The sequence below is a fragment of the Odocoileus virginianus genome, chromosome 21 (assembly GCF_023699985.2).
Source record: "Odocoileus virginianus isolate 20LAN1187 ecotype Illinois chromosome 21, Ovbor_1.2, whole genome shotgun sequence".
Taxonomy (NCBI): domain Eukaryota; kingdom Metazoa; phylum Chordata; class Mammalia; order Artiodactyla; family Cervidae; genus Odocoileus; species Odocoileus virginianus.
In genome coordinates, this window is record NC_069694.1 from 41,551,639 (window position 1) to 41,623,727 (window position 72,089).

The 72,089-nt window shown below is 40.3% G+C and overlaps 2 protein-coding genes across 2 annotated transcripts; both read right to left on the reverse strand.

The window, feature by feature from the left end:
- Nucleotides 1-15,591: 15,591 nt before the first annotated feature.
- On the reverse strand, nucleotides 15,592-27,030 carry OSTC (oligosaccharyltransferase complex non-catalytic subunit). Its single transcript, XM_020895143.2, has 4 exons — nucleotides 26,834-27,030; nucleotides 22,266-22,359; nucleotides 19,456-19,653; nucleotides 15,592-16,171 (listed from the first exon to the last, which is right to left on the reverse strand). Exons 1-4 carry the CDS (start codon nucleotides 26,970-26,972, stop codon nucleotides 16,153-16,155), a joined length of 450 nt encoding a protein of 149 aa, XP_020750802.1. The 5' UTR covers nucleotides 26,973-27,030; the 3' UTR covers nucleotides 15,592-16,152.
- Nucleotides 27,031-51,807: 24,777 nt separating this feature from the next.
- On the reverse strand, nucleotides 51,808-55,491 carry RPL34 (ribosomal protein L34). Its single transcript, XM_020895144.2, has 4 exons — nucleotides 55,387-55,491; nucleotides 55,205-55,304; nucleotides 54,813-54,916; nucleotides 51,808-51,939 (listed from the first exon to the last, which is right to left on the reverse strand). Exons 1-4 carry the CDS (start codon nucleotides 55,449-55,451, stop codon nucleotides 51,855-51,857), a joined length of 354 nt encoding a protein of 117 aa, XP_020750803.1. The 5' UTR covers nucleotides 55,452-55,491; the 3' UTR covers nucleotides 51,808-51,854.
- Between the last annotated feature and the right edge of the window lie 16,598 nt (nucleotides 55,492-72,089).

Here is a 72,089-nt window from a genome sequence, read left to right on the forward strand (position 1 = left end):
GTTCTTTTTTCTGATTGCTTTTTTGCATTCTGGCTAGAGTTAGTCTGCACTTCCTAGGAGTCCACCAAAACCAGCCTCTGTATTGTCTTCAGTCTTATCTGCTGATCCCATTGCCTGAATACTTTTCTTGCCAATCTTTATTTGCCTGGTTTATGTTTTATCATTCGGAATTTTGCTTAGATAGTACACCATCCAGGAATCTTCCTACTTCCCACAAACTGACCTAAATATTCCTCCTAAATTATCTTGAATTTTTCTTAACATTATATGCAAACTTCATGCTTTCTTTTCAGTATCTTTGTTTGATCATCACCTCTCTCATGTCTCTACATTTTGCATTGTCTTCCTAGAATCTGTAGTGTAACATGATCTCTATTACACTTAAATATCACTTAAGTGTAAGCACTTAAAATCAGTCCTGATAATGTATCATAGTTAAATTCATGTCACTAATGAAAAAAATGCATTACAACTTGGATGAATTCAGTGGGAAAGAAGAGATATGGACTAAAAGAATTAAGCCAAGGATTATAATCTTAAATTCTGTTCTTCCAGGTCCCTTTTAGTCATTCAAGTAACTTTTTGGTAACAGTTTTATTAAAATACAATTCACTTACTATATAATTCACTAATTAAAAATGTATAATTCAGTGCTTTTTATTATATTCAGATTGTGCAACCATCAGTGCAATCAATTCTAGAATATTTTCACTACAATAGAAAATAAAACTCTGTGTCGCCATCACCCCTCAATCCTCTCATAACCAAGACAACCATTAACCTACCTTCTGTCTCTGTAGATTTGCCTAAACTGGACATTTCATATACATGGAGTCATATATTATGTGGTTCTTTATGCCTGGCTTGAGGGGGTAATGTTTACAAGATTCATCCATGTTGTTCAAGTAACCTTTGATAGTTTTAACTGTATGTCTTAAAATTTTCAACAGCAAAGCCAGCCAAAATATATCCAGATCTAACCCAATCCATTAATTAAAAGTTTTAAATGTTATAATTGCAGTTTTTTTCTATTGATCAATGTAGATTTTACAGAATATATTTTATGTGAGAAAGTTTAAGATTTATCACCAGTTATGAAGAACTTTCAGAATTTTCCAGTTTATTGTGATCTACTCAGTCAAAGGCTTTGGCATAGTCAATAAAGCAGAAATAGATATTTTTCTGGAACTCTCTTGCTTTTTTGATGATCCAGCAGATGTTGGCAATTTGATTTCTGGTTCCTCTGCCTTTGCTAAAACCAGCTTGAACATCTGGAAGTTCACAGTTCATGTATTGCTGAATCCTGGCTTGGAGAATTTTGAGCATTACTTTACCAGCGTGTGAGATGAGTGCAATTGTGCGATAGTTTGAGCATTCTTTGGGATTGCCTTTCTTTGGGATTGGAATGAAAATGGACCTTTTCCAGTCCTGTGGCCACTGCTGAGTTTTTTCAGATTTGCTGACATATTGAGTGCAGCAATTTCACAGTGTCAACTTTCAGGATTTGAAATAGCTCAACTGGAATTCCATCACCTCCACTAGCTTTGTTCATAGTGATGCTTTCTAAGGCCCATTTGACTTCAAACTCCAAGATATCTGTCTCTAGGTGAGTGATCACACCATCGTGATTATCTGGGTTGTGAAGCTCTTTTTTGTACAGTTCTTCTGTGTATTCTTGCCACCTCTTCTTAATATCTTCTGCTTCTGTTAGGTCCATACCATTTCTGTCCTTTATCAAACTCATCTTTGCATGAAAAGTTCCCTTGGTATCTCTAATTTTCTTGAAGATTTCTCTAGTCTTTCCCATTCTGTTGTTTTCCTCTATTTCTTTGCACTGATCACTGAGGAAGGCTTTCTTTTCTCTCCTTGCTATTCTTTGGAAATCTGCATTCAAATGGGAATATCTTTTCCTTTCTCCTTTGCTTTTCGCTTCTCTTCTTTTCATAGCTATTTGAAGGCCTCCTCAGACAGCCATTTTGCCTTTTTGCATTTCTTCTCCATGGGGATGGTCTTGATCCCTGTCTCCTGTACAATGTCATGAACCTCTGACCATAGTTCATCACGCACTCTGTCTGTCAGATCTAGTCCCTTAAATTGTGTAGATCACAATAAACTGTGGAAAATTCTGAAAGAGATGGGAATACCAGACCACCTGACCTGCCTCTTGAGAAACCTGTATGCAGGTCAGGAAGCAACAGGTAGAACTGGACATGGAACAACAGACTGGCTCCAAATAGGAAAAGGAATACATCAATGCTGTATATTGTCACATTGCTTATTTAACTTATATGCAGAGTACATCATGAGACATGCTGGGCTGGAGGAAGCACAAGCTGGAATCAAGATTGCCAGGAGAAATATCAATAACCTCAGATTTGCAGATGACACCACCCTTATGGCAGAAAGTAAAGAGGAACTAAAAAGCCTCTTGGTGAAAGTGAAAGAGGAGAGTGAAAAAGTTGACTTAAAGCTCAACATTCAGAAAACTAAGATCATGGCATCTGGTCCCATCACTTCATGGGAAATAGATGGGGAAACAGTGGAAACAGTGTCAGACTTTATTTTTTGGGGCTCCAGAATCACTGCAGATGGTGATTGCAGCCATGAAATTAAAAGACGCTTACTGCTTGGAAGGAAAGTTATGACCAACCTAGATAGCATATTCAAAAGCAGAGACATTACTTTGCCAACAAAGGTTCATCTAGTCAAGGCTATGGTTTTTCCAGTGGTCATGTATGGATGTGAGAGTTTGACTGTGAAGAAAGCTGAGCGCCGAAAAATTGATGCTTTTGAAGTGTGGTGTTGGAGAAGACTCTTGAGAGTCCTTTGGACTACAAGGAGATCCAACCAGTCCATCCTAAAGGGGCTCAGTCCTGGGTGTTCATTGGAAGGACTGATGTTGAAGCTGAAGCTCCAATACTTTGGCCACCTCATGCGAAGAGTTGACTCATTGGAAAAAAGACCCTGATGCTGGGAGGGATTGGGGGCAGGAGGAGAAGGGGACGACAGAGCATGAGATGGCTGGATGGCATCACCGACTCAATGGACATGAGCTTGAGTAAACTCTGGGAGCTGGTTTTGGACAGGGAGGCCTGGCGTGCTGCAATTCGTGGGGTGGCAAAGAGTCAGACACGACTGAGTGACTGAACTGAACTGACTGATGAAGAACTTTATCCTTTAGACTAGGATAAAGTTTGAGCCATTAAGAAGGTACATTATATGCTGTGAATAGAATGCACACTTTTTTCTTCATAAGAGTTTACTAAAGTACACATGGAATGAAATAATAATACCAATTATGTTGTATTCAGTCTGCAGACCCATCTGTTGTTATTGAAACTGACTATTTAAAAGTATGTCTCAAGAATATTGTTTGATTAAATCTTCTACCCTTGTAGGAGTTCAGTCTGCTCCTGAAGGCATAAAGGCTAACTTTGTTTAACACAATTTGGTATTATCTTCTTTTAACAGTTGGTGATGAAAACATCAGGAATGCTTTTAAAATACTGAAGAGATATGCGTTTATACTTTGGAGCACATGTGAACGTTTGATTTACTGCTGATAAAAATATATTCACAACTCCAGCTTGCTTCATTATGTATGTAATAAAGTACCTAATATTCTTTTCCTCCCTTTTCTGGAAATGGTAAATGAAGATTTGCATTCAGGGTAGAGCATCCTCTTGGGGAAGCAGTAGATGCCTAGACTGACATTCCCTAAGCCCTATACCTTGTTAAAGTGGTTTCAGTCCTGGGGACCTAAGGCACTGACTGCTTCCGTGGAAGGAGTCTCATCGCTTGCTCCATTCGGTCCCATTACTGAAGGTCTAATTACACCTGTTATACTGTTCAGTTTCACAGAAGGTTGGGGAAAGACTTTAGGGGTATTAGGGGATCGGGTTGGGGGCATGTAACACATGCACACACACACACACACACACACACACACACACACACATCTACACACACACTCATGTTATGGGTTTTGAGAAATAAACTGGTGACCAAACTAGAGTGGTTGTGAGATTGTATCTAAACTATCTAGTGTCTTACTGTAACAAGACAAAATGGAGATGGTTCCAGTTGTGCATGATTGCCCAGGCAACAGGGAACCAATTATACTGTCAAAATCTGAAACACTGGCAGCTTAAAAGCCCCATAGGACTTCTTTGGAAACAAACACTTTTTTTTTTTTTTTTTTGCTATCTATAAAAGGACAAGTAAAGCATTATTTTTATCCCATTGCAAAGTGTCATTTATATTCTGAGCTCCCCAAACCTTTCCTAGCCCACTGTTTCCCTGTATACTGCAAACAGTATATGCTTATGCTCTGCTTTTTTGTAGCCCAGATGAAGACTGTCATCATGGCCTAATAGAGCTCAAAATGAAAAGGGAGAGGGGGTGGAAGAGAGGCTCATTATTTTTTAAATAACTTCACTTTTCCCATAGGAATCCTATAGATCCCACTTAGCAGAAGCTCATTCCAGCACTGATTAAGTGGGAAATACACAGAATCTCAAAAGGTCAGACCTATAATCAGCTGTCCTCAGGGACTTATATGGAAAAATTCTTCATCCAACTTGAATTTATTGCCATCTTAAAACATAGTGAAATAGATGATATGACATTAAAAAATATATATGCAAATATCTTTATATATAGTCATACACATATATGACAAGTATATATATGTGCATGTACATATATGCATGTATATATGTATGTGTGCAGATGATATGACACTAAGAAAAGATAAACATGACATTAAGAAAAGATACCTATATATGTGCACACACATATGACATATGCATGCTTGTATGTGTGTATGGGTGTGTGATGGATGTCTGCACACCTAAACTCACAGTAGCCTGATTTACCTGAACCATTTGATTTGTTAGGTAATCTTCCATATAGTTTTTTACTTTATGTTATTGGTTTGTTTTTATATTGTTGGAAACTTTGAAACTATAACAAATTAAATTTACTTAGGATTGGCTTTGCATTTTTGAGGAACAGTTCACAAATTATAGACTCTAAAAGTGTATGACTAAAAAACAAGTGTATGTAAAAGGAATAGGATAATAGAGGAGAAACAAATAGAATTCTTAATATGTTCCCAAACTGTGTGCAAACCTGTGATAAACACTTCTTTGTGGGGAGAATATACTTGGGGGAACCGGATGGCTTAAGCTGGACAAAGCTTGGTTTCTTTTCTCTTCAAATGCATTTTTACTTATTTTAGTAAAGAATTATAGTCAATGTTTTATTAAAAAATGACTTTGGTCACAGGCTGAAGGTTTTTTTGCTCATCACACCTTAAAATGCCATCTCTATTTACGTCCTCACATAAATTTGCAGTCTGTTCATCACCTTTATGCTGAGAGCAGCACCCAAATACAAAATGTTAAATTAGTCATGAACCTTCGTGCTTGCTTATCCGCGTGGAAGAAAATAGATTGTTCCTCTCTCCTCTGCTTGTTCCAAGTAGTTATTTAGTTAATACTGGAAGAAAATTGACCTTGGAGTCGTCTTGAGCTGTGAGACTGAGAAAGACTATGACGGCTTCTCATTTAAGCCTCATTCTCTGCCCCTACTTCCTGGGAGACAACACAGTCTTACACGAGTGATGGAAAGGCCGTGTGAAAGTGCAGAGTGGCCACTCCCTGAGTCACTTTTCCTTTTCAGGGTTTAGGAAAGTGGTAGTCATTCCTATCTCTTCCTACCTCCTGAAGAAGACTAAGAAAGGAAGAGAGAAACTGAAGTTTAGAGCAGATGTTTCCCTTGTCTTCTGCTTATTGGAAAACTGGGAGAAAGTACCCAGCGAGTGGACACAATGAGGGGATGAATGTGTTTGTCTCTCTAGTTTTGAATGTGTCACAATGAGTTAGAGCATGACTCTTCTGTTTTGTGAGTATAGTAGCTAGGAAGTGGGAAGACCAGTGACAAGAAGGAGCTTCTCCCAGGGGACAGGGATAAACCTTCATAATAAACCTCCATAAACCTCCACGGATACTATCAGTGGAAATATGAGAATGGATTGGCCAGGAGCCCAGGGCAGGATTCACATAACTGGGCTTGAGTCTTCAACCATGTGACACTGGAAATCTAGTTAATTTCTTTGAGCCTCATTTTTCTCATCTACAACATGGGGATAATAATGGTAGCTGTTTTCAAAAGTTTTGAGGGGAAATTAAATAAAGATTGATGCATGACTAGCATTTAGTAAGTGTTTATTAGAAGTCAGCTGCTGATCCTGTTAATGTTGGGAGGAAAAGACATTATAAAAATGGCAACACTTCTTGCCCTAATCACAGTGATGTGATCAGAAAGTATAACTGGATATTTACCAAGAGACACAGGTGTTTTGCCTATTTGACTTGAAGGGGTCAAGTATTTTAATGTATTCAGGGATGTACCTATAGGAAAATAATAAACTGATGAAGGACAGAAATAAGTTGGTTGAGCCTTCAGCATAGTTTACGTGGAGTGTGTATTGCACTTGCTTTCCTAACCAAGTGAAGTCCAGCTTCTCTTGGAAAGCTCATCTTGAACCAGAAAGAATGCTTTTGAATAGTTGCAGATATCCAGGCAGCATACTGTTTTGCTTAAGTATATAGAGAATTCTCAGGAGTTCCACAGTTCTGAAATGAGCCTAAGAATTTTGGATCCTGGCTGCAGTTGGTATCTGTTAACCCAGAGATGCTATAGTATTTCCTTGAAAATTTCTCAGTAAATATTTGTGTCATAAAATGAGTCAAATATTCAGCTAGACTCTGGGTTGACAATCTTTTGTATCTAACTGATATGGATATTGGTCACTAAAAAATGCTATAAATAATATTGACAGGTTATATAAAATACTTTGTTATGAACATCAGTGTTGGGAGACTAGAAATTCTAAATCAGTGTTAATTTTTACTACACACATGCATAAATAATTTTCCCTCATCTCTGTGAATTAACACAATTATTTGAAGGGTCAGCATTTGTGAATAAACAACGAATTGGTAAGTTGAATTTTTGTACATTCTGCAAATAACTTTTAGTTGTGAGAAGTACAGAGCACAATGAGCTTTTGTTATTTTATTAATATAGGATAATGTTAAGTGCTATTCTCCTTCATTTGAACATTACACGTATATTCATGCCTTAATTTTCTTGTTTATTGAAGGTCTGCTCTGTAACTAGCACTATTATAAGGACTAGAATTCAATGGAGAACATGCCTTCTAAGATTTTGCATGTTAGTGGAGGGAATACAATAAGCCAATAAAGGAATAAACAAGTAAACAACATAGGTTCACATTGTGAAGAAAATGACACACATGTCTCATGTGTATGGAAATGCTGCTTTAGGGAACACTTCTTCAAAGTGCCTTTGAGCTGAGATAGGAGGAATGGGAAGGTACTGGTCAAACAGGAAGCCATCAGCTGGAGAAAGCTCCACATGTTTGGAGGCTGAAATGGCACAGAGCAGGGCTGGAGCATAGGGAGGAGGGGCCGGGTAGTACCTGAGGCTTGGGCGCTGAGAGCAAGTAGGGCCAGGTCAGGGCAGGAGTTAGGATTTGGAAGCCACTGATGAGAGAGTGTGTGTGTGAGTGTGTGAGAGAGGGAGAGAGTGTTTCAGTTGAGCAACCAAATGACTGGTTTTCATTTTCTTGCCACCTTTATTTTGCATGCACCCAGAGCTGTACGCAGCTGCAACTGCGGATCTTAACATCTGAGAGAGCTGCACACTTTAGGTGAAGTTCCTCTCTGAAAGAAACCATGCTACTTGAGAGAGAGAACTGTTTTCACACACGTACACACACACACACAATTATACACACACAATTATGCACACATATGCCACATCTCTCTATATTTTTTCTTTAAGCAGGGCTATGACCTTGTCTAGTTTACATTAGAAATTCACCATTTGACTATGGGATGAACAATGGATTGTGGGAGGGCAAGACTGAAGTCAGGGAAACCAATTAGGAGTCATTACAGAATCCTAGGAAAGAGATGGTGACATTGAAATAGGATGAGGGCTTAGGAGATATGCCATGTTAACACACACACAGACACACACACATATACACACACAGGATGTGTTTTGGAGACAGAGTCAATAGGCCTTGTGATGGATTGAATGTAGGGGCTGAGTCACAGGAAAATTAATGTGAGTTGTGGTACAAAATGGGCAGGAAGCTGGTGGGTGTTTTAATACGACAGACCTTTGTCATAGCAAAACACTTTGGCCTTCCATAAATCACCATAGCTTGCAACATCAGGAACTCAAAAGGACCAAAAAACTCCATTAGCACTGAAGCAGAGCATCTCTATAATAGACGTATTTAACAAAATGGCATTTGTGCTATTCGTTTTACTTATTATGCATATTTCAGAGAGCAGGGCAGAGGAGCACACAATAGTACATAAGGTGTGATCACATTGTTCCTGAGAATGCAGGAGAAGGCTGTTTTACTGAGGTGGGAGGTAAGGGACTCAATGTTCTGTCAAACCCTCAACTCTCCTGCAGTATGTTTAGGCATGGCTGAGGCACGATTCCTAATAGGGTGCGCTCACAGCTGTGGGTGAGGACAGAGTACTGCTGATGTTTCCTCTGTGGTAGTGTTCTTTCAGACGACGGTTGTGACCCTCTAGGGGGTAATTAATAAAATGGTGGAGAATTATTAGCATTGGAGGAAAAAGCGTAACAGAAAACATTAGAGTGTGCCTTCTATGAAATTGTTCTATGAGTCTTTGTTTTTGTTTCATTTGCATACATGGATGCATGTATGCATCACAGTGCAAAATGGATTTATTACAGTGGGTCTAAAATGGCAACCCACTCCAGCACTCTTGCCTGGAAAATTCTATGGACGGAGGAGCCTGGTGGGCTGCCGTCTATGGGGTCGCACAGAGTCAGACACGACTGACGTGACTTAGCAGCAGCAGCAGTAGCAGGTTAAAAAGAAAAGTTGGAAAACTACTATTCTCAGGTACATTTTGGGAAATGTACTGGCAATTCATCCTTGATTTCTTGCTTGAATTTAACTGTCTAAAGACTTGGAATAGGTTTATTTCCTTACCTCATCAACTTTAATCTTTATGGAAGACAGACAGAGATGAACTAAACACACATTGGAGATGAATAACTTGGTGGATCTTGGAAAAGAGGTGGGGAACAAAAAAGCTACCAAAACACTGGGGGAAATAAATGGTGAAAAGTATCCCCAAAAGCCAGATGAAAACAACAGAGCCCCAGCCCAGTAGTCACAGGCATGTTATATGGGAAAGGGTTAGCAAAAAGAAGGGTTGAGAGTCTCATGGGCAATCTTGGCCCATCTGAGCTCTGCGTGTGTCTACCTTTGGTACTCAATGCTGCAAAAAGAAGACCCATAACTGACATTTAAGGAATTTTTAGATAGGCACCATCTTGATAATGGAAAATCCAAGAGCTCAGAGATGTCACTGCATATATGTAGTTCTGCATCCCTAGTTCCTAGGCCAGTCATCATTTATTGGATTTGCACTGCACACAATGCCTGTGCCTTATTTCTTCATGTCACTCACAGACAAACCCTGTGAGATTGCCAGAAGATCAGAACAAAGCCAGATTGTAAGTGAAGAATGAAAAGATGGGAGCCTTCCTAAATTACAGACCAAGGAAGAGTCCAGGATCTCTCCTGGCAGTGACAAGGAAGAGGGCTCAAAAGTTTTAGTGACTTAAAAAAGATTTCTGATTTTCCAAACATCCTCTCTTTAGGGCCCCTCATTCAGGCAGAAGTAGCTGCACAAGATGGGACTTCAGTTGCCTGTTCCCACCCTTTCTCCTCGCACTTGTCTCGTAGTGTATACAAGACACGAACAGCTGTACAATAGACCAACGCCTGAGATGCTGCAAGTGCGATATGTGATACTTGTGATATAAATACTAATACACTTATGAAATGTTATCATATAAATATGTAATATATGATACAACATTTCTTTATTTTCTTCCAGCATGCTTGAACTACTATTCCAAAACTGCCTTTGTTGGATAATTCTAACAGTGGAATTGAAACTATTGTTGACTTTTTAAAAACTATTCTTAATGAAAGATATGGTTGTAAGTATCCATATCTTGCCTCATGTTTCCAGTTAAACCTCGGGCCTCTTTTAAAAGTTGGATTCAAAGAGAATGGTGTGGTATGGCAACTGGAATGAATCTATGGGAAGGGGGGAAGTGTTGAGAATTTTAATTAGTGAATATTAAACATAAAAGTTTAAATCACAGACAACAGTTTTGGGTGCTACAATTTGAAAGGGACATCCATAAACTGGAATATGTCCATAAAAGGGAAATGGGACTATATATTAGAGATCTAAAAAATAAATTGTATGAGAAACAACTAAAAAAGAAATAATTCAGGAGGAAAATGTGAGCCACTGTTACATTGTTGGCACTGACTTCAGACTGAAGACATAGCAGGAGCCTCTGAGGAAGTTTAGTATAAGAAGAAAAAGTTTAGTATAAGAAGTGAAGCTTTTTGGGAATTGTGAAGTTGGCCACCGTGTACCCTAAGAATATTTGTATAGATAGAGGATGATTAAAACATCTTTATTTCTCCATTTTCTTAATTGTTGCAGGGGAAGAGACAGAGTTTGACCCAGGTGATGCTTTTCAACGGGAGTGGTGCAGATTTCTAGAGATCTAAATCCTATATAATTTCAGGACCCTCTTTAAGAAAAGAAAATTAGATATGTAAGGTGATGTAATTTGTTGACTTCAATAGATTTCCGATTATTTTTCTAGTGAAGATGGGTTTATTTGGGATCAGCAGAGAATTGCAGAATGGGGTCTGTAATTGTAGTGAGCCATGTCCAGGTGCTTGTGCAGGAAGGTGAGGAGAACACTTTGGGGTAAATGGAAGCTGAGAGGGCAGTGGTAACCGAGTCCATGGCTTCTTGTTGACCGAGTCCTTGTCAGCAAAGAGGAGAGTCATTTTTCTTCCTGTAGGACTCTGCTATCTCCACAGAGCCTGAGAGCTCCCCCATCTGGTCTCCCAACTCTGTTTAATTGAGATTTCTGTTTATTATTTTTTCCTAAAAAGAAGCCACACAAGTGATTCTGTAAAAAAATGACAAATCCTAAAATCATTCTAAAGTCCGAGAAAAAACCCAAAATGTTCTTATTAGTTAGCTGCCTGACATACCTCTATGATACTTTCTAGTCTGTATTTGGGAATACAGACTCTGAGCAACTCTTCATATTACAACATACTGTAGTATACACATCTGTGTTTATACAGGAAGAGAATAGAAGGATGCAGAGAATAGGAAGATGCTTCGGTCTTCCCCCATCATAGTCAGGTAGTGTGTTTGTGATCTGCTTAGTCACTCAGTCATGTCCAACTCCTTGGGACCTCATGGACTGTAGCCCGCCAGGTTCCTCTGACTATGAAATTTTCCAGGCAAGAATACTGTAAAGCAATTATCCTTCAATTAGAAATAAATAAAGCAAAGTAAGTACTGGAGCCTGTTGCCAGTTCCTACTCCAGGGGCTCTTCCACCCAAGGGATCAAACCTGCATCTCTTTGGTGTTTATAATTATTGGTAATTCAGAGCTTTTTCCATAAGCCAGTTTTTGATGCCCTGGATTTCAGGCCTTTGCCCAGTACTCTGACTTGCTTCCAGTGCAAATGAGAAGCCTAATCTAGATAAGATTGACTTAAAGGAAGATAGACAACTTAAGAGTGTAGGGGAAAAGGAATAATCGTTATCAGAATCTATGTTTCTGAGCCTGAAAAGCTAGAAATGATAAGCTTGAAAAGACTGGATGCTTAGTAGAGGGTTTTACTATTTGAAACACTGCCTGTCACTACATAGTAGATAGATAGGTAGATCTGTTTAGACATAGTCACAAGGACTTGAAGGCCAGTGAAGTAAAGCAAAACAAAATATCTTTCTAAAAGATAAAAAGATCTGAAGACAGAATGGGTTGCCTCAAGAGGTAGAAAGAGTCCCTTCACTAGCAGGTTCAGCAGAAGTTGGAGAACACTGCATCATGGAAAATGAAATCAGGATTTGAGTTGTCTCACATACTCTGTAACATATTGTATGAACTCAATTCCACAAACTTGGCAACAACTGGATTTTGGGTAATCTTGCAAAGACGGCTGGACAGGTGGGTGCAACAGAGCTGGGGAATGGGGTAAGGAGGAGTGGTCAGAGGCAGGGGAAGAGGTAGGAGTTTCCATTCAAGGAGGTGCCCTTAAAAAATGATGGAGCCAAGGAAATTTCCTCTAGAGTGGCTGAAGTTGTCAAGTATAATGATCAAGATAGCTTAGCAGCCATGATTCCCTCTACTCTGAACTAGAGTAAGCCAGGAGACCAGGTTTGTTTTTGGCTGTACTGGGTCTTGATTGTGGTACATGGGGCTCTGTTGGCACCTCTAGCGCTGTGGTCTGTGGGCTTAGCTGCCTGGAGGAATGTGGGATCTTAGCTTCCCAATCAGGGTGGGAACCCACGTCCCCTACATTGGAAGGTGGATTCTTAACCACTGGACCCCCAGGGAAGTCTCTAGAAGTGACCAGTTTTATAGAGAGGAAAGCATGAAGCAGACCCACAGGATGCATCAGAAGTAAACAGTGGCGTCCTCAGAACCCCGTGTTCTCAATCCTGGTATTCTCAACACCCGGCATCCCTGTCCTGAGTATCGTCACACTCCAGCACCTGAATAATTTACCCTCTTTGCTGAAGACAGCTTGAGTGAGTTTCTCTCACTTGCAAGTCATAGTACAAAAAGAAAAACAAGAGATTCGGGAAAAATGTATTTGTACCTTGAAATATTTAGGCAGATGAGTAGTCATTGTTCTAACAATAAAGTAAAGGCTTGTCTCACCACAAGTCTGGGTTTAGGTGCTTCTCTCTTGTGGTCCTGTGGCCAAGAGAATTGGGCCCTTGCTGTATAGTCAGTGGAGAACAAATTCCACATGAACAGAGCTTGTGTTTTTCGTATGAATATAACCCTGCATCTGGCATTATGTCTCTTATTAATATAAATAAGTGTGTACTCGTTACTACCTTCAGGGACTGATCTGTATCAGAAAACAGTACGTAATGAAAAAAACTGGTGTGCTTTGCAGAAGACCTGGGTTCTAGTTAAAGTTCTACAACGAATCACCATTTTCTTATTAGCAAAGTGGAGAAATAACCTTTTCCCCAGCGTTACGTTTCAGGAATACACCAGTTACTAAGAACCTAAGTTACTTCACACTTCTCAATTCAAAAAAACATTAACAACAAGCATAGTCTCATCCATCTTCTATAAGCAAGTGAATGTCTGTCAGTGCGTCCCACTCTGTGACCCCATGGACTGTAACCTGCCAGGCTCCTCTGTCCATGGGATTCTCCCTGCAAGAACACTGGAGTGGGTTGCTGTGCCCTCCTGCAGGAGATCTTCTGGACCCAGTGATTGAACCCAGGTCTCCTGCATTGCAGGCAGATTCTTCACTGTCTGAGCCACCAAGGAAGCCCCTTATAAGCAAGGTATGCTGGATTTCCTCATTGTAATCCTATAAGGAGGGTGTTTTCTTTCTCAATCTGGGGCAAACAGAAATGAGCTGCTCAGACCTCCCTGATGGCTAGCTGCAAGGAGGGGTCAGCTGACAGTCTCCAAGCTTTGTCAGGATTCCCTCACTTTCCACCACAGTAGTCTCAACATGGCACCAGGCCAAAATCCAGAGGCAATGAGTGGTACAAAGGTCCAGACCTTTCGACCCAACATGTTTCTGACAGGCATTCTTTCCTCTGGAGCTCCCCCTGGGCTGACAGCAATTGTCAGCTGTGTATCACAGGACGGCATTTCTGGCAACATCTGCATCTTTTCTTTACCTCTCACTGGAATTATTGCTGTTGTTTAGTCGCTAAGTGGTATCTGACTCTTTTGAAACCCTCGTGGTCTGTAGCCCACCAGGCTTCCCTGTCCATGGGATTTCCCAGGTACTAATACTAGGCTGAGTTGCCATTTCCTCCTCCAGGGAATCTTCCCCACCGAGGAATCGAACCCGAGTCTCCTGCATTGGCAGGCAGGCTGTTTACCGCTGAGCCACTAGGGAATCCCTTCATTGGAGTTACTCTCCACTAAACCATTTGCCCTCCTAACTCCATTGTAGCATACACCTTCTAGAGAATTCTGTAATAAAATCAAAGACTAGTTTGTTTCCAATCTAGGTCATTAATTTACTCTATCTCACTTATTTAACCTCTGATGACATTAATACTGCTTGGCAGGCTTTTTATCAGGCTGTTAACATTTTGGCAGTGTCCCCAAAAGTCTAGTACAAGGCACAACCTTTTCCTTCACAGAAAACATTGCAATTTTACCAGCAGAATTATTTAAATACATTTCACTGTGTTTAGTCAAGATACTTTACCATAAAAACAAAAGCCAAACCTTAAAAGCCGACATAGAAACACACCCCAAACCGTAACAGCGCCATCTGCTGGTGCTTAACAGGAACTTCTCACTGTTCAATCTCAGGCAAAGACATATGGCAATCATAAAATCTTTTTGTCACCTTGTCCATCTAGTTTAATTAAGGTTTTAAAATAAGGCTAAAAAAGAGAAAATATAAGTTAAATCAAGCCTTTAAAGTTGGTGAATACACACAGGTCTTGTTCTCCTTTTTCAGAGCTTTGTAGTATAGTAACCAGCTCTCCCACCTCTCATCACTATAGTAGACTGTTCTTGAGTTGTTTTTTGTTGGTTGTTATTTATCAGTATCTGAAATTTTATAAACACTTTTAAATCTTTCAATAATTTGGCTTCTTTACAAGAACATAAGCTCTGTGCTCCCTGGCACACATAGGTTCTCAAAACTTTCTGGATAAATAAAATATCTTTTTAATGAACAGCTACATTTAGATCAGCCCTAGAATAAGGGAAAAAAAATCCAACAGAGTAGAAATTTTACTGTAAAGTTAAAGATCTTAGGATAAGAATTGAGACCCCAGAGAAGTGTTCTCCTCCTAACCTCCGTAACAACCACAAGTCTGTTCCCTACAGGCTTCCCAGGCGGTGCAGTGGTCAAGAATCCGCCTGCCAACGCAGGAAACACAAGGGATACAGGCTGGATCCCTGGGTTAGGATGATCCCTGGAGGAGGACATGGGAACCCACTCCAGCATTCTTGCCTAGAAAATCCCAAGGATAGAGGAGACTGGCAGGCTATAGTCCATGGAGTCACAAAGAGTCAGACACAACTAAGCAACTGAGCATGCAGGCTCAGCCCGCTGGGGGGAACCAAAAGCCCTGGCTAGAAGAAATTAGAAGACCAGACTAATCTACAAATGTTTTATGTGCTCAAAATTGTATTAATTACTGGAAGCGAATGCTGAAGGGAACTTCATCTAACACAATCAGATTTAAAACAGACATGACTGCGTAACCCGTGCTGAATATTCATAGGGATATGGAGCTGACACCTCATAAGGCATCCTGCCACCTATACCTGGAGACATCAAGCAACCAACAGTAGCTTGATAGTTACAGGATGGGAGTGGATTAATCACAGACTGAAGATTAATACCATCAGTCAATGAAAAATAAAAACAAAAAGTTAATTAGAAAAACTATTTATTTCTGCTCCTTTCATACATCTTATTGTTCCTGAAACAGTCTTCCATACATATCTGAAATGATGTACTGTCACACACTCTGTTTAAAGGCAAAGCACCATTGGTAAAGCTGATCAGCTGTCCAGAGTTCTCGGCTTACGGGATCACGCATCCTGATTTTACATTAATTTCTGAAGGTCAGAAAAGTCACCTCCAAAAAATGTTTTAAGGGATTTGTAAAAAATAATCACTTTATTCAATATTATAGCTATAGAAATGAAGTACATTTTAAGAAATGAAAAAAAAACAAAACAAAAAATGTCACTTAACATCATTGGTACATCAGTGAAGGCCAGCAGGAAAAAATACTGATAAGCTTGTCTCTGACACCAAGAAGGCATTCTAGTCCATGCTTTAATATGTGTCCTATGTTTTCAGTAGATGTTTCTTTTCTGCTGCTTTTCATCCTTCTCTGTATTTCATATCTGAGGACTGGTACAGCCTTTAAAATTTCATTAACAGAAGCAAATTCAGTACCTGCTGATTTCTTCTCAAAAGGCACTCTAACCCATCAGATAGCCCCTGTAAAACATAAAATTTATAAACACAAAGAGTGAAAAGGAAGCAACATTTCAAAGTGTCCCAAACAAATTTTATGATGAATCAAAGGACAATCTGAAAATATAAATGTGTGATTCCTCGTTATGGTTCTTATTTTATATCTTGCCCCCTCAATAAATAAATACCTTACTGGGCCTTGGTTCCATTATCCTTCCCCCTCAAAGGACAAATTTACAAACCAATATGCTAAATGACGCCAGATGAGAAAAGAAAGAATAGCAAATGTTATGTGAAAGTTAAAGCTAAGAGTTAGAATCAATTTCCTTTGGACTCTCACAATTTCAACAAAAGTCACAAAGCTTTTTATAGAAAGCAGCTCATTTTGATATCCTAAAAAGCCTACTATTACCAAAGGAAAAGATGGAGGGCCCAGAAGCTGTTCATGCCTGGGAAGGGAGCCCTCGCACCCTGCACCTCTTTCTTTAGGAAACGTCCTGACGGTGGCAGGGGCGTTAGCTGTAGCTGTTGAGCAAGTCACACTTCACAATGTTCAAACAGGAGATCCTTTTACTAAACGCACAAGGCAGGCCCTGAAATTCCCGTTAAAGGCAGGCCCTGAAATTCCCGTTAAAGTCAGGTATTAAAAGCCTGCTTTATAAAGTTCCAAACTTTTTCTTTTGCAATAAATTCTTGCAACCTATTAGGATCAAGAGAGAAATAGAAAAGCTGTGTAAAACTATCCATATTAAGAAAGGGCTGAAAACATCCTGTCCTCATTGATGCCTTTAGAACTTCTCTGCTTTTGACCCTGCTTCTAACATGAGTAGATAAGCTTGGGCAAACCTCAGTTTTCTCATCTGTAAAATGGAGTTACATCAGAGAATTTTAAGGATTATATAAGAGAAACTACCAGTATAGTAACTGCTATTCACAGCAGTAAGCACTGGACAAACATTAGCTATTATTAGTTCAGAGTCTCAAGTTTCTTCCTCTCTAAGGTGGCGCCATGGGGTTGATACCTCACATCATGCCTAACACAGCGCAGACACTCAGGAATGTGATTTTCCTCCTCCCAGTTCCTAGACCCACCTGACTCCCTACAGGTCCTGCGTCTATGTGCAGCCTAAGTGATCTCTTTAGGACTCATTTATCCCTTTCCTTCTGCTCTACCAGCCTGGCAGATCCACACTCTGAGCACAGAGATACAGAACTTTAATCTCACAACCCTGAGACAATCCAGGGTTGAATAAAAAATAAAAAGGCTCTTAACCTATATATTGATTTTGAAGATCTCCACATAAATTTGCTAAGGTAATGCCTGGTACTTCACAAAAAGCATACTTCAAGACCTAAGCTTCCCAAGTACTTAATCTGAAAGAGAACTGATACGTGTACGTATATAACTGAATCACTCTGTTGTACTCCTGAAACTAACACAACACTGTAAACCAACCACACTCCATTATTAAAAAAAAAAAGATTAAACCTATAATAAAATAAAATCTGTCAGATAATTCTTAACAACAATAACAAAAAAAGACCTAAGCTTCACAGGAAATAAAAGGTTCAAGAAGATTCTAAGAAAAGTGTCCACCAGTGTCAGCACCAAGGTAAGCTGCTCAATAGCTAGCTCACGCTATGAAATAAAAGAACCGAGGAGACTTTAGGGACAGCTGTCAGTCATCTGCATGTGCTGATATGCAAACATACACTTCTGGACACTTATCTCTTGATATAGTTATATGCTGTGGTATTCTTCCTTGTAATTAGTGTGTGACCTACGCTTCTGCATCAAATAAAGCCATGTTTTAATACTTAAAACTATGTCAGCAAGAAAGACATCAGGTCTTTTAAAAAGCATAGATCAGAAAAAATAAAGCAGGTTGTACCATTTCACTGCTATTGTTTTCTCAAGGTACCTCTTGTTAAGGATATCAGATTCTTGGCAAAAGTGAGGTGAGTGCCACCCTGCAAGTTATCTTATGGCACAGCCATCTTTTATCTCAGATGCTGGTTAACTTACCTGATGTGAAAAAATTCCTGGTTACTGGGGTTTTTTACTCTTCTGTTGTTGCTGTCTCATTTATTACATATCTAACTGCTTATATATGTTGGGACATCAAAGAGAATCTATGCCCAAGAAAACAAATTCCTTCCTTGCTGGTGGTAGTAACCACACCCCTCATAAGGAATCTGCAGGCCTACAGACCTGGTTCATCATCTCTCTGGGGCCTGAAAATATGCCAAAAATGCAATACTGTTGCTTCCCTTTATTTTCTGAAACTGTCCATTGTTTCTCCCCACTCCACACTACAGGTTCCAGTCATTAGGAGCTGTAGATGAGAAACCATATCAGAGAGTGGACCATAAAGTCCTTCCTCTTAAAAACTGAAACTTTAGATCTGGCTGCTTGATAAGTTATAGAAATCAGCAATCTTTTGTTTAGACTATTGTTCTGTTTTGACTATATCTATCTATACCTGAAACCCAGAGAGTATACTCCTGTTTCTCATTTCCTATTATTAGATCTTAGTCAACTATCTTGGAAACTGGCCTACAGAATGCAGAAGACAAATGTTTACATAAATAATTACAAAAGTAAGATGAAAGCAATCCAGAGAATTAAACAATTTTCAAAAATTTTTTCTAAGCCAGATGGCTCAGCTCTGTTATCCTATCCTTCAAATGCCGTTTTCTTCCTTTTTTGGGGGGGGCGGGGGCAGCGCCACGCTACACGGCTTGCAGGATCTTAGTTTCCTAATCAGGGGTCAAACACAGGCCCCGGCAGTGAAAGCACCAAGTCCTAACCGCTAGACCACCAAGGAATTTCCAAACCAACTTACTTTGGTTCCAAAGATAACGTAAGCTTTATGAATGAATCTAAATAATGTAATATATATATATGAAAGTCTCCTTTTCTGTCAAAGGCTTAATGGATTTTCCTCCTAGCAATATTCAGAAAGCAGCAGCAATTAATGGCTTGAAACTACTCTCTATTATTATTACTACTATGACGGGAATTCCTCTGTATGCTACAGATTAAACAAAAAGCACTTTTAGAGAAAAGTCACTGATGCTACAGCAAAATAACTTTCTCATGAACATACATGGAAATAATAGGAAGATTTATTTGTTTCCATTTTGCTACTAACCTTAAGCAAGTCACACATTTCTTTGGTTCTCAAAATGTTCATCTATTTAAATGAGGGTTAAACTAAATCTCCTATGATTTCAGGTGATCCAGATAATTATTTTACCAGTTTGCAAGTTAAGATATTGATTATACAAAGCACTGAATAACTTACGGCAGTTTCATTCTCATGAATACTCTAGCCATGAAAAAACTCAATAGGACACACACGAATCCAATGAATAGAAGAAGAAACCTATTGAGTTTGGGGATGTTTGGTGCATTGGATCGGTCCAGGATTATAAAACCTAAACCTCCCATTGTAAACAGGAAGCTGGATGCAAGTCCTTCCATAATATACTGTCCATTTACTCTGAAAAAGAAAACAGCAAAACAGTCAATGAAAATTTTCAGAAAAATAAAAAGCTTTTTCCTCAGATTGAAATTCCTATTTCTGCTAAAACATTTTTGTGCTTATTTTTTATTCTTAAGTGTTTTACCATATTTCTGGCTATTCATTCCAATAAATATTTATGGAGAGCCTATTATGCATCAAGTACTGTTCTAGGTTCTGGAAATACAACAATGAACAAAACAAGAGAAAAATCTTTCGTCTTCAAGGAGCTTATGCTCAAAAAAACCTTTAAAACTCAACTAACACAACTGTCTATGTAAAATCGATATGCACATTTTAATTATTAGCTTAAAAAGTCAACTACTATAGGTACATGAACCTTTTACTCCGAACTTTAGTTTTGCTTTTAAAAGTTATGCTATTTAAATGTCTACTATTAATTTCAAATTTTGAACTGGTTAGAAATGTTTCCTGAGTTTTATAGTAATTAACAAACCTCTTATTTCAAAGGGAAACTTTTAAAAGCAAGTTTTCTTAATTAAGGCTTCGTGACCTCCACAAAGATTTCCAGTAACCTACAAACTCTTTAAGTTTCTGCATATACGGGCATATGATTTTTCTAGTGATGCGTGTGTGTGCGTGCTCAGTTGTGTCCAACTCTTTGCAACCCCATGGACTGTAGCCTGCCAGGCTCCTCTGTCCACGGAATTTTCCAGGCAAGAGTACTGGAGTGCATTGCCATGTCCTTCTCCAGGGGATCTTCCTGACCCAGGATTGAACCTGAGTCTCCTGCATCTCCTGCACTGGCAGGCAGATTCTGTACAACCGCTCCACCTGGAAAGCCTCTTTCTAGGGATGAAGAGCTTTCAAATTCTCAAGAGCTCATAGACCCCAAAAGGCAAATTTCTCTGTTAAAGATAGGATTTATACAAAGGCACATGTAAAGAAAGTATATGCATGTATGTGTGTAGTATGTGTATATATACATTTGTTAAACTAATTGCTTTAACTGAAAACAACACATGCAGCAGTTTCAAAATTCAAATTCAAACGTCAACCCTGTGAAAAGTCTCCCTACCAGCAGGATCTTCAGCCACCCAGATCCCCCCTCCTCGCAAAGAATCACAGCAATCTTTCCAGGAATATTCTCTGCATAGAATACCATTCATGTAACTGTAAATACAAATATGGGGCTTCCCTGGTGGCTCAATGGTAAAGTATCTGCCTGCCAATGCAGGAGATGCCAGTTCCATCCCCGGGTGTGGGAGATCCCCTGGAGGAGGAAGTGGCAACCTGATCCAGTATTCTTGCCTGGAGAATCCCATGGACAGAGGAGCCTGGCGGACTACAGTGCATGGGGTCGCAAAGAGTCGGACACCACTGAGAGTGAGCACACACACAAATACAAATAAAGAGCTATCTTTAGGTAGACAGTTACCAAGTGGATTTTATAAGGCAATACAACAAACACTGTTCAAGGGAAATAAACAACAGGAACTCCCAAGTCTCAAATATTATTTTTCTTATTTAACAGTATAGGGTCTTCCCTAGTAGCTCAGCTGGTAAAGAATCCACCTGCGATGCAAGAGACCCCAGTTCGAGTCGTGGGTTGGGAAGATCCACTGGAGAAGGGAGAGGCTCCCCACTGCAGTATTCTTGGGCTTCCCCGGTGGCTCAGCTGGTGAAGAATCTGCCTGCAGTGTGGGAGACCTGGGTTCAATCCCTGGGTTGGGAAGATCCCCTGGAGGAGGGAATGGCAACCCACTCCAGTTTTCTGGCCTGGAGAATTCCATGGACCATACAGGCACAAAGAGTCGGACACGGCCGAGTGAGTTTCACTTCACTTCACAACAAACACTGCTGAGGAGAAATAAACAACAGGACCCCCGAAGTCTCAATTTTTCTTATTTAGCAGTGTAATCCACTGGTCCAATTTTTCTTTGTTTTTGACGGTGCTGGGTCTTCACTGCTGTTTGCGGGCTTTTCTGCCCTAGTTGGAGCGACTGGGGGCTACTCTCTTGCTGCGGAGCCTGGGCTCTAGGCGCAGGGGCTTCACCGGATGCAAGGGCTCTCGAGTGCAGAGACCATGGGTTTAGTTGCTCTGCAGCATGTGAGATCTTCCCTGACCAGGGATCGAACTGCACTGAAAGGCAGATTCTTAACCACTGGACCACCAGCAAAGCCCCACACATTTTTCCTTAAATGGCCAAACAGTATATATCTTAGGCTTGTCAGCCATATAATTTGTGTCACACCACAGTAGCTTGAAAGCAGCCACAGATAGTATAGAAGTAAATGGTTGTACCTAACTCCAATAAAGCTTTATTTACAAATAAATACATTCCAGTTTACTGACCCCAGAACAGCCTATAAATAAACGTATTTTAAACTGATATCCTCCTTTAAATAAGTGATTATGTCCACCACTGTGAACTATTTCCTGATAAACGGATAATATACTTTTATTCTTGTTCTTGTCCACTTCCTACAATCTCTAAATTTAGCATTTTAAAACAGCTATTGTCAAAATACAAATTGACCCAATAGGTTGTGCCATAATTTTAAATACACAGGCATGCCCCAGCAATCTTCTTTCCCACCATCAAATCATTCAAAATGGTGTCTTTTACCTGTAGGCTAAGAAAGCAACTGGTCTCTGATGGCCGTGTTCATCAGTCACTGAGCCGACACTTGGAGGCTCAACAATAACATCATAAATGATTCCTAATGAAAGATAACAACATAGATTAGACTGGATTTCTAATTTATTTAGTTTTTATCTATCTCTAAAGTGAAAGTGTTAGTTGCTCAGGTGCATCTGCTTCTTTGTGACCCTATGGACTGTAGCTTGCCAGGGTCCTCTGTCCATGGGATTCTCCAGGTAAGAACACTGCAGTGGTTAGCCACTTCCTTCTCCAGGGAATCGTCCTGACCCAGGGTCAAACTGAGTCTCCTGCATTACAGGAGGAATCTTTACGGTCTGAGTCAACAGGGAAGCCCATCTGTCTCTAGAGGTTCATTTGTATTTAAATAATATTTCCTTTTGGGGCTTCCCAGGTGGTGCTAGTGGTAAAGAATCTGCCTGCTGAAGCAGGAGACGCAGGTTCAATCCCTGGGTAAGGAAGATCCCCTGGAAAAGGAAATGGCAACCTACTCCAGTATTCTTGCCTGGACAATTCCATGGACAGAGGAGCTTGGCGGGCTACAGTCAATGGGAGTCACAAAGAGCTGGCTACCTGAGCGACTGAGCAGAGAAATCTTAGAGCCTGAGTGTTACAGAAGATTGGGAGCCCATTCATAGAAAGATACTGAAGTTAAAGGAAGTATCTGTCTCTAAAGATGCATTTATATTTAAACAGAACTGTTCTAATGTATTATTACAGTGAAATGAGGCCCAGCTTATCTCCCACACTTCAGATAAACCATTCAGAAATTCAACTCAGTGTTTTTAGAATGACTTGTAAATCAGAATTATCTCCAAAAAGAGGTATTTTATGATAGAATTCATTCAGTAACTGTTTCCAAACTCAAGAATGACTCCACAATAAAGGAGATTTAACATTAAAGGCTATTTCTAATTCAAGAAAAATGTTACACATATGCTTGGATATGTTTCTATAATTAAGAGTTAACTAGAGAATTATTCTTGCTTAAAAGTAAAATGAGACATTTTAAAATCACATCATTAGGCAGACTGGCAATATTGGAGACGCATGATCATTAATGTTAATATCTTTCATTATGTCTTAATGACCATTTATGTTAATGCCCATCAACACTGTTTTCTGGAGCTCCCACTGTCAACATCTACTCTTTTATCTTCTCCATTGTTTTCCACCATCCTCACTTTTAGCTTTTTTTTTAAGCATAGCAAGACTGTCTCCCTCACCTCTGATAACAAAACCACCATTTAGGAATTCCCTAATGCTACCTCACCATCAAATCCACAAACTGGAACCAGCTTCCATCCTCACCTCCTTCCCTCCAGCTACACCAGAGGAAGAGTCCCTCCTCCTATCACCATGGGATCCCCTTTGCAATCATCAGGACTCCACACCCTTAACATCTCAAAGACTGTTCCTTTGGCTAGCTCCTCTCTTTCCTGCATTATCAACCTCCTGTTCCCTACATCAACCTTTCCTTGACACCAGATTCTCTTAGTTAACATTCTATTTCTATGCTTCCTTTTGGAAAAGGAGCCAGGCTTCTTTCTGGAAAAGAAAAAAAGAATTTGCTAAACTTGCTGTCTCCACTTTCTCACTTACCCTTCATTCTTTAACTCACTCCAATCTGACTTCTGCCACCACTGATACTACTCTTGCTAAGGTGGGCAATGACCTCGCTGTGGTCAAATTCAAAGGACATTTTCAGTTTTCATCTTAGGAGGCGTCCTAGTAGCACTCCATCCAGTTTACTAAATCCATTTTCTTGGGGGGTGGGGGGGATGGCTTCTTATGGCTTTTGTGACACTCCTGTCAGTGATTTTCTTGCCTTCTCTCCAGCTTAGCCTCCTCTTCTATAAAACCACTAAACATTCAGAGTTCCCTAGGGCTTGATCCACTATTCTTTTTCTACATTCTTTTCCCAACTGCACTAATCCCCTCACATGGCTTTTCTATGCTAATGATCCCAAACGTACCAACACCTATCAAATGTTAGCACCATTAAAATTAGATGTAAGCAAGGAGATACAACCAGTCCATCCTAAAGAAAATCAGTCCACCCTAAAGAAAATCAGTCCTGAATATTCATTGGCAGACTGATGCTGAAGCTGAAACTTCAATACTCTGGCCACCTGATGTGAAGAACTGACTCATTTGAAAAGACCCTGATAAGGGGTATGACTGAAGGCGGGAGGAGAAGGGGACGACAGAGGATGGGATGGTTGGATGCCATCAGCGACTCAAAGGACTTGAGTTTGAGCAAACTCCAGGAACTGGTGATGAAAAGGGAAGCCTGGCATACTGCAGTCCATGCGTTGCAAACAGTCAGACACAACTGAGCGACTGAACTGAACTGAAGCTCCTGAAGGAGAGAAATTCTGTCTCTGTTCTTCAATATCTGGCTTATAGGAGGAGTTCCGAAAACATCTGTTATTGACTAACTTCAATACAAACCTCTTTTCCCACTTCCTATCTGCATATTTGACATTTTCAACTAATTATAGTTGGTTCTGTCCAACTACTACATATCCCAAAGTGACCTCAGGGTTCACCATTCCCCACCAAAAAACCAGTTTATTTCTTTAGTCTTCTCAGAAAATGACACTTCCGCCTACTCAGTGCTTCATGCCATTCTCCCCCTACATCCAGTCAATCATCACCAAGATTCTGCTTCCAAGATATCTTTCATTATATCTTCCTCCATCTCTGCTGCCACCATCCTAAGTCAACTGTAAAACCCACCGAATTGGTCTCTTCGTCCATATTTGTTCAAACTTTTCCCTCTGCCCAGATACCCTTTCCCCCAATCTATCAGATTTTGGTTAACATGTCATCTCCTCAGGGACTCCAACGTAAATGATGTTCCTAACTCTGATTATTTTTCAAAACCTCTTTTTCTTTTTCTTCAAGGCACTTGTGGCAATCTGCAATGGAAAAAATGTTATGGAGAAAAATTGACATGACATTTAACGTGTCTCAACCAATGGCATTATAAGCATCAGGAAGGCAGGGCCCTTATCTGTTATATTCATTGTTCTCTCCAGTACTTAACAACTAGAACTTATAGGGACTCAGTACATTATTTGCTGACTCTTTCTCAGCAATAAATATCGTTTATTTATAAAGGTACACTCAGTATTCACGTGATTCCCTTCCAGTGGCAAAACCAACTCCCATACGAGACAGCTCATGGCCTTGGCCACTAAAAGGGGTCCTCTCATTTCCTCCAGAAGTTAGGGCAAAGAATCTCCCCATTATAAAAATCGACAGGGAAAAGGGGGCCAGAATGAAAGCTGTGAGGTTTCCAGTAAAGGCCCTGGCTTCAAGGGAGTTAAGGGTTACAGGGAAGATTTCTAGCAGATGAAGGGTTTTTTTAAAAAGCAACATGCATTTTAAATTTTGTTTATTCAGTCCAGCCCCTACTAATGTGCTGAGCAAATGTTAATGCTAATGTTATGCTAAGACAGTATCTTAGCAACATAAAAAGTATTTTAAATGTAACTTATTTTGAACATAAATTAACTGTCATTATCCTAGATTTGGGAGGAAGGTAAACCTAAAAGTTCATGCTAGAACTAACCCTGAATTTCAGATACTTCCCTCTTCAGTGCCAATTATTCTCACAAAACAGCTTATGAAAATGACGATGTCTCCGACTATTCTCTTAAAAATAGAGTCATCTGCTCTCGCTGTCCCTAATCTGTACAGCTTTAATTTTATCATTTCCAAATTAAGTTCACCACTTCCCCAAATCCAAAAGTGCAGTAGCACAGTGCTGAGTAAATCATGGAAATGCTGAAGGGGTGGTGGCTATGAAAAGACTGCAGCCGGATTGCCAACTCACCACTATATAAAGCGACGCCCCTTTTGCAAAGAACAGGATAAGATGATAATGCAGAACTGTTCAAAAGTAATGCTATTTCCCTTATTCTTTAAATTATCCACTTCTGCGCTCTCAAATACGACAGCTTCTGAAGATTTATCTCCAACCTCAAGCATTTATCAAAACCGTGGTTTCGGAAGATTCCATTCATATGTTTTGCTGACTGAGGAGAAAGCGACACAAAGCCTTAGGTTTGAGCTAACAAATCCAAAGACTGTTAAGTGTCTACCAAAGTTCCAGGGACCACAGACAAAGAGAAGGTGGAAGTCCCACACCCTCCTGATCAACAGTGGAAACAGAATGGGCAAGAACAGATTATCCCAGGGCCTTTGTCAAGTAACTCATGGCATACAATAAAACAGCAACAATCTGGGCTTGAAAAATACACTATTCAATTCGGATTGTTTGGCTAAGAGGCCAGGAAAGTGAAGGTAATGGGATAGAGAACACGACTCCTCTCAAGATACAAGACCGGGCGTGAGGGTAAAGAAACCTTTGGGCGGTGAACACTAAGGACCCCAGAATTTTCCTCCACCCTCCGAAATGGTTGAGAGGAGAGCGATGCTTTCCCTGGCTGAAAGTCAGGGAACTGACGCGCCCCCAGGGCGGGCCGGCTCTCCGCGCCTCTCGGGCCCCAGGCAGGCCGAGTTACCTCCGGTGATGAGGAAGTAAGACACCACCACCAGAGCGTACACCGTCATGGCCGACGGCATGTGCACCCAGGGCGGCTTCTTCAGCTTCAGGTTCGGGCATTCGAGCACTAAGAACGGGACTCGGTACAAACTCTCCATGTTGGCGGCGGCAGGGGAAGTTGTCGGCCTCCAGCCCCACGCGCCACCCGGAAACAGGCCCCCCCTCCCTCTCCGCGGCGCGTGCGCAGGGAAGCGACCGGCAGGTCCGCAACGCTCGGAGGCAGTGTTTACACCCCCAGAAGAAAAGAAGGAACTATAAAAAAGGATAAGTGACGAGACACAAAACTCTGTATTATAGAACCTTGTGAAGCAGAAATTTGAATAAGAAGTTCAGTTATTGCCAGTGAATAAACAAGTGATTTGTGTACCTTCAAGGACCTGCAGGTCTTCAGACGTGGCCCAGCCGGAGAAGCCGGGGAATGGAATCTCTTTGAGCCCCTCCCACTCACAGACGCCGCGGATTTTGGAAGCTGATTGGATGCGGAGCACTCTAGGTTCCCAGAGCCCGAAGATGAATGGGGAAGTTTGGGAAATACTGTCTTTCTTTATTAGCGGGTTTTTCAAGAGTTTGAGAAAGTCCTAGGTTGTTGAGCTTTTACTTCCTGATGTAGCAGTGGTGATAATAATAATAGCAACTATTAATAATAATTGGTAAGTTAATATTTTATAAGATTTGAAAATATATATCTAATTTAGATCTATCACAAATGTCAAGAAGACATCGCCACAAGATGCCTAAAACGGAGACCTTGAAGTGACCAAAATACTATTTTAAATAACCCGTGTGCTCTGCTCTTTTCGTAAATGTTAAAATCTTTCAGGCCGAAAATCTTTAAATCCTCCTGCTTTCTCTCTTTATGAAACCTCCGTGTCCAAAGTATCAACAAACCTTTTTGGTTGTACTACTACTACTATATATATATATATATATATATATATAATTCATCCACTTCTCTCCATTCCATATTTACCACCCTAGTGGAAGGCACCATTGTATATAGCCTGGGCTAGATATTTACAATCCAAGCGGATGAAAATAATTGGTGGGGAATTTGAGGATGGACGAGATGGCCTAAAAAGTTTTTTTTGTTTTCTGTTTAGTTTTTCTTTTTTATATACTCTCCAGTTCAGTTCAGTTCAGTTGCTCAGTCGTGTCCGACTCTTTGCGACCCCATGAATCACAGCACTGCCAGGCCTCCCTGTCCATCACCAACTCCCTGAGTTTAGCTCAGACTCATGCCCATCGAGTCAGTGATGCCATCCAGCCATCTCATCCTCTGTCGTCCCCTTCTCCTCCTGCCCCCAATCCCTCCCAGCATCAGGGTCTTTTCCAACGAGTCATCTCTTCGCATGAGGTGGCCAAAGTATTGGAGTTTCAGCTTCAACATCAGTCCGTCCAATGAACACCCAGGACTGATCTCCTTCAGGATGGACTGGTTGGATCTCCTTGCAGTTCAAGGGACTCTCAAGAGTCTTCTCCAACACCACAGTTCAAAAGCATCAATTTTTCGGCGCTCAGCTTTCTTCATAGTCCAACTCTCACATCCATACATGACCACTGGAAAAACATAGCCTTGACCAGATGGACCTTTGTTGGCAAAGTAATGTCTCTGCTTTTTAACATGCTATCTAGTTTGGTCATAACTTCCAAGGAGTAAGCGTCTTTTAATTTCATGGCTGCAGTCACCATCTGCAGTGATTTTGGAGCCCCCAAAAATAAAGTCTGACGCTGTTTCCACTGTCTCCCCATCTATTTCCCATGAGGTGATGGGACCAGATGCCATGACCTTAGTTTTCTGAATGTTAAGCTTTAAGCCAACTTTTTCACTCTCCTCTTTCACTTTCATCAAGAGGCTTTTTAGTTCCTCTTCACTTTCTGCCATAAGGGTGGTGTCATCTGCATATCTGAGGTTATTGATATTTCTCCCGGCAGTCTTGATTCCAGCTTGTGCTTCTTCCAGCCCAGGGTTTCTCATGATGTACTCTGCATAGAAGTTAAATAAGCAGGGTGACAATATACAGCCTTGACAGACTCCTTTTCCTATTTGGAACCAGTCTGTTGTTCCATTTCCAGTTCTAACTGTTGCTTCCCGACCTGCATACAGGTTTCTCAAGAGGCAGGTCAGGTGGTCTGTTATGCCCATCTCCTTCAGAATTTTCCACAGCTTACTGTGATCCACACAGTCGAAGGCTTTGGCATAGTCAATAAAGCCGAAATAGATGTTTTTCTGGAACTCTCTTGCTTTTTCAATGATCCAGCAGATGTTGGCAACTGGATCTCTGGTTCCTCTGCCTTTTGTAAAACCAGCTTGAACATCTGGAAGTTCTCGGTTCACGTATTGTTGAAGCCTGGCTTGGAGAATTTTGAGCATTTCTTTACTAGTGTGGAGATGAGTGCAATTGTGCGGTAGTTTGAGCGTTCTTTGGCATTGCCTTTCTTAGGGATTGGAATGAAAACAGACATTTTCCAGTCCTGTGGCCACTGCTCAGTTTTCCAAATTTGCTGGCATATTGAGTGCAGCACTTTCACAGCATCATCTTTCAGGATTTGAAATAGCTCAACTGGAATTCCATTACATTCACTAGCTTTGTTCGTAGTGATGCTTCCTAAGGCCCACTTGACTTCACATTCCAGAATGTCTGACTCTAGGTGAGTGATCACGCCATTGTGATTATCTGGGTCGTGAAGATCTTTTTTGTACAGTTCTTCTGTGTATTCTTGCCACCTCTTCTTTATATCTTCTGCTTCTGTTAGGTCCATACCATTTCTGTCTTTATTGAGCCCATTTTTGCATGAAATGTTCCCTTGGTATCTCTAATTTTCTTGAAGAGATCTCTAGTCTTTCCCATTCTGTTGTTTTCCTCTATTTCTTTGCATTGATTGCTGAGGAAGGCTTTCTTATCTCTCCTAGCTGTTCTTTGGAATTTTGTATTTACTCTCTTAAGATTCTGAAAATGTCTGTTTCCTTTTGGGATAAGAGTGACTGATTATAAATCTAGCACAGACTGACACCTTTATAATTGAGCCATGTTTTTATGTTTTTGTTTGTTGCTGAGCTCATGATTTTTTACAGGATGGCATGTGTTGGTTCTGCACTTTTAGTGACTCAATTAAAGAGAAATTGTTTAAATACCATAATAAAAATACTTATAAAATGTAGTAGCATCTCACTCTAAATATAGACGAGGCTTGCTGCCCTTACTGTTTACCAGTGAGAGTCTCCCCAGAGCCTTACTCAGTGTGTATTAAGGAAGGTATGTTAATTATAGATTATGAGAGAGCCACTAATAACACCAATAATAAAAGCTGTTTACACCAGAGCCAGCATTTATACATGGGAAGTTTTTCTAGGGACTATACAGCAGGATATTTCTGAAATTCCCATAGTTTTATAAATAAGGAAAACTTTGGAACAATTAAAAATATGTTGCCTTGAAAAAAATAAGAAAAAACATATAAATTAAAAATTTTAAGCTTCCTTCATATCTTCTGAAGGGAAACTAATGTTAATTAACTTACCTTTTGGCAGATATTATATTGTCATTTACATTAGTTCTTACTTACTTTTCATGACAATTCTATTAGGTAATTACTAATGTCACCACTTTACATATGACAAGACTGAAGCTTGGGAAGTAAAACAAACTCAAAAGGTATATTGTGTGATTGGATGAGAACTAAAGGCCATTGTCCTAACATAAACCAGATTTAAGATATTTGAAATGAGACAAGTTTGTATACTTATCCTTCCTCTTATATATCTTGGGGCCAAATAAGTCCATATACACTGTGGATAAGGCACAGTTTTTATAAGTACCAACTTTCTAATAAAAAATAAAACTAAAGTCAGAACATATCACATTCACCTACATATCAAAGTTTGTTCCAAGAACCAATTCATTATTATTTTTAACATCTTAAACTTTCAAATATTTTTTAACTTGAGTTTGTAATGTTCTACAAGCCAGGTTAAAAAAAAGAAATCTCTCATGAGTCAAATATGCACATCTATTACCATCTGTGTCCTAGCCAATAATCTTCCTATAGAAAATGTTTTTTTTTTTTAATACAACATAAACTTTGAGACTGAAAACCAAACAAATAATGAATATAAGGATGGGCATTAGGGCATGCCCATAAGTAAAAAGAATCTAATTTAGTGGGTGATTATTGTATGTAGATGAAGTAGGTCAAATGTTGAAAGAAACAAATACTTGAAACATCCTGTATTACTCTGAACTGTGAGCTGGGCAGGGGCAATGTCCCTCTGCCTGCCCAGCCACCAGCTGTTTTTCAATAAAATCAGAGTTGATGGATTAAAAAAAACACATTTGTATAGCAGAGCCTATCATTTTAAGCTACATATAAAAGCAAAAATGACTTAATTCTTGCTGTGCATGATCAAATCCATACTCAAAGGAGGAAACGAGCATAAAACGTGTCTACTAAGATGTTCATACTTAGTGTAAAAAATTTTACTAAAAAGCCTTGAAATGAGGAATGGCTCAGCCAGTCCAAAGAGAAGGTAAACCCTACAAATAAGTTTTTTGTTTTGGGGGAGCTTTTTTGGCTGCATAGCATGCAGAAGAAGCTTAGTATTCCAGCCAGGGATCTAACCCACGCCCCAGTAGTGGAAGCACAGAGTCTTAACACCTGGGCCACCAGAGGAAGAGCCCACAAATAAGTTTTTAACTAAATTCTAAACAAACCAGAGCTATCAAGGCTATTAACACTACTAACTTCAGTTTATTTAAATATAGACTAGATAGGAAATTAGTAACTTTTTTCAAATCAGAGAATAATATACAATTTTATCCTAGGTTTATTTCCAAAGATATTTTACAGTTTAGATGACAGTCTCTTGAACTGTGCTCTTCCCTTCTGTATTTTGTATAAGCATGAGACTGTTTGTTTCCCCAACTCAGTGCTTATTGAGTGATAACTCTATGCCAGGCACTGTGTGAATCACTATTATGTATCATGATCTATACAAACTCTTTCCAACGCAACACGAAATTGTAGATTTTGTCACTATTGCTGTCATTCTTTTCAACTTTGAAAATGAGTAAGTAAACCATAGGTACATGCCCATTGTAACAACAGAAACACATATGGAAATATTTTGCTTCATCGTGCTCCTGCTAAGTTGCTTCAGTTATGTCTGACTCTGCGACCCCATGGACTACAGCCAGACTCCTCCGTCCATGGGATATTTTCTGCAAGAATATTGGCGTGGGTTGCCATTTCCTTCTCCAGGGGATCTTCCTCACCTGTGTCTCCAGCATTGCATTTACCGCTGAGCCACCGGGGAAGCCCCTTCTCTTCATCAGTGCTCTCATTTTAGTTCTCCCTCCAGGGGCAGTGAGGATCATGGGATTAGTTTTGGAATGCACTGTTGAAATAAACATACTCAGGGTCAAAGAGTCCCCATCCTTGCTCCTTTATTTATTTATTTATTTATTTATTTATTTTGCCACTCTAAGCTACTGATGGGCTTCCCCGGTGGCTCAGCAGTAAAGAATCCATCTGCAATGCAGGAGACACAGGAGACCTGGGTTCAATCTCTGCATCGGGCAGATACTCTGGAGAAGAAAATAGCAACCCACCCCAGTATTCTTGCCCGGAAAATCCCACAAACAGAGGAGCTTGACAGGCTACAGTCCATGGGGTTGCAAAGAGTTGGACACAGCTGAGCACGCGTGCATGCAGTACTTTGTAACATGTGAGATATTCCTTCCAAGGTCTTTGAAAACTATACATATATTTACTGCATCTGACTTCTCCTTCCACCAAGTTGCACAATGCTTAGGGAACCACTTAGGATTTTGGAGGCAACATATACCTCATTTAGTCAGCTATTCCAATCTATTTAGTGAGTAGTCCAATAGCTGCTTGTTTTGAGTAAGACCGAGAACAAGCAAAGACTGTGCAACAGGTCCAGCCTGCCAGTTTGCTAAACTGCTCTGTCACTTGAGCCTTATGACTCAGCAGATCCAATATAATTTATGATATTGGATTTATGATATCTGTGGCAGGTAGGGATGCTCTATGAATTTTTTGACAAGCCCCTTGAGGTGAATCACAGCATGAAGCCATAGAGTTTTAGAACAAATCTATGTCATCCTTAGCAGGTAAATAATTTCCTTTGACAAATAGCTTCTGGCTCACCACTGGGTCATAGTGGAGGCTAAACTATTAATCAGGGGCAACAAGTCCCCATGAAACCTGAACCAGCCATCTCCAATTTGGCATTGTCTGACCTTAGTTCTGTTCAGTCACTCAGTCGTGTCTGACTCTTTGTGAACCTATGGACTGCAGCATGCCAGGCTTCCCTACCCATCACCAACTCCCAGAACTTGCTCAAACTCATGTCCAGCCAGTTTGTGATGCCATCCAACCCATCTCATCCTCTGCCATCCCCTTCTCCTCCTGTCCTCAATCTTTCCCAGCATCAGGGTCTTTTCAAATGAGTCAGCTCTTCATATCAGGTGGCCAAAGTACTGGAGTTTCAGCTTCAGCATCAGTCCTTCTAATGAACACCCAGGACTGATCTCCTTCAGGATGGACTGGTTGGATCTCCTTGCAGTCCAAGGGACTCTCAAGAGTCTTCTCCAACAACACAGTTCAAAAGCATCAATTCCTTGATGCTCAGCTTTCTTTATGGTCCAACTCTCACATCCATTTATGACTAAGCCATAGCTTTGAGTATATAGACCTTTGTCAGCCAAGTAATGTCTCTGCTTTCTAATATGCTGTCTAGGTTAGTCATAACTTTTCTTCCAAGGAGCAAGCATCTTTTAATTTCATGGCTGCAGTCACCATCTGCAGTGATTTTGGAGCCCCCAAAAATAAAGTCTGACACTGTTTCCACTGTTTCCCCATCTATTTGCCATGAAGTGATGGGACTGGATGCCATGATCTTAGTTTTCTGAATGTTGAGTTTTAAGTCAACTTTTTCACTCTCCTATTTCAGTTTCACTAAGAGGCTCTTTAGTTCTTCACTTTCTGCCATAAGGGTGGTGTCACCTGCATATCTGAGGTTCTTGATATTTCTCCCAGCAGTCTTGATTCCAGCTTGCACTTCATCCAGTTCAGCATTTCGCATCATGTGCTCTGCATATAAGTTAAATAAGCAGGGTGACAATATACAGCCTTGACAGACTCCTTTTCCTATTTGGAGCCAGTCTGTTGTTCCATGTCCAGTTCTAACTGTTGCTTCTTGAGCTGCATACAGATTTCTCAGGAGGCAGGTCAGGTGATCTGGTAATCCTATCTCTTTAAGAATTTAAGAATTTTCCACAGTTTGTTGTGATCCACACAGTCAAAGGCTTTAGCATAATCAATAAAGCAGAAGTGGTTGTTTTTCTGGAACTCTCTTGCCTTTTCAATGATCCAACAGATATTGGGAATTTGTTCCCTGGTTCCTCTGCCTTTTCTAAATCCAGCTTGAACATCTGGAAGTTCATGGTTCACGTACTGTTGAAGCCTGGCTTGGGGAATTTTGACTCATTGGTAGTGGCTAACCATTTGGTAAGTGGATGTCTAAAGGGCACTAAAATGAATACAACTGGAAAGGTGTTGAGGAGGTCTGGAAGAGAAACATATGGATAAACCTCTCTGTATTGGCATGAAGTATGAAAATATTTGTACCCCATGTCAATTTCCACCAAATAGCCATCTATGTAGAGAAAGAATTTTAGGTGGATGAGATGACCCTTCCTGTGGACATTGGTCATCTTCTTTCCCCAGTCACTCCTGTCCTTGTCCAGCAGGTCCACAAAAGGCCATGGCAGCACAGGTGGAAGTTATGCATGGAATTTCACTCATCAAGGCTGATCCGGCTAGAGCCACTGCTGAGCGCCCCAACTGCCAACAGCAGAAATCAGCAATAAGCCCACAGTCTGGCATGGTTCTCCAGGAGGATGAGCCACCCACTTGGCAGCAGGTTAATTACACAGGAACACTTCCAGTAGCACTTAGTTCTTACTGAAATAGATGTTTACACTGGATACAACTTTTCTTTCCTTGCCCACAGTGCTGCTACCAAAATCACTATTGTGTGGACTTGAGGAATGCCTTAATCAGTATCATGGTAGCCCACACAGCACTGCTTCTAGCAAAGAAACCTGTTTGACAGCATATGGATTGTGGTGACTGGCTCTTGCTGTGGAATTCACGGTCTAATCAAGTGTACCATCACCTTGAAGCAGCTCTGTGAATGGTGGAATGGCCTTTTGAAAACTCAGTTATGCTTCCAGATTAATGTCAACACCTTCTAGGGCTAGGACAATGTCTTCTGAGATGCAGCATGTGCTGTAAATCAGTGGTCAGTGTCTGATGCCTCTTCTCTTATAGCCAGGAGTTACCAGTCCAGGAGTCAAGTGTCAAAGGTGGGAATGACTCCACTCACTGTTACTTCTAGTCATGTACTAGTAAAGTTTTTGCTTCCTATTCCTTACAACTTTAGGCTTTGCTGGTCTAGAAGGTTTAGTCCCAAGGGAGGAATATTTCCACCAAGGAACACTTCAGTGGTTCCATTAAGTGGGGTCAATGTGTTTTTAGCACTGAATTGTCACCTTGGATCTCTCACAGTGCTGGCACATACTCTGTGTGTGTGTGTGGGTGGGTGGGTGTGTGTGTGTTAGTCATTCGGTCATGACCAACTCTGCAACCCCACAGACTGTAGCCAGGAGGCTGCTCTGTCCTTGGAATTCTCTAGGCAAGAATACTGGAATATGTTGCATTCCCTTCTGCAGGGGACCTTTCGAACCCAAGGATTGAACCTGGTCCTCCCATATCGCTGGCAGATTACCATAGGAGCCACCAGGAAAGCCCATAGTAGGACTCATTAAATATTAGTTGAATGAATCAACAAACAAGCAAACCCTTGACTTTTCTATCTCTTTTGATCCTTCAGTGCGTCATCTTAACAATTATGCTTTATTAATGTTTCTTTAGTTTGTCCTCTCCTCTCCATCTTCCCCAGCATTTAATAGTCCAGACCTACATTGTCTCCTGCTCCATTCTCTCAACTTTTCAGGCAAGGTGCTCTTTCTAAGAAACTGAACGCATCTCAAAAGTGCCCATTAAGACTCCAGCCTCACTGCTAACTAGAGAAGTAAGTTGGGTCAGAAGCAAAATTTGGTTTGTTTTTATTCTTTACTATCTCCTTTCTTTTCTATCTCATACCTTCTTTCCATAGTTTAGTACCTATTTTGTGGACATTGTGAGTATACTCTGAAAGCATCCACCTACTCCTTAGGAGAGGTGGGAACCAATGAGGGCAAGCAATAGTACTGGCCATAATAATGTTCACCATTATTCATTCTTCAGGTGTCTGTGGAGCATGTAGCAGAGACAGCACTATTCAGTGCAATGAGGGGTGCCTGATTCCTGCCCGCAAGAAACTGGCATTATAATCAAAGGAGAAACACATACCCAGTTAATGGCAGTGCTGTCTGAGAAGGTCATGCTTATTGGAGGTTTGCTTTGAGAATCCTGGAGGGAGTCATTATCTCAGGGAGAAAAAGGCAGGCTTACCAAGGAGTTCACATTTGAGCTGAACATAGAAGGAAGAGCTGGATTCCTTAAGAGTCAGGAAAAAGCTTTTCAGGAACAAAGACCAGACTGAGACAAGGAAGAAAGATGGAAGAGTACAAAGGAGGATGAGTGGTTGTGTATGACAGAAAGTGAAAGAAGAACGGTTGGGGATACTACTCACAAGGAAAGGATGGGGCTGCATTGTAGAGGGGTTCTCAGGACGCATTTAGATTTTATTATGTAGGCAGTTAGAAAACACTGAAGCTGTGGCTGATTCATGTTGATGTCTGATAGAAACCAGCATAATACTCTAAAGCAATCATCCTTCATGTAGAAATGAATTAATTAAGTTAATTTAAAAAGGGGAAACAATTGAAGGATTAGTTTTTTAATTGAAATAGTCAGTTGTGTGTTTGAAAGATAGATGAAACAGCAGAAAGATGTGAGGCACAGAGACCTTTCAGGACCTTCATGGGAGCTCTAGGTGGGAGATGATGAGTGTGTGATAGACTGGGGAGTGGAAAGAGCAGGGAGCTTGGTGGTGATGGACAGATTAAAAGCATCTTTCACAGGTAAAATTAGTTGAATTTGATCAACAAATAGATACAAGGCTTGGTAAAAATGAACTGTGTAATAATGGCCCAGGCAACTCTGCAGCTTTGTCCAAGGGCTGGACCAAACAGGAAGGTTTTCCTGGAGCAGGAGGAGGAGGCTGGGGAAATGGCAGGTGTCAGGCAGTGCTTACATGGACACAAGAGCCACGTCGAAGCGCTTCCCCCAGGGACTTTGATTATAGGTGCACTCTCTGCCCATCACCCCCAGCCCACACAGCGGCCCCTCAGAGAGAGATGCAGGGAGCAGGAGGCTGAGGTCCTGCCATCTGCTGGTGAGAACTGCTGTTCTAGAAGGACCCTGCAGGGCTGGACCTTAGTAGGGTTGGGAAAGAGGCTAGGTTTAGAGATCCAGGAGTCAGCAGCGACTGGGTAATGATGGGAGCCATTGCAGCGGATGAACTGTGAACTATGAAAGGGAGCAGGCAGGGCTTTTGTTTGGAGGGATCTCAAATTTCCTTGCTGATATAAGCTATGAGCTCTCTCCCCAGAAAAGTGCCCCGACTCATCCACTGAATGTGGAGGTTCACAGAGTAAAGTTAAAAGAGTGAGAGGGAAGAGAGCCAAAGACGATGCCTAGGGAATCATCCACATGATTAGGAGTTTACTACAAAGTAGATACAGCAAGATCAAAGGGCCCAGGGAGAGAAGGCGCAGAGAAAGCTCAGGAGGGCCCGTCTCCAGCAAATCACACAGAGTGAAATCGAACAGAAGCCACTGAGTTTGACCATTGGGCATTGGTAACTTTTGACCAGTGAGTATTTTGTTGAGTGCACACTATTATCTGACTCCATGACTAGGCACAGCCCTAGAATACGGTATCATGATCAAGGTTTGGTGGATTAATTTGTTAATTTCAGTACTATGGTGGCAGGAGAAGCCAGACTGCAGAGGAAAGAAGTGAGTGGGAATTTAAAAAAATAATAGTAGTGAATCAATATAGAGTCTATGCCTCCCAATACAGCTGGGTATGAAAGGAAGAGGAGGTGGTAGCAGAGAAGGGTTTTCGAAGTTGGTGGGAACTTGGGTACATTTGTATAAGATGGGGAAAGAAAACTGTGGACAGGCAGGGACCGAAGGAGAGGGGGTTAAGTAACAGAACAATATTAGGGCTGTGGTGAGAGCGTGTGGATGGAGCCCACCAGGGGTGAAGCTTACCTTGGGAAAGATTTGAACCGTCTAAGGAAAGAGAGCAGCAAGAAGGTTAGTGGCATAAGGAAGTCAATCAACACTTAGCGTCCTGTTAAGCTGTCATATTGAAACAATCCAATAGGTATTATTGATTCCATTTTTCCAGGTGAGGAAACTGAGGTTTATAGAGATTGAAAACATACTAAACTTGACATAGTTCAAAAGTGGCCCTGGTTACCTGATTACAAAGCCCACGCTGTTACGTACATTAAAGTTTAAAGGTGCCAAAGAGGGCAGGGGAGCGCCAGAAGCTCACAGCTAGTGGTTTCCATACTTTCAGATATTATTAGACAACCTGGAGTGAGTGCTGGGTTGAGGAGAGAGGTAAAGACTTTGAGACAGCCAGTGTGAAGAGTGGATTACTGTGTAACATAGGGATCAGATTTTTAAGAATTAATTAATATATAGAATTAATTAGATATATATGGGCTTGCCTGGTGATTCAGACAGTAAAGAATCTGCCTGCAATGCGGGAGACCCAAGTTCCATCCCTGACTTAGGAAGATCCCCTGGAGAAGGGAATGGCTACCCACTCTGGTATTCTTGCCTGGAGAATTCCATGGACAGAGGAGCCTGATGGGGTAGTCCAGGGGGTCGAAAAGAGTCAGACTTGACTGAGCAACTTTTACTCACTCACTCAGTGATGGTAGTAGTACTCTTCAATTATTTGTAATATAAGTATATATATATATATATATATATATATACATATATATATATACACACACACATGTATATGTATATGTGTGTGTGTATATATATATATACACACAAACTCATTTTACTCTAAATTTATTAAGGGAAAATAACTGTAAATCTGTACATTTTTTTAGCTTTCCTGCGAAGCTATTGCAATTCAACTCAAGAACCATTTTTCTGACAGCTGCCCACATGTAATTCCTTTCTGTGGCCACAGCAGGGCAGAAGTTCTCTTTTATAAAAATCACAGTCCTTTATAGTTTTAACTTCACCCAAATGTATTTTCGATACTTTGAGATTTATAAAACTATTCACTGGCATAATGAAAAGGCAAACTTATTTGAAAGAAACTTGCCTCAATGCCGTGATCAAATAAGTGCAATGAAATATTACACAAATGGAAAAGGCTGCTTCTCACACAGTCAAGCCTATCTTTAAAATGTGAATGGTTTACTCTTTTCATGATGAAAGGAAAATCTTGTGAAAGCAGTATTTTCAGATGAATTAAATATCAAACCCAGGATATTTACTTTTATATTTAGTTACTTTGCAAATCATACAGACTTATAAAAGCGAGAACAGAAATGTGTATTTGTCTGGCAAGTTTTAGTTATTAAATCCTAAAAAAGGGAAAATTTCTAGTTAAGGTTTGAAAAGTAAACTTAATAGAATTCATTTTCAATGTAGACATTTTTAAAGAATAAATAGCAGCAGTGGGCTCCAGCACCTTCGTACAGATGATTCCTGCTTGTTTGTTTTTTTTTTCCCAAATAAGATCACCTGTTCAGAGTTATGAAATTCAAAGTACAAAGGATTAAAAACATGAAAATCAAATGCCATCTCCCGCTTATCATCTCCTTCCTGTTCCCATTCCTTTTCCCTGAAAGTAATCACTATTAGTAAATTCTTGTGATGAAGAATATTTTCCAAGGAATGTTTTACCCCACGATTAGGAATGGCATTTAAAGCAAGAGACTTTAATCTTTTCAAAAGCATGCGAACCAGAATGCAGATCACTGTTTAGCTGCACATGTGAAAGGTGGCCAGAGGCCTGAAAACCAAAGGCCCAAGTGAGTGGTTCAGCGCACGGTGCCACCCCCTGCCCACACAATTCAGAGTGGAGGCGAAATCAAAGCACCTTCTCACCTCCAGAAACCATCTTTCCAGAGGTGAGCTATTTGGGGGACATTTGAACAGCAGCTGCTCCTGCTGTCTGCCAGAAGCCTGGAGAAAAGAGGCTCGTCTCTGGGGCTGTCAGTTCGGTCCTTTTAGGCACTGAAACTGCTTTAAACAAAACAAAACAATTCTAGCTTGGAAATGACAAGGGACTCTGGAAGACATTGATTTATCCATGTTTGCACACAGTGAAGAGAAAAGTATGCTTTATATATACCGAATAAAATATCTAACTTTTTAAGAATGTTGTAAAATATTTCCATATGTACATTATATCAAAGTACTTTCCCCACCCCCACCCCCAAGTTTGGTTGAAAGGAAATACCCAGAGCATTAGGCCCATCAGAATAGATGTCTCCAGTTGTGGTTTTCAGATGCCCTAACATGCTTCTGCCCAGAACTAATCAAATACAGCTTGGCATTTTCAGGCGGGGTGTGGGTATAATTCCTTACAAAAAGAGGGAAAAAAAATCATTATGGGTAAAACATGTTAGAAGAGGATATCACTTACCTTTTCACTCTATTTCCAAAGTTATCACTTGTCTTTAATCATTCCAAATGAGAAGACTCCATAGTGACCATCTTCATGCCCTGCGTGTGTTCCTCCATAAATATATGAGAAAGCAGCCTTGGGACCAGAAGCAGGAAAATATCATGCATTCTAGGGTGTGGACAACACAGGATATTTCATTGAACCTCTGAAGTTATAGTGTCTTCATTTTATAGGTGAGGCGACTAAGACTTAAGGGAGAGGAAGACACTTGTTCAAAGTCACCTAATTGGTTAATGATGGACTTAAGATTTAGAGCCATATTCGTCTAACATCAAATTGTACACAGTTGACCCTTGAACAACACAGGGGGTTGGAAAATATCTGAGCATGACTTACAGTCGGTTGCCAGTATCTGTGGTTTTGCATCAGTGGATTCAACCAACTGCAGATCCTGAAGTACTGTAGTTTCTATATTTAAAAAAATCCATGATTAAGTGGACCTGCACAATTTAAACCTGTGTTGTTCAGTGCCAGCTGTCCTTTCTACCATAACTTGGGAAAGGGTGGTCCAAGATCCATCTCTGTGAGGATCAACTGGGTGATCTTGGTAAAATTCAGGTTCTTGGCCCGATCTTCAGAGATTCTGATTGAGGAAGTCTTAGGTGGGGCTTCCCTGGTGGCTCAGAGGATAAAGTGTCTGCCTGCAATGCAGGAGACTGGGGTTCGATCCCTGGGTTGGGAAGATCCCCTGGAGAAGGAAATGGCAACCCACTCCAGTACTCTTGCCTGGAGAATCCCATGGACAGAGGAGCCTGGCTGGCTACAGTCCATGGGGTTGCAAAGAGTCAGACACGACTGAGCGACTTCACTTTAGGTGGGGCTCGGGAATCTGCATTTAAAACATCTCCCCAGGGACTTCCCAGGAGATCCAGTGGTTAAGACTCTGCACTTGCACTGCAAGGGGCGAGGGTTCAATCCCTGAGCTGGAACTAAGATATCGCATTCTGCATGCTGAGCGTATGGTCAAAATAAATAAATAAATAACAAAAAACATCTCCCCAGCAGATTCTTAGAGGCACTATGTGAAGACAGCCATGGGCTGACAGAAGTAGATAGTAAATTTATATGGCTACAAGCCAAGAAATGTCAAGGACTGCCAGCAACACCCAGGAACTAGGCAGAGTTCTATGCAGAGTCTCAGAGGGAGCAGAACCCTGCCGAGAACTTGACTTTAGTTTGCCAGCTTCATAATTATGAGACAGTAAATTCTGGTTCTTTTTTTTAAGCAAAACTAACAAACAAAAACTCCCCAGCAGATTCTTAAGTGAATCTAGACTTGTCTACACGGCAATGCTCAGATTTTTAAAACAAAAAGGGAAGTTTCCTATGACAATCCTCCTTCAGGCCCCTGATGTCTCTTTGTAAAGAGCTAGTGATCTCAGCCTGCTTTGACCATGACCATGTTAGCTTTGTATTTATAGTTAATAGTTTGTGTGACCCTTGACTCCTAGCAGGTTGAACTACTAGCTTCACCTGCTTGAAATTGCTTTAGCAGAAGTCAGTCTTTCAACCCACCTACAGAAATTTTGAAGCTAAAATATAAATAGTTCTAGAGGGAACATACTAACTCATGTTCACACATGGCTATTGGCAGATGTGTCCTGAGATCAGTTTTTTTTTCTTTTTAATTGGTGTATAGTTGCTTTACAATGTTGTGCTATTTTCTGCTGTACAACAAAGTGAATGAGCTATGTGTGTTAGTCGCTCAGTCGTGTCTGCCTCTTTCGGACAGCATGGACTGTAGCTTGCCAGTCTCCTCTGTCTATGGAATTCTCTGGGCAAAAATACTGGAATGGGTAGCCATTCCCTTCTCCAGTGGGATCTTCCCAATCCAGGGATCAAACCCAAGTCTCCTGCATTGCAGGCAGATTCTTTACAGTCTGAGCCACCAAGGAAGCCAGTACCAGATATAGGTATATATATATCCCCTCCTTTTGGGACCTCCCTTCCAATCCCAACCCCACCCATCTAGGTCATCACAGAGCACCAAGCTGAGCTTCCTGCACTATACATGAAAAGATTCTCAGCATCACTAGTTACTAGAGAAATGAGGTTAGGTTTTGAAGAGAGCTGGAAAGGGACCCAGAACTAATGTTTGTTAATTCCCTGCTAGATACTAAGTTCTTTATAACTTTTGGAAGTGGGGTATTATTATACTCATTTGTGACTCACACAGTAAAGAAGATTCTCCTGCAATGCAGGAGACCCGGGTTCGATCCCTGGTTTGGGAAGATCCCGCTGGAGAAAGGAATGGCTACCCACTCCAGTATTCTTGCCTGGGAAATTCTATTGATGGAGCATCCTGGCGGGCTATAGTCCTTGGGGTCGCAAAGAATCGGACACAACTGAGCGACTAACACTTGAAGAGTCCATAAAGCAGAGACTCGGAGAATTTAAGCAACTTCTCAAGGTCACAAAACAACACTAGTGGAACCTGTGAAATTTTGTCAAATACTCCAGCCACATGCTTGCATGTGTGGAAAGAGGGGTAAGGGAAACAGATGAGAGACTCCAGAAACTCTTCCCAGGGTAAGCACTGGCTTAGTGCCTGCACACAACCAGTGCAGAGTTAATATTTATTGAACAAGTTGATGTCAGTTCTTCATGTCATCAAAGAGAACTTTCTAAACACCAGTGTACTGAAAACACTTTGGAGTCTCTTAATTGCCAGAGTAATTCTCTAACATGCTCAGGAAGCAAAGCACTTAGAAATCATAGTGCTCTTTTCAGAACATGATCAATTTATACACTGAACCACAAATTGACTTATTGTTAATCAGATTTTGTGAAAACACAATATCCAGAATCGAAGATTTAAGAAAAAATATAAACCAATACATTCACCCATACATTTACAGTTTTGTCTAAAAATTGTGAATCTTAGATTCCCTTACAGAAGTTTAAAACTTTATTCATTGCTATTTCTTTTTTCCAAAATGTTAAATTTCTCCAGATAATGTTTGGAAGAGAAATATAATCTCCCTCGTTTGACATAGTGCATTCCTAGAAATTTTAGAATTTATTAAAATGATGCAAAAAAATTTTATATTCAAATGGTGTTTACCAAGGTTGAGATAAGTAAGCAGGTTTCTTACCTACACAAAAATCTGATTGGGTCCTGGAGAGTCACGTAGGACTCAGGATGGTTTGTTGAGCAGGACCGTCCTGTACATTATAGAATATGTAGCATCAATCCCCCCAAATGCCTCGTAAGTGTCATTCTAGTTTGAACCACTGATTTAAACTAATTACCCAAGAATCGTAAGTGGCTGAACTAAAAAGCTAAACTACAAGCTCCTGGAAGGCACCATATTTTCATATTCACCCTCGAGCCCCATCCCGTCGCTGAAGCACAGCGGTCATAGGGCTTTGGATCTTTCCCTGACTTATACACGAGGGAAACGTTTGCTATCGGAGCAGGATGTCCTGGTCCACATTGGGATGACCTGAATTCAGATATTGGGTTGGCCCAAAAGTTAATTTGTCTTTTTTCATGAGTTGTTACAGAAAAACCTGAATGAAATTTTTGGCCAACCCAATAGAGCAGGGTCGGGTGGGGGGGGGTGACGGCCATTTAAATTTAACATCCTCACCTCTTTTATCTCCCCCAAATTGTCCAATGAAGCATTCTTGAGAGAGAGTCCCTTGAAAACAAGGTAAAGAGAACAGGGTTGAAAAAGCAGTGATGCCTTGCTTTATCCAGAGGACAAATGGATGTTAAGACTCCACACTTCTCTTGTTTGCTTTTTCTTTCTTAGAGACAGAATTGTGGAATTACCAATCAGGAAAAGACTTCCAACATGAAAACATGGTTTAAAATTCCATAGAGGAAATGGAATGCTAATACAGGTCAAGAAGAAGGAAGACTATAAAACTTCCAGTTGTTAAAAGAGCTTATTCCTTTAAAAAAAAAGAAAGGTCACTATGTAACTTCCATCGATATATTTAAAAAGTGATAGAATAATTTTGAAAAGAAATATTCATACCTTTACTATGTTGGAAATGATATCCTTTGCAATGATTTTAAATTTATAATGAAAATTTTTGGATGATAATCTAAAAACGTGTGAGGGTCTGTATAGCTTTTCAAAATTCTTTAAGGAATATACAAGCAAAAAAAAAATACTTAAAGACCATTGAACTGTTTCAGTGGTAAATGCTGTATAACCAACCACCTTAAAATTTAGTGTGATAGAACAGTTGTTTTAATTTTTTTCTCACTGTCCTTTGGGTTGATTAGATTCAACCAGGCAGTTTTCTGCTGGTCTTGCTTGAGGTTTCTCATGTAGTTGGTCAGCTGGAAGCTGTAGCTGGAAGCGGGAGTCATGTAGAGCAGGGAAGGTCCACAATCTACAACTTGCAGGCCACCTGTGACCCAACATCAGTTTTGTAAATAAAACTCTATTGGAACACAGCCATGACCATTCATTTCAGTCCTGACTCTGGCTGCTTCCACGCTCTATTGGTAAAGCTGAGAAGCTGCAACAGAGACGATATGGTTTACAAAGCCTTTAGAGAACTTACTGCAAAATGTAGTAAACATTTGGATTTGCTTTAAGACCATTTGTTCAATAGGCATGTCAAGCTGTAAATTTATTTCCAACCAAAGAGAGAGAAAGAGGGAATAGCCCTGAGGCTACTTGCACAGGCCAAGGAATATAAAAGTTAACTGAATATCAGGGGAATTGAGTCAATAATTTTGATGTTTTTTCTCCTTAATAGTAGGTTGATGCCTAAATTATCTAGGGGATAACATAATTTAAATATCCTCTGATGCACAGGAGTGTCTTTGCTCCTAAGTGAAATAAACAGTTTAGGAAAGCTTTTCTTTCACTGGTCTCACTGAGGAAGGAAAAAGTGGCACAGATCTTCATGACTCTGGGGACACAGGTGGACTTAAATCTATGTGCTAACACGGATCCTCCTCCTCAGTGATGAACAATTTGCTCACACACGTTAGATTTACTGAACTCTAAATATTGAGACTGAATTGCATTGCATGTATTGTTTTTATGTTTTTTTTTATACAAATTGTTTCTTGACTTAGGGCATTTGGACATGTTGGTTCTTACATCTGGAATGTTCTCCCTTCTTGTCACTCAGCTGACATCTCCTTGCTCTGAGCTTAAATGTGACTTCCTCTGAAAAGCCTGGCTTCACTCCCAATGAGGTTCCTTTCTTACACGGTTTCACAGTGCTGCATACTTCTTTTTGGTTTTTATTCTAATGTGTGCAATTAAAAACATATTTGTAACCTCATTTAACCAAGTCCCCCATGTACCATGAGAGCAGGGGAAGAGTTTGCTTTGTTAACAATTGTATTAATGTTTACCCAGCAACATTGTTCCTGGAATGTAATAGTTTCTCATAAATATTTGTTGAGTGAATGAATGAAATCTGAAACAAGTTATAAAGTAATGTAAATGTATGGCAAAATATTTACATAATCCTTCAGATTAACCAGAAACATTTAAGACTTACTCAAAATTATTGATTAGCTAATATTTTGGAAATCAGAATGTATCTTTTGATTCAGAATTATTGTGGATATCATCCTTTAAAAAGGAAACTCATGGAGTCTTAACTTTTCTACTCTTGGTTTCAAATAAAGTCTATATCATCGTTAAAAGAGATGAAACTTTCAACGTTTCAAGATTTTAAATTCTGTTTTTCTCCATATTCACAGAACTGGATTCAATAAAAGACTCATTGTCGTTTATAAAGTCAAATTTCAGAATATTCGTAGATTCAACATATTAAGAATTTATTACAAAAAAAATTAAGGGCAAATAATAGTCAAACATGTACCAGATATATAGAGAGCTCCTGGTACCAACAAAATCATACCTAACTTGTGATAATAGACTGTAATTTGAATAATATCCAGTGACTTGCTGATAATATAAACATCAAGCTCCTTGGAAGGGGAAAAAGAATTTTGTAGCACCTGCTGATTTCCCAGGTGTAAATACTCCTTCCATACCAATTTCAAGGCACCAAACTGACATCACTGAACACAGAGCTGGAATAAACTGGATCCACACTCCAGTGGTTCTACTGGTAATATCGATTCCAAAATCACTGCAGATGGTGACTGCAGCCATGAAATTAAAAGATGCTTACTCCTTGGAAGGAAAGTTATGACCAACCTAGACAGCATATTAAAAAGCAAAGACATTACTTTGTCAACAAAGGTCCATCTGGTCAAGGCTATGGTTTTTCCAGTGGTCATGTATGGATGTGAGAGTTGGGCTGTGAAGAAAGCTGAGCGCCGAAGAATTGATGCTTTTGAACTGTGGTGTTGGAGAAGACTCTTGAGAGTCTCTTGGACTGCAAGGAGATCCAACCAGTCCATCCTGAAGGAGATAAGTCCTGGGTGTTCACTGGAAGGACTGATGCTGAAGCTGAAACTCCAATACTTTGGCCACCTCATGCGAAGGGTTGATTCATTGGAAAAGACCCTGATGCTGGGAGGGATTGGGGGCAGGAGGAGAAGGGGATGACAGAGGATGAGATGTTTGGATGGCATCACCAACTCGATAGATATAAGTTTGAGTAAACTCCGGGAGTTGGTGATGGACAGGGAGGCCTGGCATGCTGTGGTTCATGGGGTCGCAAAGAGTCGAACACGACGGAGAGACGGAACTGAACTGAACTGATAGGACTCTTACTGGCAATGAGTAATCTGACTCCGAGAAAAAAAATCATAATGTGCAACTCTGCTTCACAGTCTTACTCCACAGGAATTGTATATGATTTTAATTGGTGTGATAAGATAGTTAACAGTTAAAGTTAGACATAGCCCTGACTATTAAAATTCTGGGAGCCCAAGTGACAAATCATTAGTGTAAAAACTGTAGGTATGGAAATGGCACTGCTGAAAATAAACTTGATTTATTTATTTAAACATATGGAGACTTTCTGCTTTAAAGGGTGAAAGAACTCCCCACCCCCACTCCAATCCTTCTAATAGAATTTATAAGCAATTCAATGAAAGGAGAAATACTAGACTTTAAAAAGAAACCACTGACTACATTCACATGTCTTTTTAGGAACCTGTCAAGAGCACTTTAAGTCACACACACAGAACTGGATTTAATAAAAGCTTTGTTTTCTCTACAAAATCAAAACCCAGAACAGTGCAGAATCCATTTTGGTCATTTGGACGGAGTTGATACTGTGTTCACACCAGTCTGCTCTTCTGGGTCTACACGTGACAAGATGAACCCTGCAGTCCTGCGAGTGCTGGCCTGGAGGAGGGAATGGACCAGGGAGTGTGGGAGGATGAGGTGAAGGGCCTGCCTTAGCGAAGGGAGCAGTCTGCAGTTAAAAACCTAGTGGCCAAGCCAGGTGAAGAAGTGGTCACCAATCAGGCACGTTTCACACCCCGCCTTGGGGACCGCGCGTTTGCGCTTCCCCGGGTTTGTAAGGGCTTCTGAGGGGGCTCAGTGCCAAAGAATCCACCTGCCAAAGCAGGAGATGTGGCAGACACAGGTTCAATCCCTGGTAGGGAAGATCCTCTAGAGCAGGAAATGGCAACCCACTCCAGTATTCTTGCTTGGAGAATCCCATGGAGCCTGGCGGGCTGCAGTCCATGGGGCCGTCACAAAAAATCGGACACCACTGAGCCCACACGCAAGGAAAGGCAGAAGGGAGCTTTCTTCTCTCTCCCCGGTCCATCATGTGAGGACACAAGAAAACAGCCATTGGCCTACTGGGAACAGCGGGGGTCCTCACCGAGAACAACCTGCCAGCACCTTGAATTTGGACTTTCCAGTCTCCAGAAATTCGAGAAATCAATGTCTGTTGTTTAAGTCACCCGGTGTATGGTAATTTGTTACAGCATCCTGAGCTAGAACCCTCAGGAAATATCACTGTAACCCTAATAATTAAAGTTGACTAGTGAAGTACTGTACTCCCGTACAAATTTATGAATTAAAAGATCAGCATAGATGACATAGAAAGCTGAATAAAAATGCACCCAAGTGTTAAAACAGAGAAAAATTGGCAATAGCCCAAATGTTCAAATGAGGAACTATTTAAATTATGCTACATAGATTTGATGGCATATTTGGCCACTAAAATAATTATTTTGAAAGAAATATGCTCACAGGGGCTAAGCGGGGGGAAAGGGTTGAATATTTACACATACGGTACACTTATAACTTTTCTTTTTTGGCGGCTTTGGGTCTTCATTGCCAGTGAGCCGGCTCTGTCGCAAGCACGTGGGCTGTCTCTAGCTGCAGAGGGCCCTCTGGCTGCCCCTCGGCACATGGGACCTTGGTTCCCAGATCAGAGATTGAATCTGCATCCCCTGCACTGGAAGGCAGATTCTTCATCACTGGACCACCAGGGAAGTTCCACAGCTTTTATGTAAGATATGTAACTTGGGAGTTCCCTGGCGGTCCAGGGGTTAGACTTGGTACTGACACTACTAGATCTCCAGCTGGATCCCTGCTTGGGGAACTAAAACCCCATCAGCTGCACGGCACTGCCAAAAAAAAAAAAAAAAAAAAAACCCTAAATTTAAAAAATAATAGAAAACAAAATGGGAGGAGAGATATCAAACTGTTAAAAATTATAATCTGTATACCGAAACTGACCCTGGGAAAAGACCCCGATGCTGGGAAAGATTGAAGGCAGAAGATGACAGGATGAGATGTTTGGATGGCATCACCAACTCAATGGACGAGTTTGAGCAAGCTCCAGCAATTGGTGATAGGACAAGGAAGGCTGGCACGCTGAGGTCCATGGGGCTGCAAAACGTCAGACACGGCAGTGACTGAACTGAACTGATACTGAAACTGAAGGGGATTTCATTGTTTTTCCATACTTTCCAAATTACCTATTGTTTTTTTAAGACTAGCGGACATTTCAAATTTAGGAAAGGTTGAGCCATCTGACCACCCTTATGGCAGAAAGCAAAGCGGAATTAAAGAGCTTCTTGACGAAGGTGAAAGAGGAGCGTGAAAAAGCTGGCTTAAAACTCAAATTCAAAAAACAAATATGGCATCCGGCCTCATCACTTCATGACAAGTACATGGGGGACAATGGAAACAGTGACAGACTTTATTTTCCTGGGCTCCAAAATCACTTTGAATGGTGACTGCAGTCATGAAATTAAGACGACTGTTTCTTGGAAGAAAAGCTATGACAAATCTAAACAGTGTATTAAAAAGCAGGTAGTCAAAGTTATGGTTTTTCCAGTAGTCACATATGGATATGAGAGCTGGACAATAAAAAAGGCTGTGTGCTGAAAAACTGATGCCTTTAACTGTGGTGCTGGAGTAGACCCTTGGAGAGCAAGATCAGAGCAGTCAATCCTAAAGGAAATCAACCCTGAATATTCACTGGAAGGACTGATGCTGAAGCTGAAGCTCCAATGCTTTGGCACCTGATGCGAAGAGGCAACTCATTGGAAAAGACCCTGATGCTGGGCAAGAGTGAAGGCAGAGGCAGAAGGGAACATAGGATGAGATGGTTTGATGGCATCACTGATTCAATGACACGAGTTTGAGCAAGCTCCAGGAAATGGATGGGGAAGCCTGGAATCCTGGTCAATGGGATTGCAGTTGGACACAACTAAGCCACTGGACAACAACAAAAACATCTAAGTATGAAACTTTAATGCTTTGACTTTCTCAAATTTCTAAGTTAATCCACTTATTTTGCAGAAACTTACTAGTCCTTTCTTCTGTCAAGTTGTTCAGTGGAACTGTCTTTAGTAGGGAGGGAAGAGTCGTGACAGACAAGAACTCATGCTGAGCTACTCAAGACTTTTAACACCTATTTACTCTATAAGCCAATCAAGTAATTGAATTTAAAAGTACCAACTTTTAATTAAATTTCTATCAAACACAACACTACAGGATCACATGTTCATGCAGTACACATCAGCCTAAGGCAGAGAAGGGTTTAATCTACCTCAGAATCCAGTGTTTTTCAATTATATCCCCAATAAGTTTTAGTGATTAAACATTAAGGGCTTCAGCTATCGTTTCTTATGCCGTTTACTGGGGGTGCCTCAGTCACTGAACACACCACTTGCAAATATTCTAGCAACATAAGTGGCTCTGGGTAATATATATATAACCTACACCTCAGTTTACCCCTCACTAGTAAGCAAGAAATCATCACACGACAGTTGTGTCCCACACACTTAAGATGTTAAGTGCTATGGAGATGCCATTAAGTATCATTAATAAATTTAAAATGGCTGTGAGTTCAAGTGCCACCTGGCCACTTAGTTTTGCCTTGCCTCTTCTGCAAAAATGGTAAAGGGCATGGTCTTGATTTTAATCAACAGAAAACACTCCTCATGACACTTGAGTTTCATAATACTAATACTAAACACCTAAATGGAAAAAGGTCACATTTTACAGAATTCAGATACTTTTCCAGCTTCTAGATTCTTGGCTTGTGAAAACAGAACCTGCTTTCTACTCTCCCTTGAGATGGGAAATAAGCTTGACATGTCCTAAGAAATGATCTTATAAGAACTGATCTTGGAAGATAATTCAGAAGAGCTTATGTAGACCACTTTCAAGAATACTTGATATAGTCTTAAGTGTTAGTTGCTCAGTCATGTCAGGCTCTGCAACCCTATGGACTGCAGCCTGCCAGGTTCCTGTCCATGGAATTTGCCAGTTAAGAATACTGGAGTGGGTTGCCATTCCCTTCTCCATGGGCTCTTCTTGACCCAGGGATCAAACCTGGGCCTCCTGCGTTGCAGGCAGATTCTCTACCAGCTGAGTCACCAGCGAAGTCCACTGATAGTCTAAAAACTGCAAGAATGAGCTATTATTAAAATCTTTAGAGAGGTAAAGAACCTGCAATTAATGCAAGAGACCCGGGTTCCACCCCTGGAGATGCGAATGGCCATCCACTCCAGTATTCTTGCTTAGAGAATTCCAGAGGAGCCTTGTGGGCTACAGTCCATGGGGTAACAAATAGTCGAACACACCCGGGGCAGAACAATATAACATAGCCTCTAAGAGAAAATACATTACAGCCCATATTTTAATGTTGTCTAGAGGTATCATCAAAAAATTCCAGCAATCACTGACCTCCAATTATTTTCAGAAAAAGTGATCACTAAAAATTGTAGTGAATCTCTAGTTGCCACAGAAACCAAACCTGTACACTAACAAATCACAACAGAAGTAACAGAATGAGGCGTTTTGATTTATTACTCAAAAATGGTTCATTTTTTATTTAGCTTTCTGACTCTGTGCTTGTGCTTTCAATACTTTCACAACGATCTTCTGCTCTTCAATAAGGAAAGCACGCTTGATCCTAGAAGAGAAAATACTAGTTAAAAAAAAATCAATTTAACACAGACAAGAAAAGTTTCATAAAAGACTGAGTAGGGTGGGGGGGTTCAAGAGGGAGGGGACATATGTACACTCATGGCTGAGTCACATGGTTGTATGGCAGAAACCAACACAACATTGTAAAGCAATTATCCTTCAATTAAAAATAAAATTTTAAAAATCAGTCTTTTAACACTGTAAATTAATTTTACTTCAATAAATTGGGGGAGGGGGGCGGCGGGAAGAGGGAGAGAGAAAGAACTGAGCTGAGCATATCAGCTAAGATGCCCAGAAGAGTAAAGGAAACCTACACAGGTATCGATTTAATACATCTAAATCCATGGCTAATTCATTTCAATGTATAACAAAAACTACTGTAATGATGTAAAGTAATCAGCCTCCAACTAATTAAAAAAAAAAACTTAAAAAAAACAAAACAAACAAAAAAAAAACTTAAGCTGAGATTCTATGGACAGACCTTTTCAGCCTAAGGTGTCCTTCCTACACTGGAACTTAAAACAGGTTAATTCAGTTTTATACCAGTAATAACTCTTCTGGGCCATGATAAACTATAAAGTCATCCCACAGGAGACTGTCACTTATGACAGCTTTTTTCATCACTGGGATTCAAGACTAAAAAAACTACTACATTCACCAACATGTCTTAGAACTTCCATTTAGAGAGGAAACGCACAGCAATCTCCTGGTGTTCCAGTGGTTAGGACTCTGAGCTTTCACTGCCAAGGGTCCAGGTTGAGAGAGGAAAGCATTTTATCACTATTATTATAGTGTGTTAAAACCTGGCAAACAGCAAGTCCTCATTACCATTTGTTAAAGCTACTTCCACAGATAAAGCACTCATTTAACTCCCACAGAAACCCACCCCCCATGTGCCCCGTTGGTACCCCTGGCTACCCTCCAAACTCTCCAAACCCTGGGGTTTCTGACTCCTTCCAAGTGTCCCAGATGAAATCACACTACAGAAATAGCTGATATCCTTCTTATCAGAGCAAAACAGACTCCCTCAGTGTCACAGCAAACGCTATGCTTTAAGCTATGCTACAGATCTACACCCTAGCTACTCCAGAAGCTAGGGCCTCATTTTTAACAAATATGCTCATGGGGTTACATTCAGCAGAGCCCGGGAACCAAAGATTGGTAATAAGCTCCTCTACCTTGAAATTCACAACCTATTCATCCAACGTACCTTTCCAATTTCATTTCTCATTCCCTCTGGAATCTAAATGTGTCAGACTGCCCTTTTCACCTCTTGTGAAAACTTACCCATCATTCAGGTTCCACCTCAAATACTATCCCCAGATTCTCAGCTACTTTAATGTCACTTCTTCTCCAAACTTCAACCATAGTTAAGTTTTCCTGTGTAAGTTACATATATTTTGTTTGTATTTCTATAAATGTAACACACCTATCCTCCCCTTACAAATTAACTCCTGAAAGACAAAGTGAGGTCAGATTTGGTACAGGTACTGAGCCAGATCATTCCACAGAACAAGTTGAATAAGCTGGAAGCAAACCACGTCTCTGAACCAATTTATCTTATAAAGACCAACACCTCTCAAATCTTTCCACTTAGGTCTTTGTCCACCGCCCCCCAATTATTTTTATTAGTTGGAGGCTAATTATTTTACAATATTGTAGTGTTTTTTTGCCGTACATTGACATGAATCAGCCATGGATTTACATGTGTTCCCCATCCTTAACCCCCCTCCCAATCCCATCCCTCACTTAGGTCTTTGGAGACAACTTAATGCAGTCAGTGGGGTTAATTAAGAGCAAGAGCCCCAACAAAACCTGGGATGAACCCCCTTACCAGCTATACAACTTTAAGCAACAAACCTTAGGTTTTCCACAAAAAATAAGGAAATAAATCAATACCTCCCTGATGGACTTTTGACAGCTTTTCTTTTTAAAACAGTAAGGCCACACAGCTCAGCATGCAGGATCTCAGTTCCCCAACCAGGGATGGAATCTGGGCTCCCTGCATTGGGAGCTCTGAGTCTTAACCACTGGACCAAGTCCCTGACAGTGTTATTGTAAAACCTCTGAGCAAGTATTATCCTTATACACCATACTCCTATCTATGCCACTACCTGGAGAATGGAACGGCAATCCACTCCAGTATTCTTGCCTGGAAAATTCCATGCAAAGAGGAGCCTGATGGGCTATAGTCCACACAGGGTCGCAAATAGTCAGACACAACTGAGCACACACACCCTTGTGCATATCCACAAGACCCAACAATCTCCCATAACCCCCTTTACCCTCAGTCCAGCCTTCGGCTTCATGGAGGTGCCATTTCCTTAGCTTTAACAAGGTAGAGAAACCGTTCCAAGCATGCACCCTTTGTTGAATGCCTTTACTATCCACACTGGGGCACATTCAGTCTCCGGGACCCCAAAGGCTTCCCTGCCCTGTTGAAACCTCATCAATCCCCACATTTGTAAGAATCAAGCCAAAAACCTGTCCTATAGGGCCCTTCCTGACCTGCGACATCTCTACCTTTCCCAACATCTCCCACAATGCTCTGCTCCAACCACATTAGAACCATACCCAGCTATTTTGTTTCTACAATGTTTACTTTCCACTCCCCATCATCAACCTAACCTTCTTACTGGATCAGAACTCAACTTTAATTTCTACACAGCATAAAGATGTCAAAACGTTACTAAATTAATTGGAACTAATTTTTAAATTCGTACAGCACCAATTATCCCCAATCAAGAAAAGATTGTAGAATATACCACTTTTGTTATTTTTTCACTATTCTAATGATTAGCACACAGTGCCACACAAACACACACACTTAAGACAGCCCCTCTGATTTCAGTTACTTACCTGTCGCGGACACATTTAGCACACATGGAACCACCATAGGCTCGGCTGACATGTTTCTTCGTTTTAGACAACCTCATGAGAACTTTAGGTCTCACAGCACGAACCTACATAAAGAAAATGTTGAGATTATTTTGTGAAGCTTTAACAGTAACAGAAATTTTCCTTGATATTTGATGAGTGTGAAGTGTAAACACTAACGATCTACGCAACAGCATTTCACTGTATTTGTCTTACAGGCTTTAAAAGAAAGTCTATGTTCTTCAGATTTGGATCATAAACCCTTAGTAATTCCCCACCCTCCTATTGGTGACCTCTCCTTCACTCATTCTCTTATGGAGGAATTAATGTTCACAAGTTCAACCCTTGTTACTTATTGCAAAAGGTTCACTTACGCCTCTAAGTCGGCCTGGGCACACACCACATGCGGATTTTGGTGCTTTCCCAACCTTCTTGGTGTAAAGGTAAACAATTCTATTACCAGGGGTTCGGGACCTAGGAAGTGAGAGAACAGACTATAGCTCAGCATTCCGCAGAATAAATGACAATACCTGTATTAAATTTTGGAAATACTTACAGCCTGGTTTTGTTGGAGGCTGTATTGTAGGACAGCCTACGGCGGTACGTCAGACGCTGCACCATCCTGAATGCCTAAATAGGTAAGAAATTAAAAAAACCTTAAAAACACAGAGTTGACACGTTACCCATGTATGTTTTTACATAGGGTATCTTTGCACTAAGGTATCTTATGAGAAGGATTCCATGTTTTAAAACTATGGCTGGCCCTCTACGCGCAAATTCTGTATCCGCAGATTCAACAAACTGCAGATAAAAAATATTTACTTCCTTTTATTCAAGGGAAAAAAAATTTCAACAAGTTCCAAAGAGCAAACGTTGGATCTGCTGTGTGCTTATAACTATTTACGTAGCCGTCTACATTGTATTATGTTTTATAAGCAATCTGCTGCTGCAATCTAGAGATGATTTAAAGTATACGGGAGGATTTTATAAGAAGGACTCGAGTACCAGCGATTTTGGAATCCTCCGGCTTCCTGGAATAATCCCTTAGAACACCGATGGACAGCTATACTTCTCATTTTCCAGTTAACTACCCCAAATAACATATTAATGAAACACACATTACACTGGAACTGTCAGCCGACACGGAACTGGCCGTTTGCCTCTCCAAAACCAAGACGGAAAATTCCAAATTAAAACTTATGCCGCTCGTCGGCCCTCCCAGAGCACAGCTACAGGCGCGGCGTTAAAACGCGGCCCTAACATATGAGAACGTTCCGCGATTTCGCAGTTTCAAGCAGCCGAAACAAAACTCATTTGTTTCCGAACGCTGGACTGCGAAGGCGGCAAAGCCTGGGGTGGTGAGCTCCGGGCACTCACTGATCCAAAGTGAAGGTCGGGATCGAAGGATGTCTGAGGCTAAAATCCGAGGAACAGCCCACCACCAACCTAGCTCCGAAGCCCTTACACCTATGCTAGGTAAACACACTGTGCCTGAGAGATCCTGGTCCCTGCAACTCCCCGGATGGCGGCCGATTGTAAATGCAGTAGTGATAAAGCGAAAACACAGGCAACCATACCTCCAGATGCCGTCCCCGGAAGAGGAAAAAGGAAGTCCTTGAGGGTTCAAGGGTCAAATATGACCGCGCATGACAGGAAATAGTCATTGGAAGAGGCGTGGTGACGAGGACGCCGCCATGTTGTACGGAAGTCTTGTAGCGCCCCTCCGTGGAGGGGATTCATAACACAGCCACGTTGTGCGTCAAGCGACGTGCCTCCCCTCCGTGGGCCGGATTGTGTTTCAGCCTACCGCCTACCGCAACAGCGACACACAGAGGTCATTTGGGGGATCGGTGTAGAAACAAATGATAAAGGAGCTAGCTGCAAAAGGCAGAGGTGGGACAGGATCTACCTTTTCCCGTTCTCACGGGCGCTAGGACATATTGGACTTAAAGAGCATCAATTTTGGGGTTAGGCCTGAGTTTAAATCCCAGTTCTGACACTTTGCACTAGGTCACCTTTGAGAAGTTAGTATCCTTAACTGTTCCTTTTTTCTTGACATTCTTTCAAAGCACAAGTTTTACAAATTAGTATCTTTAATGCAATATCTGCTGATTATTAGTTGCGTTATGTTGGGTGAGTCCTTTTCCAAAAGAAAGATAGTAACTACCCTGCAGAATTATGTTCGTGATCAGAGGCATTATGAAGTTAAAGCACTCAGTACAGTTTCTTGTAGAGAGTACTCAATAGATGGTGGCTGATTTTAGGATTATGTGCAAAAAGTCTCTTGAGGCTTCATATGGGTGGTAGAGTTTGAGCTGGGCCTTAAAGATGAGGAGGAAGAAAAAAAATGTTTACATTAAGTGCCTCTGTGTATTTTTCCAAGAAGAGAGTCCTTTGCTTTCATTATATTGTCAAAGGGGCTCAGGACGTCCAAAAAAGTGAAGAACACCTTGGGCTGTAAGGAAGACGGCTGAAAAGGGTCTTGACATACTGAGAGAGAGTTGTATGCTGGTGTATTGGGGAGTACTTTTAAAAAATACATCTTTAAGGAAAAAAGAAAGGTAAAATCAGGGGACCCACAATGTGGTTACTACTGAGGCCTTATCTGTTCTAACAGGAAGCTCTGGAATTGGTGTGGCTCTTCATCAGTTCAGTTCAGTCCCTCAGTCACGTCCAACTCTTTGCGAACCCATGGACTGCAATACACCAGGTTTCCCAGTCAAAAACCAACTTCCAGAGCTTCCTCAAACTCACATCTATTGAGTCAGTGATGCCATGCCACCATCTTATCCTCGGTTGTCCTCTTCTTCTCCTGCCTCAATCTTTCCCAGCATCAGGGTTTTTCCCAGTGATCTAGTTCTTCACGTCAGGTGGCCAAAGTGTTGGAGCTTCAGCATCAGTCCTTTCAATGAATGGTGGTGGTGGTGGTTCAGTTGCTGAATTGTATCTGACTCTTTTGATCCCATGGACTGGGAACCTACCAGGCTCCCCTGTCCATGGGATTCTCCAGGCAAGAATACTGGAGGGAAAGAATAAATACTCAGTACTGATTTCCTTTAGGATTGACAGGTCTCCTTGCAGTCCAAGGGACTCTCAAGAGCCTTCTCCAACACCACAGTTCAAAAACATCAATTCTTCAGCCCTTAGCTTTCTTTATGGTCCAACTCTCACATCCATACATGACTGCTGGAAAAACCATAGCCTTGACTAGATGGACCTTTGTCGGCCAAATAATGTCTCTGCTTTTTAATGTGCTGTCTAGGTTGGTCATAGCTTTTCTTCCAAGGAGCCAGCATCTTTTAATTTCATGGCTGCAGTCACCATCTGCAGTGATTTGGAGTCCAAGAAAATAAAAGTCTGTCACTGTTTCCGTTGTTTCCCCATCTGGTTGCCATGAAGTGATGGGACCAGATGCCATGATCTTAGTTTTTTGAATGTTAAGTTTTCAGCAAGTTTTTTTCACCTCTCACCTTCATCAGGAGGCTCTTTAGTTCCTCTTTGCTTTCTGCCATAAGGGTGGTGCCATCTGCATATCTGAGGTTATTGATATTTCTCCTGGAAATCTTGATTTCAGCTTGTGCTTCATCCAGCCTGGCATTTCATGTGATGTACTCTGCATATAAGTTAAATGAGCAGGGTGACAATATACAGCTTTGATATACTCCTTTCCCAAATTGGAACCAGTCCATTGTTCCAAGTCTGGTTCTAACTGTTGCTTCTTGGCCTATATTCAGGTTTCTCAGGAGGGGGGTAAGGTTGTCTGGTATTCCCATCTCTAAGAATTTTCCACAGTTTTTTTTTTTTTTGTGATCCACACAGTCAAAGGCTTTAGCGTTGTCAATGAAGGAGAAGTAGATGTTTTTCTGGAATTCTCTTGCCAACAGATGTTAGCAATTTGATCTCTGGTTCCTCTGCCTTTTCTGAATCCAGCTTGAACATCTAGAATTTCTCTGTTCACGTACTGTTGAAGCCTCACTTCGAGAATTTTGAGCATTACTTTGCTAGTGTGTGGGATGAATGCAACTGTGTGGTAGTTTGAACGTTCTTTGAAATTGCCTTTCTTTGGGATTGAAATGAAAACTGATCCTGTGGCTACTGTTGAGTTTTCCAAATTTGCTGGCATATTGAGTGCAGCACTTTCACAGCATCATCTTTTAGATTTGAAATAGCTAAGCTGGAATTCCATCACCTCCACTAGCTTTGTTCGTAGTGATGCTTTCTAATTCCCATTTGACTTCACACTCCAGGATGTCTGGCTCTAGGTGAGTGATCACACCATTGTGATTATCTGGGTCATGAAGATCTCTTTTGTATAGCCCTTCTGTGTGTTTTTGCCACATAATATCTTCTACTTCTGCTAGGTTCATACCGTTTCTGTCCTTTATTGAGCCCATCTTTGCATGAAATGTTACCTTGGTATCTCTAATTTTCTTGAAGGGCTCTCTAATCTTTCCCATTCCATTGTTTTCCCCTATTTCTTTGCACTCACCACTAGGAAGATTTTCTTCTCTCTCTGCTATTCTTTGGAACTCTGCATTCAGATGGATATATCTTTCCTTTTCTCCTTTGCTTTCCACTTCTTTTCTTTTCACAGCTATTTGTAAGGTCTCCTCAGACAACTATTATGCATTTTTGCATTTCTTTTTCTCGGGGATGGTCTTGATCACTGCCTCCTGAGGTTATGAACCTTCATCCATAGTATTCCAGGCACTCTAGAGAATCTAATCCCTTGAATATATTTGTCACTTCTACTATATAATTGTAAGGAATTTGATTTAGGTCATGCTGAGAGAGTCATTTCCTAGGCAGGTTGATAAGAAGTCTAGGGGTCACCAAGGAGAGAGGGGTCTGGAATTTTCAAGGAGGAAGAAAGGACAAACTCTTTTCCCTCTACATTCTTAGGGTTATATAACAATAATGTATCCTGCTTGAGGACAGTCTCTGAAAAAACCTGGCTAATTCTGTCATCTCAAATTGTAAATTATGGGAGTAGGTCTGGTGAGGTCGTTACAACCTCCAGACATTCTTTTGATTCACTGTAATAACTAATTTGAGAGTATATAATTCCATTGCTAACACTAGCAAGGGGGTACTCTTTCTACCCCCTTCTGATGTCTATGTCAGAAGCTTTTTCTATCTCCTTTATACTTTAATAAAACTTTATTACACAAAAGCTCTGAGTGATCCAGCCTCGTCTCTGGCCTCAGATTGAATTCTTCTCCGGGGCCAAGAACCCCAGCGTCTTTGCGTGATTCAACAACAACCTTTCAATACCTGAATGGTCTAATGGTTTTCTCTACTTTCTTCCATTTAAGTCTGAATTTTGCAATAAGAAATTCATGATCTGAGCCACAGTCAGCTCCAGGTCTTGTTTTAGCTGACTCTATAGAGCTTCTCCATCTTTGGCTGCAAAGAATGTAATCAATCTGATTTCGGTATTGACCATCTGGTGATGTCCATGTGTAGAGTCATCTCTTGTGTTATTGGATGAGGGTGTTTGCTCTGACCAGTGTGTTTTCTCTTGGCAAAATTCTATTAGCCTTTGCCCTGCTTCATTCTGTACTCCAAGGCCAAACTTGCCTGTTACTCCAGGTATCTCTTGACTTCCTACTTTTGAATCCCAGTCCCCTATGATAAAAAGACATCTTTTTCTGGTGTTAGTTTTAGAAGGTCTTCATAGAACCATTCAACTTCAACTTCTTTGGCACTAGTGGTTGGGACATAGATTTGGATTATTGTGATAGTGAATGGTTTGCCTTGGAAACAAATAGAGATCATCCTGTAGTTTTTGAGATTGCATCCAAGTACTGCATTTTGGATTCTTTTGTGGCTCTTCATAGCTATCCTAAACTGGCAGGAAGCTGGGCCTCTGCACCCCCACGTCAGCCAGTCTTTGGTCTGACGGCTCCCTGACCGTGAGTGAGGCAGTCTTTTGAAGCTGAGAGCAATGTCCAGTGACCCAGCTAATATCCTTAGCCCAGAAGAGAGGATTTGAATAGAGCATCTCAGTGTCCGCTCAAGTTCCCTTCAAGTTTTTCCAGTCCAGTTATTGAGGTGAGAATGCAGGTGAGGGAACAGGGGCAGATTCCCTGTCCATGCAGAGACCTATGTCAGACTGTAAGACCTGTAATTCCATCCTGCTTCACATTTGTCACCACGCCAAATGGAGGGCTCTGGTTTTACCCCTCCCTTTGCTGACTCTCACATAGATGCTTCTCCCCTGACCTCATCGTAGTTCCTTCTCTCTTTCCCAGTCCTTCCCTTTTCATCCCTTGCAAAGCCTTTCATCTCTGTACCAGCCCTTGAGATGGAGGCTGGGACAGAGAGCCAAATGTGGTCTTTGAATGAATGAACAAATGAATGCATTTACTTGGAATATATTCCCTCTATTTCTGGAAAGACTTTGCCAGGCAGTTGAGTATAACAGAATGTGGGAGCCGTTAGTACACTGCAGTGGATTTAGTGGACCTGACCTACCTTTCCATGCCCACCTCCACCCCAGTAGATAAGAACAGTGGTCTCACTATCACAGTTTTCCCTTATTATACTTAACCTAGTTCTAGAACGTGACTTTCCTTCTCTTTCAATCTGTATTTGCGTTTTTTCTCTATCAGACTTGCCAGAGATGTGGCACTGTTATTAAACACTTCAAAGAACCTCATTTGCTTTTATTAATTTTTCTCTCTCTTAGTTTTTTGTTCATTAATTTCTGTGTGCAGTTACTAAATATCTCCAGTTACACATTGAACTCTTTTTTTAAAAAAATAATATTTTTATTTATTTATTTATTTTTGGCTGTGCTGAGTCTTCACTGTTGCATGGGCTTTTCTCTAGTTGCAGCAAGTGGGGGCCCCTCTGTAGTTGCAGTGCGCAGGCTTCTCATTGCAGTGGTCTCTCCTTGTTCAGAGCATGGGCTCTAGGGCTCGTGGGCTTCAGTAGTTGTGGCTCCTGGGCTCTAGAGCACAAGTTCAGTAGTTGTGGCCCACAGGCTTTGTTGCTCTGAGGCAGGTGGGATCTTCCAGGACCAGGGATCAAACCCATGTTTCCTGCATTGACACATGGTTTCTTAATTACCACTGAGCCACCAGGGAAATCCTGTACTTTTTTTTGTGTGTGTGTCCTGTACTTTTTTAAAAAAAAAAAAACACATCTATTTGTTTATTTGGCTGTATCCAGTCTTAGTTGCAGCACTTGAGATTGTCAGTCTTCATTGGGGTATGTGGGACCTGTTTAGTTGTGGTCTGTGGGATCTAGTTCCCCAACCAAGGATTGAACCTGGGCCCCCCGCATTGGGTGCTCAGTCTTAGCCACTGGACCACCAGGGACGTCCCCACAGTGTATTCTTATCACTGTATCTCTAGGCCCTTCTTTTGGTTATTGTTTGCTGTGTAACAAGCCCTCTCAAACTTAGTGGCATAAAATAACACCATTGTGTTGTGCTTATGGAGCCCATGGGCCAAGCATTTCTACATGGCGTAGTGGGAATGGTTTGTCTTTGCTATAGGATGACAGGGGTGCTTCAGCTGGGGGTGACTTGAACAGTTGGAGACTAAGGTCATCTGAAGACTTTTTAAGTTAATTCTTGAGTTGGGATACCTCAAAAACCCAGCTCAGTCTGAGACCATCAATCAGAGCACCTCTATATGACATCTCACACACATGGCAGCTCAGAGGGAGAGTCTTGAGAGGGAAAATATAGAAAGCAAGCAGTCTAAGAGAACCAGTAGAAGCTACATGGCCTTTTATGATCTAGCCTTCAGAGTAACATAGTATCATTTCCACTGTATTCTATTGACCAAAGCTGTTATGAGCCCCCAGATCCAAAGGGGGTGGACATATGTTCTTACCTCTTGATGGATAGAAAAAGTGAAAGTGTTAGTCACTCAGCTATGTTCAACTCTGTGCAACCCCGTGGACTATAGCCCGCCAGGCTCCTCTGTCCATGAGATTCTCCAGGCAAGAATACTGGGGTGGGTTGCCATGCCCTCCTCCAGGGGATCCTCCTGACCCGGGGATTGAACCCATGACTCATGTCTCCTGCATTGGCAGGTGGGTTCTTTACCACTAGCACCACCTGGGAAGCCCTGATGGATAGCAATTTTAAGATTCTATTTTAAAGCTAGCACAGTTTCCTACACTCTTTAATATTTACTATCCTTTTGTTTCTCCATGTTTTATTCTGTTTTCTTTTGACCTGTCTTCCAGTTCATTAATTCTCTTTTCAGTATAACTCCAATGGGCTTTTAATTTCAGTTCTATGCTTTTCTTTTCTCTTTTCATACTTTCTGTTCTATGCAGAAATTTTATCTTTGATTTCTCTTTCCTTGAGTACTTGAGTGTATTTAGCAGAATTATTTTTAGTGTTTTGTGACTGATAGCTCCATTATCTGAAACTCCCAACCTTCTATTGTCTGATGTTTCTCTTTGTTTGCTTGTCTTGTTACCTCATGTGACTGGTTCCTTTTTATTGATTTAGGATATTTTACATGAAAAATTAAAATGATTTTAGGCCTTTAGTATCTACTCATATACAGATTTTAGAATCAATTTGTTTAGGTCCAGATAAAAACTTGTTGACATTTTTATTTCATTAGATTAACGTGTTAACTTGGGGAGAACTGACCTCTTTGTGATGTTGAGTCATCCTGTCCAAGAACATGGAATGTCTTTCCATTTGTTCATCTTTATTTTTAAAGGTTTACTGATATAGATGTTTCTGCATTTTTTATTGTTTATTTTACCCCTTGTTTTGGAGGGGTGTCCAGATATATTATCAAGGTATATTACCTCTTCCTTTCTAATTCTTATGCCTTTTGTCTAATTCCATTAGCTGATGCTTCAAACACAATATTAAATAGCAGTGTAGATAATGGTTTTTTTTTTTTTTTTTGCATATTCCTGACTTTAGCAGAAAAGCATCCAGTGTTTCTCTGCCAAGTGTGCTAAAGAGATAGCCATTGATCATTGTTTCTTAATGAACTATATTTTTTGCTATGTCAGGAATGAGTGTTGAATTTGTTGATTTTTTCCCCTGTATCTGTTAAGATGATAATTGAAATTTTTTCCTCAGGTCAATTCTTGTAGTCAGTAATATGTGGCGTGGGGGAAGAAGCATCTTTTCTAACTTGCACAAAGTCACCATGGTATTCCTGTTTCACTGGCCATTCCTCTGCTTGGAACGCTCTTCCCCCAGTTGTCTTACTGGGGGCTGGGGACGTGACTTCTTCTTACTTCTTTTACTTCTTTGTGTCACTTTTTAGTGAGGCCTATCCTAACTTTTCCACATAAATCATACATTTTTAATCCTTCATTGGTGCTTATAGATGCCCTCAACCCTGTTCTGTTTTTTCCTGCACTTATCATTTTCTAGATACTATGTATCTATTTATTATGTTTATTATATGTTTTCTTTCTCCATTAGAAGCATGCTCCAAGAAGTAGGAATTTCATCCTTCTACAAAGAATTTTTTTGACTGATATAGTTTCTTTCTTTTTTTGTTGTTGTTTATTTATTTATTTTCTTTTTTCTTTGATTGATATATTTTTATTGCCCAGAGTGGTGCCTGGCACATAGTAAGCACTCGAAATAATTTTTGAGCGAATGTATGAGATTGGAGCTTATTAAGGAATGCTGAGAGGGAACATTTGAACTTGAGCTTCCTGTTACAAAGAGCTTGAAGTTAAAAATTTAACATTTTTTTCTATAAATGAGGTTATATTTATATTTGCAGCCATTGATACAGAAAAGGGATTGAAAGACTTTCATTGTAGATCTTGTATACTTTGTCCTATTACTGGGTGTCACAGCTTATAGTGCTTTGTGAATAATGCATTTTATTAGCATTGTGATTGTTTGTGAATAGCTCAAATATGTTACACCTTATTTTGTGTATTAAAAACATTAGTTGGTCCAATGTAAACACTTAAAATGTGTCATAGTCTTGGTTATCTTGTTTTGGCATGTCTTCATTTTTATTTATTTATTTTATTTTATTTATTTTTTTTTATGTCTTCATTTTTAAACTGGCACTTGGGAACCTCAGGGAAGGTGGCCTCAAGCTTTTCTTCACCTCTGAGAGGCCCTGACAGAGATGACTGCTCATCTTAGACTGAGCTCTGAATCTTCCAAGCTACTACTGAGTCCTTTGGTTAATTGTGCCACCTGCATCTTTAACTGCTTTGCCAGTTTGAGCTGTGATTTAGGCATAATTTTGCTACAAACAGTTAAAATATGAGAGCATTTTAACCACTCTAAAATTTAGAAATTGGAACTTGAGACAAATTAGATTTTTCTAATAGAAATGTTCTGAGCCTAAAGCCCTAAAGGAGAGTAAGGAAACCAATTAACTTTAATTTAAATAATCATGTCTTAAGTAGTAAATGAACCAAGTTCTATTGTTAAAGAACAACTGTATTAAATCCCTGAAAGGTTAGCTTCAAAATGGCATTAATGCAGTGGTTTTGTGTCTAACTAATGAAATAAGTTTCTATTGGACAGTGTAACCTCTGTTTGTTTCCCTAGGCATTGTTACTGAGCATGTGGAGGGGAAAGACTGAGAGATCAAGGACAAAATAATTCCCACTAATGTTCCTATTGTTAGTAACTTTTTTAAAGCCACAAACAAAAAACTAATCAGTTCACTCCTGGGAAAAATAGTACAATAAAATGTGAGAGCAGCTTATTTTTTTTATTCTGAAACTTGCATATATAAAATATATAAAAATCATATATATATGATTTTCTGTTTGTCCTCGCTATTTTAAAATAATGTATGATGATTCAGATCACTATAACTCTAATGACTGAACTTCAAAGAATGTCTATAAACATTAAGGCAACCATCAACTTTATATTAATAAGGTAAAATGCTAGAATTGGGCACTAGGTTAATGTCTGGAGATGTATTTTGGATGAGTTTATGTAATAGAATAGAAAGAGTATGAGTTTGGCAGACAGATACGTTTGAAGTCAGATCGTGGAGGGTTTTAAATACTATGCTCAGAGACTTAAATGCTACCTTTGTGACCTTAGGAAGGCCAGGTTAACCTTACTGAGACCATCTCCTTATCTGTATGTGGGAATGTGTGTGTGTGTGCACGCACACTTAGTCATGTCTAACTCTTTGCAATTGCATGGACTGTAGCCTGCCAGACTCTCTTCTCTATGGGATTTTCCAGGCAAGAATACTGGAGTGGTTGCCATCTCTTACTCCAAGGAATCTTCCCGACTCGGGATTGAACCTGCGTCTCCTGCATCTCCTGCATTGGCAGGTGGATTCTTTACCAGTGCGCCACCTGGGAAGCCCTGTATATGGGAATAGTAATCCTATATTATGGGTGTGCTGGGAGAATTACCAGATATAACACATATCATTGAGGCTGGCACACACTGGAAACTCAATAAGTATTGGTCTTACTTTGTTTTCTAGAAATGGAATGCTGCTTTCTGCCATCCCTTATTAACTACTTCTGCACATCAGTGTTATATCTTGTGCTTGGCTACTATTTGCTCTGTTCTTGGGAGAACCTTTTCATTTCCTTGTGGTATATTGGGGAAGAAGTCTAAAGAAACTAGTACAGAATTTATCAGAATGGAAATTAGCATGAATTGACAGGCAAGGGCAAAAAGAGTTAAAAGGGTTGGAATATCAAAGCCTTGACTTTCTGAAGATACTTTTTTCTTCAAAACATAGCCACTGCCTTTGCTGGCAACGTGACCTGTATCTTGTTCCAATTATTTATGCAAATCAAAGTAATTTTTTTTTTCTGTGAAGGACTCGAAACGATTCTATTGAAAAATCCAATGTATTTCCATTATTGCTTGCTCAACAGCTGTGCTTACTCTGTATTAATAGTGAGAGGAAAACAGTTTTGCAGACTGCTTCTCTGCCCCCGCATCGAGAGTACATATAATATCATGTTTGTATTGAAACTTTTTCTCCTGAAATGTCATAACCCCATATGGAAGAGAATTAAAATCCTATTATTTTAATTTACATCTCGCCACAAGATAAGTAAAGTTATCATTGAAATTCTAATTAAATGGGATGATTGACTAAGGTAGCACATCAAAGAAGAGAAGTGAATATGATAAGTCAAAGACTTATTAATTAGTCTGCGTGGAAGAAATTCCAGGGATGTCAAGCTGAGCCTGCTGCAGGAGAAAAAAAGCAGACAAGAAAACGTTCATTTCTTTGAAGTTAGGAACTGAGATAGTGATGGAGGTAATTGCGTCTGACTGGATCCAGTAATGAAGAGCTGTAAATCAGAGCTCAGAATCGAAGGAAAGATTCAAGTAACGAATGTGGCTGGCCCGCTCCTGCTGCGAAGAAACAGAATGCAGAGCGCACTAATTGACCCAGCCTATTTCCCAGTAGTTCTCTGTTATTATTTATTAATTTTTAATTTCTGAATTATTTACATCCTGGGAAATTATTCTTGACAGCCTGTTAGGCGTGCCAAAGTTAATGGAGGATGAAAGGATTGGTACCAGAATTAGCAGGGATGTGTTCACAGGCTACTGGATTTAATGATTTTGGAAAGAAAAATTGATTTCACACAGCGTGTCACTTTATACTACTTTAGGGATACACCAGCTATTTGATTAATTGAGGAATAACCAATTCAAAGTATATTTGAAGTGTAAATGAGTCACACTGCTCAGCTGTTTATTTTTCCCTCTCTCAGAGAGATCCGAATTTTCTTGAAGCTGATGATTAAAAGCTGATGAAGACACACTTGAACGATTTGAATGCACACCTGTTTGATTCATATTAAACACAGAAGAAAACCCTGAAATACAAAAGGAGATATTTTCACTCTTCTCATTTCTCCCTTCTAATCTCTTTCTATGATTTTTGTTCTTTTTCTTTTTTTTAACTCCAGCATGTTGCACAACAGTAGTTGCAATCTGTATCTTTTAAACACCAAGTTCAGGAAAATTTTTCATTTACAGCCTATGAGACAATTAGAAGTCATGCTTGCTAATGAATAGAAAGAACAAATAGAAAGAAAATGTATTAAAAGGAAACAATGACATTAATGAATAAGGTAAGAGGATTAATCTATTAGGAAAGTGAGTGAGGCAGAAATAAGCCATCACCTACCAGCCTAAAAGCTCTGTGGCATCAAGGCATCTCCTTTTGGGCCAACCTTGTTAACTTCAGTTATCTGCTGATCTCATCTTCGACCATCTCTCTCTGGCCTAATCCTCCAACTGGTCTCAAGTCAGATCTTCCTCTTCCACTGTATTTCTCAAAGTTTAATATGCAAGTAGGTCACGTGGGGGGCTCTTGCTACTCTGCAGGTTTAGATTCTGTGGGTCAGGAAAGGGGACTGAGAGTCTGCTGAGGTTCCCAAGTGAGGCTCATGCTGCTGGTCCTTGCCCAGTCTTTGAGCAGCAAGGTCCTACAAAACTCATTTTCTTTAAAAACATTGCTTTTAACCATGTACTCTCTCATTTGGACCTATAAGTTGATTTCCAAATACTGGCAGTTAAATTCAGATTCCTTAGCGTGGCATTCAGGATCTTCCTAATATGATCACAACCTGCCCTCCTGGTCATATCCTACATTCCCCAGCTCCATGCTCTTGTTTATGCTATTTCTTGTTCCTGAAATGCCTCTGTCTTTGAAAATCCTACCAGTGCCTCAAGTTGTATTTCAAATATCACATCCCCAGTGTCGGCTATTCTAACCTTCTCTCACTCAACAAGCCATGAGTTCACCATCAAATGCTTCTCTCATATTTTAGCTTTATCTCTTGCTTGCCTGTGATATCTTCAGTCTTGCATTATTGCCATTAATATACTTATTTTTCCCTATGGTACTTTCCATCCTTAATCCCTATACCTTTCCAAATGTAGAGGAAAAAACATTTTTAAAAAGCCTCCTAATTTCACATCTACCATAGGATTCAGACAAAAATGAACCACAAGAAATTGTGTCATGCATGTATGATGGGGAAATGTCCAGGAGTCTAACTAAAAAAAAGACAAAATTATATTGTGGTTCTTTGTAAGCTAACTCTGGCTAATAAGCAAAAAGAGGAGTCGAGGATTGTCCGGAGAATAGAAGACAGACTTCATTAGAATTGAATTTAGGTGAACAAGAATGCCACCCAATAAGAGACCAATCTCTTAGTGCCCATGTTAAGAGGTCTAGATCTTACTCTTTCTCCTAGGGATTGACTCATAAGTACAGTCACCCAAAAAAGGAAAAAGGTTGGAGCCAGGCCATTCTCCTTGGGAGATTGCTTATTAATCTCATATTCCAGAACTGTATTCATTCTCGCCCTTGAGTCCTGCCTGTTCAGCTTTTACTTCAACTGATTTTTAACACTGGCAGCTAGAGAACTCTAAGTGATATGAAAGACCGTCACAGTAGTAGGTGTTCAATAGCAGTTTGCTCATCATCCACACGGTGATTCAGGTATGAATTTTATACCTTCTCAGGGACGAGTCTCCAGTCTCTTTGTACACAGGTATATTACCTTGGTGACTTTCCACAAACTTTTCCATCCACCCAGAATGTCATGCTCCCTGCTCCCTTCTCTGCTTGCTCAATGCCTACTCTTTATTTATTTATTTTTTTAACATTAATATCACCCAAAAGAGAGAATCAGGCTTCCCTGGTAGCTCAGTGATAAAGAATCCATCTGCCAATGAAGGAGACACGGGTTCAGTCTCTGGGTTGGGAAGAGTCCGTGGAGAAGGAAATGACAACCCACTCCCGTATTCCTGCCTGAAAAATCCCATGGACAGAGAAGCCTGGTGGGCTACAATCCAAAGGGTCACAAAGACTAAACACACAAAAGAGTCGTTATTCTAAGTTTTATCATGAAAAAATTTCCACATACATCAACGTTAAAAGAACCATAAGATGAAACTCACATATCCCCTGCCTGGTGTGAATAATTGTTAACATTTTGCTGTGTTTGTGTTATGTTTTTTCAGAGTAAATTTGACATTATGACTTTCCCTGCTTAAGACTCACCATGCAACTCCTAAGAATAAGGGTATACTCCTATATAACACAATTCCTTTATTATGCCCCAGAAAATTAGTGTAATTCCATATTGAATTAATCCAGTTGTTTCAGGAATGTCTTTGATATCTTTTTTTAAAAAACAAGATCAAATCAAGTTGTTCACTCATGTTTGTTAGGTTTCTTTAGTCACTTTTCACACAGAATAGGGCACTGTCTTTTTTATCATGGTCTTGACTCTTTCAGAGTCATGTTGCTCCTCTATCTCCTATACTTTTGGAAAACTGAAAGTTAGGTCTAGAGGTTTGATTAGATTCATGCTAAATATTTTTAGCAAGACTGTTTCTCAGGTAATGATGTGTATTTCTCATCATATCAGGAGGCATATTATATCTGATTGTCCTACTATCAGTGATGCTGTGTTTGATCACTTGACCAAGATGTGGCCCCAAGATCATTCCATTTTAAAGCTAAAGCTTTCACTATTTAAAAAATCTTCAGCTCAAATGTGATGATGTAATCTTTTCCCCTTATGTAGTAATTATCCCTTACTTTGTTCACAATATATCTGTATCATAGTATTTCTACTCTGTATTATGGTAATACGTTTTTAAAGTAATTTTTATTCATTTATTTCTATTTGTTTTTGGCTGTGCTGGGTCTTGGTTGCTGCGAGGGCGTTTCTTGAGTTGTGGCGGGCAGGGGCTACTCTCTAGTTGTGGTGTGTGGGCTTCTCATTGCAGTGGCTTCCCTTGCGGAGCATGGGCTCTAGGGTGCTCTGGGTTCAGTGGTTGTGGCTCCAAGCCCAGGAATTGTGCCTGCATTGGCAGGCAGACTCTTTCCCTCTGAACCCTCAGCGAAGCCCTATGGTAATAGTTTTGACATATGTTTTCCTTGCTAGATGGTAAAATCCTTAAGGGGGAAGGTTGACACTTTATTAATTTTATTTTCTTCACATTCTTTCTGGGGAAAGAAGCAGAGTATAAATGTAAAAATAAAATGTATTTCATTTATATTTGAAACTCCAATGTCCAGCATGTGAAAGATTGTTTATAAGGAATTATGAGCCCTAGCTGCTCCAGCCCTCATAATGGTCTATCAGTGAAAGAAATAATTTTGAATTTACTCATTTTTTGTAGACTGTTTCTACTGGTCTTTGGAACCACAGTTTCAAATAGCTGGTAGCTGCACCACATGGAATGGTGAAGTCTAGAGGACACTCCTAAGGATTCATGGCCATAAATGACTGATCAAGCCCCCATACAAGTCTTATATTGAGAGGGTTATTTTACTGAGTTCTGGGTTATGTCATTCACATATTATCCAGTCTATTCAGCTCATGAGACCAGATAACTCTGTCTAAAATGAATAGGCAGACTTTTACTCATTAGAAGTTCTAAAAAAACTCACTAAGAACAACCTCCTTAAAGAAAAGATAGTCAAAGGGAGTTCTAATGGCAGTGTAGGTTAATAATATTTGAAAGGTCAGAACCTTTGACAGGACAAAGCAAAGGGAAAATATAGGAACTCATTTGGTGGGATGTTTGTAACTGACATCAGCATAGGAATGAGGAGTGATTCAAATTATTAGTTGTTATGAAATATTGCAGTGTGCTTATGGGGTAGGAGCAAACCAATGAACAGAATGGAGAGTTGAGAAATCTGTGTTTATGGGAATTTGATATATGATAAATATACCATAAAAAATGGAAAAGGATGCCTTCCTTGTTTGATATATGATATTAAGAAAACTGGCTCCTCATTGGGAGAAAAAACAGAACTTATGACTTAATACCTTATAAAGATGGACTCTAGATGGATTACAAACCTAAGTGAGAAAGGTAAAAAGGCAGAGCTAGTAGAAGAAAAAGAATATCTTTATGAAGTTTATTAAACTGTAAAATTATAAATCATGAAAGAAAAATTGATGATTTAACTGCATCAATATTAAGGTGTTTTTGTTCAATGAAGGATACCAAAAACAAAGTTGGCAGAAAATAATTTCAGCATTGAAAACTAACAAAAGATTAATATCTAGATCAATACTGTCCATTGAAAACATAATATGAGCCATATATGTATCTTATGTTCTAGTAATTACATTAAAAATTAAAAAGTAAAATTAGTTTTAATAATATATTTTACCCAATATACCCTGAATATTAGCATTTAACATGTATTCCAAAAAGAAAATTATTAATGAAATGTTTAAAAAAATTTTATACTAAGTACTTGAAATCTGGTATATATCATAGACTTATAGCACATCTCAATT

What these genes read in the sequence shown, in the direction of transcription:
- OSTC (XM_020895143.2), bottom strand. Translation starts at nt 26,972, where the DNA reads ATGGAGAGTTTGTACCGAGTCCCGTTCTTAGTGCTCGAATGCCCGAAC. An exon ending in TTACTTCCTCATCACCGGAG is followed by an intron (nt 22,360 to 26,833) that starts GTAACTCGGCCT and finishes ATCTTTCATTAG; the next exon opens with GAATCATTTATGATGTTATT. An exon ending in GTTGCTTTCTTAGCCTACAG is followed by an intron (nt 19,654 to 22,265) that starts GTAAAAGACACC and finishes TTTCTTTTTCAG; the next exon opens with AGTAAATGGACAGTATATTA.
- RPL34 (XM_020895144.2), bottom strand. Translation starts at nt 55,451, where the DNA reads ATGGTGCAGCGTCTGACGTACCGCCGTAGGCTGTCCTACAATACAGCC. An exon ending in GCCTCCAACAAAACCAGGCT is followed by an intron (nt 55,305 to 55,386) that starts GTAAGTATTTCC and finishes CTCACTTCCTAG; the next exon opens with GTCCCGAACCCCTGGTAATA. An exon ending in GCCCAGGCCGACTTAGAGGC is followed by an intron (nt 54,917 to 55,204) that starts GTAAGTGAACCT and finishes TTCTTTATGTAG; the next exon opens with GTTCGTGCTGTGAGACCTAA.